The sequence below is a fragment of the Aquila chrysaetos genome, assembly GCF_900496995.4.
Source record: "Aquila chrysaetos chrysaetos chromosome W unlocalized genomic scaffold, bAquChr1.4 W_unloc_2, whole genome shotgun sequence".
Taxonomy (NCBI): Eukaryota; Metazoa; Chordata; class Aves; order Accipitriformes; family Accipitridae; genus Aquila; species Aquila chrysaetos.
The window spans coordinates 914,683-986,771 of record NW_024470322.1 but is presented as its reverse complement, the minus strand read 5'-3'; the positions used below and the strand labels follow the sequence as shown (position 1 = coordinate 986,771).

At 46.1% G+C, this 72,089-nt stretch overlaps 1 protein-coding gene across 1 annotated transcript; it reads left to right on the top strand.

The window, feature by feature from the left end:
• Positions 1 to 15,243: 15,243 nt before the first annotated feature.
• Positions 15,244 to 59,702, top strand: LOC121232992 (zinc finger protein 367-like). Its single transcript, XM_041121541.1, is given in 4 exon segments — positions 15,244 to 15,588; positions 54,028 to 54,178; positions 59,021 to 59,140; positions 59,560 to 59,702. Coding segments are annotated over 4 exon segments (759 nt in total).
• The last annotated feature ends 12,387 nt before the right edge of the window (positions 59,703 to 72,089 follow it).

The following is a 72,089-nucleotide window of genomic DNA, read 5'->3' as shown; positions in this document are numbered from 1 at the left end:
CTGTCCGCTATATTAAAATCACCACAGATGAAGATGATATGAACGAGAATCAAAGTCCAGCAACTGTTTGAAGCATGGGGTGGTGTGATGGTCTGACAAATTATAGTCAATGTCTCAAACATTCATTAAAGAACTTTGGTGGAGAAAACGGCCTCTGTAAAAATGCTGGAGTTTTGTGAACAGGACAATGTGGCTGGAGGAGAGGGCCCCATGGAGGGTGGGACTGCACTTCTCCAAAGCCACAATTCCTTATCTTAAGTGACCAGGAGAAGGAGCACAGCATATGCGCCTGGAGGAGGAGGCCCCATGGAGGATGGGACTGTGCTTCTATCTTAAGCGGTCATACCAACAGAAAAAGAGAGGCAACTCCGCAATGAACCCCCCCCGCAAAGCTCACCGACCCATCCCAGAGAACCCCGGGAATGGGAACTGCGCATGTCGAGACCATCGACTAACACACTATAAAAGAAGGGAGAATGAGTTCTCAGCGCGCGCCCTCCAGAACTGGATCTCTACGCTGGCTGGACCAACGCTGGACCCAGGACTGGTGAAACCCTTTTCTTCTCTCTTTCTTTCTTTCTCTCTTTCTCTCTCTCCCTCTTTTCCTTCTCTCTTTTCCACAGTCCCTACACCTCATCCTTTTAAACATAAACCATTGACCAAGTCTGAGACTAGGAGTGGATCTAGCGGCCCCTGGGCTCCTCTTTGAGAAGGAGTCCAGAAAGCAAGGGGGTCTGCTCTGAACCTCGTGACTCAACGGGAGGGCTCTCCTTCTGATACATTTCATGTTCCTTTTTCCATTTCTTTTTCTACACCTCCCTTCTCAAACAGCAGCTTAACGACATGTTGCAAGGTTCATATTGATAAGTTCACTTGTACTTGGGCAAGGTTAGCTAGGTTGAATAAATGTTGATTGTTGTTTGAACTCCCCTGGTGTCGTTTCACCTTAATTCTGACAAAGGAAATCCACGAACCTGAGTCGCTCCAACTTTGGGACGCGACACATCTTTCCTTCACTTATTAAACTATCTCTATCTCAACCCACAAGTTTTCTTGCTTTTGCTCTTCCTATTCTCTCCCCTGTCCTGCTGGGGGAGGGGGAGTGAGCTGTGTGGTGCTTAGCTGCTGGCTGGGGTCAACCCACCACAGTCCTTTTTGGTGTTCAACATAGCTTAAAGAGGTTTGAGTTAATGACAGATTTGATTGGAGTGTGCTAGATTGAACTTCTAGCCATTATACCTGTTTACCTGAGTTGTTTCTTGGCAGGCTGTTACTTGCTGTTGCTGGCCATGATGCTGACATATTTACTCTGGATGCTGACTTATGTCTTCCCTCGCCTGCTCTGGTGCTTAATCCCTTTCTTGCTGTACATCAAAATCCAGGGCTTGTTAATGGCTGCTTTCAATTTTTGCTCTTTGCTGTATTGTTTATCAGTTTGGTTTGTTTTGCCTGGGAGAGCTATGATAAAGGCACTGGCCTTGAGCCTAATCTGGTATTTGGGCCCTACATTGCTGCTGTCCCAATACTCCAAGAACCTTCTCATGGAGACAACCAGCAATTACACCTTTCCCCTCCGAGAGACACTTTGTGGAGAGAGGGAAGAATGGCACATACCCCTTCCTTTCCCTCCAGGTCTTTCCAGCCTTGTTGTAATGGCCTCTCAGTTTCTTGAATAACCCTATGCAATCAGACTGCACTGGTGTGTCATGAGCCTGATTTTGATTTTTATTATTGTTCGTAAGGTTAACCAGCTAAGTGAGAATGCCACACAGGAACATGCCCCAAGGCAGTTGATCCATGGGTGGCAGGTGTGGTAGGTTGACCCTGGCTGGGCGCCAGGTGCCCACCAAAGCTGCTCTATCACTCCCCCTTCTCAGCTGGACAGGGGGGAGAAAATATAACAAAAGGCTTGTGGGTCAAGATAAGGACAGTTTAATAAAGTGAAAGCAAAGGTCGTGCGTGAAAGCAAAGAAAAACAAATGATGTTATTCTCTACTTCCCATCAGCAGGCGATGTCTAGCCACTTCCTGGGAAGCAGGGCTTCAGTATGCATAGTGGTTGCTCCAGAAGACAAAATGCCCCCCGTCTGTCTCTACTTATATCTGAGCTGACGTTATCTAGTATGGAATATCTGTTTGGTTAGTTTAGGTCAGCTGTCCTGGTTATGTCCCCTCCCAAGATCTTGCCCAGCCCCAGCCTGCCGTTGAGGGGGGCAAAAATGTTGGAGAGACAGCCTTGATGCTGTGCCAGCACTGCTCAGCAGTAGCCAAAACACTGGTGTGTTATCAACACCTTTCTAGCTACCAATGCAGAGCACAGCGCTATGAGGGCTGCTATGGGGAGAATTAACTCCATCTCAGCCAGACCCAATACAGCAGGGTGTATGGGAGGATTTGGACAGGTGACTGTCTGTTATCACCTCTAATAGCCTGTGATTTTATGCCTGAACAGGCATGTAATCCCCTTGAATTACTATGCCATTTGAAGGAGGGGAGCTTTGCCTGCCCCGGTGAGATGCAGCAACTTCTAACACTGTATTGGGGCCTGGCCCATACCTATCAAAACTCTGTCCATCACCCTCAAAAGAAGAAGGTTTCCCAGTCTAAGGGCACACAAACAGACAGTGAGAAGGTCACTCAATCTGAGAGCACACAAATGAACGCTGTGGCTAAACCAGAGACCCAACCCTCAACTATAATAGTTGCTCCTGTAGTCAAGAAGAAACAATGGAAGTGGAGGTCAACTGTGTTAGTAAGAGGAAAAAGCTCCTCCTGAGGGGAAGCAGGAGGAATGTTGTAGGAATTATGCAGCCACCACCTAGACCATCGTAGGAATTATGCAGATACCATTTCAATAGGGCTCGTCCCTAGGTTCTGCTTTTTAACAGGTCAGATCAACTGTTTTGTATATATTTATTCATAATGCATGAAATCTACAGCTCGAGCTGGGTGCCTATCAAGAGGGACCCCACCTGTCGATTGTTACTAGATTTTTTAGTCTCTATAGGTCGCTTGATTTCCTGATGGCACTTCTGCTCATCCAATCCTCTTTGCGGAGTCTGGGGTCTTCGCTGCTTCTGATTTGCTCCTGCAGCCTCCAGGCTCCCTTTTTGTCTGTGTATTGAGACATTTCCTTCTCTTTTGTTACAGAACATCCTGTAGTTAAAGTTTTACTTATACTTCCTTATCTACGGTTACATTTCCATAGATAAAAACAAAGGTTAAAGTACAATTCATGTGGCCTAAGGCTTCATTTACTTTAGTCACTAGTGCTAAGCTCTGGCACAAATTAGTCTCTCACTGCAGTGTTCTCTCTTTGTTTTTATTAGCATACCTGCATTATTTATATTATATAGGTGCCAAATACTGATATCTGTATACATATTCGAGTACAACACATGCTACAACATTGCAAAGATGCAGAAGTGGCATTATCAACTATTTCCCACCTACTGGTCCCATTTTGTATTGATATCGTGCAATTACATCCCTCCGTCCATCCCCAAATCTCTCCCTCGCCAATGTTGTTCTGAATACATAATGGGTAACTATTAGCTGGGGTACCATATCCCAAAGGAGCAGCATGTGCCCAAAGGGTGGGCTTACAATATTTGCCCTGGGACGTCTTGATATAGGTATTGTTCTCTCCATACCATAACTTATTACAGTTATGACAAGATATAGCTAGGTACTGCTGTGTCATAGTCCATGGCTCCATTTCCCAATTCGCTTGAGGTTCCCCTATGGTGTCGTTGTAGAGCAAAGCACAAATCCAACAATTTGTATGGTTGGTTAAGGAAATTAAGGTTTGCAATGATTTGGTAAGGGGATGGGGCATTCCAGTGCCATAGCACCTCCCTCTGCCAAAGAGCGTCAGCCACACCCCAGTTTGGTCATCCGATTTGCCATCTGGCACGAGCAGCCTCAATGGTTACCTGCTGATGTGATTGGCATGAAGAACACCAATTAATATGGCCTGCTTCTCCTTTTTGTTATACTTCCCCAGTTCCACCCTCGTGGGTTATTTTCCCAATTTCCCCTAAAACGTTGGGTACACCATTGAGGATTATATGGTCCACAATTTTTACATGTTAACCACATCCATCCTTGTTGGTAAAACCTTAGTCCCTCTCCCCTTGGAGCAGATCCAGGAAGGAAGCCACTCCTGTAAAGGTGATGAATGCACCAAGAGGGACAAAACCCTTTGTTCACAATCCCTGATGGTCTGCTTGGCCAGGCACCTGGAGACTCTCGAGTCCAGGTAGCTCTAGAAAGGAAACAAGAGGAACACAAATTTAGAATTCCTTTGTACTCTGGGAATTTAAATGGTTTCAGTCTCCAAAGTAGTGGTCGTGGTTGAGTTCCTTGTTGCCCGTTGTTCATCTACTGGATAGTTCTCGGGTAGCCGCTTAACATGAGAATGGTGAACCGAAGTTTCTTTCCTTGCAACTTTCACAAGCAAAGAAAGAACTTAATAAGACAGTATATGGCTCCTCCCACCTGGGTTTCAGTTTAGACTTATGGGAAAAAACATTTATTAAGACTTTATCTCCTGGCTGGAAATTATGTACCTGTATCTCTGGAGGGGTAGGTTGACACCACTGAGCGAGATCCCTTTTAACTTTGAAATTTTCTTGTAATTTTAAAACGTACTGTGTTAAGTGCTCATCTCCATTCAAGAGGCTGGTCTTGGCTGGGATATAAGTCCCCAGTATAGTTAAGTGCCTTCCAAAAAGGACCTCAGCAGGTGATAGCCTTATGGGTTGCCTTGGGGCATTCCGGATGTCCCACAAGGCTATATTTAATGCTTCTGGCCATTTTAATCCTGTGTGTGTAAATTTTAGCTATTTTTCCTTTAATAGTTTGGTTCATCCTCTCTACCTGTCCAGATGCTTGAGGGTGGTAAGGGGTATGTAATAGTCTTTCTATTCCCAAGCTCCTGTAAATTTGATTGATTATGTCTGCTGTAAAATGTGATCCTCTATCTGACTCAATAGATTCAGGTACTCCATACCTAGGGATAATTTCTTTAAGGAGAGCCCTTATTACTCCTCCAGTGTCTGCCTTTCTTGCTGGGAAAGCTTCTACCCACCCTGATACCTGATCTACTATTACTAACAAGTGCTTGTATCCATTTACCACAAGCATGTTGGCATAGTCTATCTTTAGCCTCTGGAACAGGAAAAAGGCCCATGGTCAACTTCCTAGTTCTCATGATGGCTTTGTGTCTGAGAATTTCTGGCAAGTACAGGTATTGATAATTATTTGGCGGCCGCATAAACACCTGGTGCAGCCCATACTTGCTGTACTTGATTAATCATAGAATCATAGAATCATGGAATCATTTAGGTTGGAAAAGACCTTCAAGATCATCGAGTCCAACCGTCAACCATGCCCACTAAACCATGTCCTGAAGTGCCTTGTCTACATGCTTTTTTAATACCTCCAGGGATGGTGACTCAACCACTTCCCTGGGCAGCCTATTCCAATACCTGACAACCCTTTCAGTAAAGACATTTTTTCCTAATATCCAATCTAAACCTCCCCTGCCGCAACTTGAGGCCATTTCCTCTCGTCCTATCACCAGCCACCTGACAGAAGAGACCAGCACCTACCTCACTACAACCTCCTTTCAGGTAGTTGTAGACAGCGATAAGGTCTCCCCTCAGCCTCCTCTTCTCCAGACTAAACAACCCCAGTTCCCTCAGCCGCTCCTCATAAGACTTGTGCTCCAGGCCCCTCACCAACTTGCTTGCCCTTCTCTGGACATGCTCCAGCACCTCGATGTATTTCCTGTAGTGAGGGGCCCAAAACTGAACACAGTGTTTGAGGTGCGGCCTCACCAGTGCCAAGTACAGGGGAACAATCACTTCCCTGCTCCTGCTGGCCACACTATTTCTGATGCAGGCCAGGATGCAGTTGGCCTTCTTGGCCACCTGGGCACACTGCTGGCTCATATTCAGCCGGCTGTCGACCAGCACCCCAAAGTCTTTTTCTGCCGGGCAGCTTTCCAGCCACTCTTCCCCAAGCCTGTAGCGTTGCATGGGGTTATTGTGACCAAAGTGCAGGACCCGGCACTTGGCCTTGTTGAACCTCTGTGATGGGTTGACCCTGGCTGGTTGCCAGGTGCCCACCAAAGCCGTTCTATCACTCCCCCTCCTCAGCTGGACAGGGGAGAGAAAATATAACAAAAAAGCTTGTGGGTCGAGATAAGGACAGGAGAGATATCACTCATCACTTACCGTCACGGGCAAAACAGACTCAACTTGGGGAAATTAACTCACTTTATTACAAATCAACCAGAGTAGGGTAATGAGAAAAAAAACGAATCTCAGAACACCTTCCCTCCACCCCTCCCTTCTTCCCGGGCACAACTTCACTCCCGGCTTCTCTACCAACCCCCCCCAGCGGCACAGGGGGAACGGGGATGGGGTTTACGGTCAGTTCATCACACGTTGTTTTCTGCCGCTTCATCCTCCTCAGGGGGAGGACTCATCACACTCTTCCCTGCTCCAACGTGGGGTCCCACCCACGGGAGACAGTCCTCCACGAACTTCTCCAACGTGGGCCCTTCCCACGGGCTGCAGTTCTTCACGAACTGCTCCAGCATGGGTCCTTTCCACGGTGTGCAGTCCTTCAGGAGCACACTGCTCCAGCGTGGGTCCCCCACGGGGTCACAAGTCCTGCCAGAAAAACCTGCTCCGTGGGCTCCTCTCTCCACAGATCCGCAGGTCCTGCCAGGAACCTGCTCCAGCGCAGGGTTCCCACGGGGTCACAGCCTCCTTCGGGAAACCCACCTGCTCCGGCGTGGGGTCCTCCACGGGCTGCAGGTGGATATCTGCTCCACCGTGGACCTCCATGGACTGCAGGGGGACAGCCTGCCTCACCATGGTCTTCACCACGGGCCGCAGGGGAATCTCTGCTCCGGCGCCTGGAGCATCTCCTCCCCCTCCTTCTTCACTGACCTTGGTGTCCGCAGAGTTGTTTCTCTTACATGTTCTCACTCCTCTCTCCGGCTGCCGAATCTGCCTGTCCCAACTTTTTTCCTTCTTAAAAATGTTATCACAGAGGCGTTACCGCTATCGCTGATTGGCTCGGCCTTGGCCGGCAGCAGGTCCATCTTAGAGCCGGCTGGTATTGGCTCTCTCTCGAACACAGGGGAAACTTCCAGCAACTTCTTACAGAAGCCACCCCTGTAACCCCCCCTGCTACCAAAACCTTGCCAGCAAAACCAATACAACCTCATACAATTGGCCTCGGCCCATTGATCCAGCCTGTCCAGATCCCTCTGTAGAGCCTTCCTACCCTTGAGCAGATCAACCCTCCCTCCCAACTTGGTATCGTTGGCAGACTTACTGAGGGTGCACTCAATCTCCTCGTCCAGATCATTGCTAAAGATATTAAAGAGAACCGGCCCCAACACCGAGTCCTGGGGAACACCACTCGTGACCCGCCGCCATGTGGATTTAACTCCATTCACCACAACCCTCTGGGCTCGCCCATACAGCCAGTTTTTCACCCAGCAAAGAGTACACTTGTCCAAGCCATGAGTCACCAGCTTCTCAAGGAGTATGCCGTGAGAGACAGTGTCAAAGGCCTTACTGAAGTCCAGGTAAACAACATCCACAGCCTTCTCCTCATCCACTAGGCGGGTCACCTGGTCATAGAAGGAGATCAGGTTGGTCAAGCAGGATCTGCCTTTCGTAAACCCATGTTGAATGGGCCTGATCCCCTGCTTGTCCTGCACATGCCGTGTGAGCGCACTCAAGACGAACCGCTCCATAATCTTCCCCAGTACCGAGGTCAGGCTGACAGGCCTGTAGTTCCCCGGATCCTCCCTCCGACCCTTCTTGTAAATGGGCATCACATTGGCAAGCCTCCAGTCGTCTGGGACCTCCCCTGTTGACCAGGACTGCTGATAAATGATGGAGAGTGGCTTGGCAAGCACCTCCACCAGCTCCCTCAGTACTCTTGGATGGATCCCGTCTGGTCCCATAGATTTGTGAGTGTCCAGATGGCGTAGTAGGTCACTAACTATTTCCTCCTGGATTATGGGGGGTATATTCTGCTCTCCGTCCTTGCCTTCCAGCTCAGGGGGCAGAGTACCCTGAGGATAACTGGTCTCACTATTAAAGACTGAGGCAAAGAAGGCATTAAGTACCTCAGCCTTTTCCTCATCTCTGGTAGCAATGTTCCCTTCTGTATCCATTAAAGGATAGATATTCTCTCCTCGGCTCTCTTTTTATTGTTAACATATTTGTAAAAACATTTTTTGTTGTCCCTTACAATAGTGGCCAGATTGAGTTCTAGCTGAGCTTTTGCCTTTCTAATTTCCTCTCTGCATGACCTAACAAGATCCCTGTACTCCTCCCGGGTTGCCTGCCCTTTCTTCCAGAGATGATAAACTCTCCTTTTTTTTCTTGAGTCCCAGCAAAAGCTCCCTGTTCAGCCAGGCCAGTTGTCTTCCTCAGCGGTTCGTCTTGCGGCGCATAGGAATAGCCTGGTCCTGAGCCATTAAGATTTCCTTCTTGAAGAATGTCCATCCCTCCTGGACCCCTTGCCCTTCAGTACTGTCTCCCAAGGGACTCTCTCAACTAGTGTCCTGAAGAGGCCAAAGTTTGCCCTCCAGAATCCATAGTGGTAGTTTTGCTGACCGCCTTCTTTGCCTCACCAAGGATTGAGAATTATATCATTTCATGGTCGCTAAGCCCGAGATGGTCTCCAACCATCACACCTCCCACCAGTCCTTCCCTGTTTGTAAACAGTAGATCTAGCAAGGCTCCTCCCCTAGTAGGCTCACCTACCAGCTGTGTCAGGAAGTTATCTTCCACACACTCCAGGAACCTCCTAGACTGCTTACTCTGTTAACCACCGCTTCTATTCCTCCATGAGCTTTATCATGGAACCATCTAGTTATAGTTATCAGGTTTCTTTTTGGTAGAATAGGTTTTCCCCCTATTGTCCATATCCCATCTTCATTTTCTTCTGCTTCCCGTATTTTTTTTCCACTGTTCCTTTTCTTCACTTGTCACCTCAGATCAGTATAATTTTTCAGGATGACTGACATCTGGCCACAAGCTCCTATCTGTATCAACCACCATAATCTTTATCGCAGGTTGGCTTTCATGGCTGCATCAGCTAAGGCATTCCCTCGGCTGATTATGGTAGTGTCCCTTTTATGAGCTGGATAGTGAACTACAGCAATCTCCTTGGGAAGCTGGATTGCATCTAATAGGTCCCGAATTTCTGTTCCATTGGCCACAGCTTTTCCCAAGGAGGTGAGAAACCCCCATGCCTTCCACAGCATGCCTACTGCATGACGTACTCTAAAGGCGTACTGTATATCTGTATAGATGGTTATTTGCTTTCTGCTCCCCAGGCGAGCTGCTCGGGCAAATGCAATCAAATCTGCCCCTTGGGTGCTTATTGTTGCTGGAAGGGGTCCAGCATCTATAACCTGCCATTGGTCCATAATTGCATAACCAGTCTTTCGTTGTCCTTGTAAATAGTAGGACGATCCATCTATAAACAAAACAAGATCTGGGTTTTGTAAGGGGAGGTCTGTAAGATCTGCTCATGGTTTACTGACAGTTCGGAGTACCACGTCACATTGATGATGCTCTTCCCCTTCTCCAGGTACTGGTAATAGTGTTGCAGGATTCAACGTATTGCACCTCTTTAGAGTTACGTTATCTGTGTTCAAGAGAGTTAGTTCATATTTATGCACACGTTGGGGAGACAAAGCTTGCGTCACCTGTTGTTTAAGAAGCAATTCAACTTCATGTGGCATGTGAATTGTAACCAGGTGCCCTAATACTAAAGGTCGGCTCTTTTCCACTATTGTAGCTGCTGCTGCCACTGACCTAATGCACGCTGGAGCCCATCCTGCCACCAGATCTAATTGAACAGAGTAATATGCTACAGGTCTTTGAGGTCCCAGTCTCTGTGTTAAAACTCTACTTGCCATTCCTTTCCTTTCATGTATGTATAGATCAAAGGGTTTTGTATAATCTGGAAGTCCTAAGGCTACATCATGTACTTAAAGTTTTACTTATACTTCCTTATCTACTGGTTACAGTTCCATAGATAAAAACAAAGGTTAAAGTACAATTCAGGTGGCCTAAGGCTTCATTTACTTTAGTCACTAGCGCTAAGCTCTGGCACAAATTAGTCTCTCACTACAGGAAGAAAAGTCAGCCTATTCTGCAGCAGGACAGCCACGAGAACAGGAAAGGCAGAAACCACACAGTCTGTGTCCTTGAGAAAGCTGCGAGATATGCAGAAAGATTACAGCCATCAGCCAGGTGAGCTAATTATCACCTGGTTGCTCCCATGCTGGAATACTTGGATCCACAGTTCAGGAATTAGAGGATAAGGAAGCCTGGCAGCTGGGATCCCTCACTAGGGACCATGGAATCGACAAAGGGATTGGAAGAGGGGCAACAATCTGCAATTGTGTGGCAAGGTTTTGGTAGTGGGGGGGGTTACAGGGGTGGCTTCTTTGAGAAGCTGCTGGAAGCTTCCCCTATGTCCAACAGAGCCAATACCAGCCGGCTCTAAGACGGACACGCTGCTGGCCAAGGCTGAGCCAATCAGCGATAGTGGTAGTGCCTCTGTGATAACATTTTTAAGAAGGAAAAAAAGTTGCAGGACACACAGAAATGGAAGCCAGAGAGAGGAGTGAGAACATGTAAGAGAAACAACCCTGCAGACACCAAGGTCAGTGAAGAAGGAGGGGGAGGAGGTGCTCCACGTGCCAGAGCAGAGACTCCCCTGCAGCCCGTGGTGAAGACCATGGTGAGGCAGGCTGTCCCCCTGCAGTCCATGGAGGTCCACGGTGGAGCAGATATCCACCTGCAGCCCATGGAGGACCCCACGCTGGAGCAGGTGGATGCCCGAAGGAGGCTGTGACCCCGTGGGAAGCCCGCGCTGGAGCAGGTTCCTGGCAGGACCTGCAGATCTGTGGAGAGAGGAGCCCACGGAGCAGGTTTTCTGGCAGGACTTGTGACCCCGTGGGGGACCCACGCTGGAGCAGTGTGCTCCTGAAGGACTGCATGCCGCGGAAGGGACCCATGCTGGAGCAGTTTGTGAAGAACTGCAGCCCATGGGAAGGACCCACGTTGGAGAAGTTCATGGAGGACTGTCTCCCGTGGGAGGGATCCCATGCTGGAGCAGGGGAAGAGTGTGATGAGTCCTGCCCCTGAGGAGGATGAAGCAGCAGAGACAATGTGTGATGAACTGACTGTAAACCCCATTCCCCATCCCCCGGCGCTGCTGGGGTGGGGTAGGTAGAGAATCCGGGACTGAAGCTGTGCCCGGGAAGAAGGGAGGGGTGGAGGGAAGGTGTTTTGAGATTTGCTTTTATTTCTCATTACCCTACTCTGGTTGATTGGTAATAAATTGAGTTAATTTTCCCCAAGTCGAGACTGTTTTGTCCATGACGTTAATTGGTGAGTGATCTCTCCTGCCCTTATCTCAACCCATTAGCCCTTTGTTATAGTTTCTCTGCCTTGTCCATCTGAGGAGGGGGAGTGATAGAATGGCTTTGGTGGGCACCTGGCATCCAGCCAGCATCAACCCCCCACATCACTGAAGACGGATCAACTTATATTAGAATCATAGAATCATTTAGATTGGAAAAGACCCTTAAGATCATCGAGTCCAACTGTTAACCTAACACTAACAAGTCCACCACTAAACCATGTCCCTAAACGTCACATCTACACGTCTTTTAAATACCTCCAGGGATGGCGACTCAACCACTTCCCTGGGCAGCCTGTTCCAATGCCTGACAACCCTTTCAGTAAAGACATTTTTCCTAATATCCAATCTAAACCTCCCCTGCCGCAACTTGAGGCCATTTCCTCTTGTCCTATCACTTGTTACTTCGGAGAAGAGACCGACACCCACCTCACTACAACCTCCTTTCAGGTAGTTGTAGAGAGCAATAAGGTCTCCCCTCAGCCTCCTCTTCTCCAGACTAAACAACCCCAGTTCCCTCAGCTGCTCCTCATAAGACTTGTGCTCCAGGCCCCTCACCAACTTGGTTGCCCTTCTCTGGACATGCTCCAGCACCTCGATGTATTTCCTGTAGTGAGGGGCCCAAAACTGAACACAGTGTTTGAGGTGCGGCCTCACCAGTGCTGAGTACAGGGGGAGAATTTCTTATTGTTCCTCTGTATCGGGGTCCTACATATTAACTACTATTCTTCCATTGCCTTCACAAGAAGGGATGGCAATTAATCTTCATTATGGGCATGATTATCTCATTCTTTTTCCTTCCTTCTGGAGCATTCAGTAGCTGGGCTCAAGTGAACTATTTACATAAAAAGTAGAATATTACTTTAGTAGTACTAGTTATCTTCATGTTAAAGGCCTGAACCAAATGCCAAAAGAAATAGATTATATTAGTGAGGTGTACTGCTTTAAAAAATGCAGAAACAGAACATAAAATAAATTAAGTACTGTTATATCTGATAAACCCAAAGCCTTCCTAATTTCAAGTATTTCCTAAGGATGTAGTAAATGAGGCACTGTGGTTACTTTGAGATTTAGAAATCAAACATACAACCAATCTTCCTGGATTTTAGCAGATAAAGCCAAATCAGTGTATGCCACTGTATTTTCAAATTATTCCTCTTTATCACCAAATCTTTCATCATTCAGCTGTATGTCTTTTAGTCACGTGGATTAAATAAAAGCTGATATGCATCCCAGTTTTCTGGTTTTTTTTAAAACAGTAATTACTAAATACTAAAATTAATAACTTTTAGAAATTTTGGATAAAACATACTAGATAAACCTCAAACTTTCTGACACATACAGACTAGTTAGAGCTCATAAAGCAATGGCAGTCTGGAGCTAGATCTGTATAATTATTTGGCACGTAACTCCTTCTTTGCCAGCCAAGGAGGGAGATAAGGATGCTTAGCATAGAATTACCAGGGGAATTTATTCTCTCATATTAGCTATGTGCATAGCAGTGCCCCAGCCTAAGGCATGGAGGACCCTGATATAGAGGAAGGCAGGGTTTATATATGTTACAATACAGCTGTATAGACCAATGAAATTAGTCATGTTAAGGGATGAGCTAATCAGTTACTATTGTTCGTGTAATCAGTATCCGCTTGTCCTGTGCAGGTGGTGTAGATGGCTATGGTTATATGCCTGCTTTTTTTTTTTGAAAGGCAAATCTCCTATTGTTTTATTGTCAGTATGGGGTGTTCTCAGCTGGTAAGAGCCGGCTTAGGTTGGGTCTTCAGGTCACATCAATGCTGAGGTAAAAAGCTTATAGTCTCAGGTAGTGTTCATTCTTCTAAGCAAGTCATATTGCAGTTAGCGCCTTGCCTTTCATACCAATCATCACAAAACAGCATTAGACTTATTGGACTCCCTGTTAGTGTATGATCAAGCAATTGGATGGAGCTGTAGATTATTTTAAATGTGTGTGTGGAGGAGCAGAGCTGCCGACTCAGCGTGGCTTATCAGTGTTAGGGTCTAGTACCGAAACAGGCATTTCTCCATACACTCTGGACGCCCCCCCCCCCCAGCGATATCCGGGTACCGCAGGGAAGCAGCAGCCCGCAGGAGCCCACCAGCGGCTCCAAGCTCCCTCCCTCCTCTGCGTCCTCACAGGGCGCGACCACGCGCTTGCCGCTGCAGCGCCCCGCAACGGCCACCGCATGCCGCAATGACCGCGCTGCCGCAGCCTCCACAGCGCCTGTTCCTGGTCTCCTGCCCTAAACACATCTCGGTGATGGCAGTAGCACGTCCCGGTGGTGACTTCCCTGCGCTCCTCCCTTTGCTATGTGCAATCCTCAGCTACTCTCCGCCTCTAGAGATGGAGTCTCGGCAGAAGACTTTTCCTTGCAATAGGGAACAAATCCACACAGGCAATCAAATCTCAGCGCTTTCTAGCATCTTTTCTGCATGACAAGCACCAAATACCCGAGCAGTGGCCGACCCTTTAAACCCCACACGTGGCCGCGTCCAGAGCCAGGTGCACCAGAGCTCGTCCACCAAGCGCCCAAACAGCGAAACAAAAACGCGCGCCAAGCTAGAGCAGACGAACAAGCCCTCCCCCGCTCACCCCCCTGCCGTGACGGGCCAATCAACAGCCAGGCTGTGCCTCCTCAGAGGAAAAGAGTTATAGTGAGCCAAAACACCCCCAGCAGTCAACCAAGCCAGTCAGTTTCAAATTCTACCAGTCGTCTTGGCGCCTGACCAATAGAGCAGCAGAAGTGAAGCCGAGTTCCACTCTGTCCCCGCCCACAGGGAAAAATGGTTGGTGAGCGGGAACTGTTGCTCCGTGATGTCAGCGCCTGGTTCGGTGATTGGTTATGCCCAGGCGCGAAATGTAAACGCAGGAAAATCTCGGGTTCGGTCTGGATTGTGCAATGGTAGTGTTGTCCTAAAAGCGGATTCGTTACCCGGTGTGCAATAGACCAATCTCACACACTCAGGAGAGATATTGCTTTATTCCGCGCAGGGTGCTCGGTGGACTTCCCACAAATCAAGCACACCAGATTCATCAGGTGTGTCTCTTTTATAACCTAACAATTGCATCTAATTTATTAAATGACTCCTACCTAATACATATTCAAACTATCTAATGCATATGCATAGGATTACATAACCACGACACATCAGATGCCTTTTCCGTGTGCGCAGGTGCCTCGGGTGGTCTTCAGTGGTCATTTGAGGAGGTGTCTCCTCCGTATTTTGACCGCTAAGTCGCTCTGCATTGGGTCAGTGATTCATTTTCCTGCCAAGAGGGTTGCACCATCAATCGGGAAGAACAGAAAGGATCAGAATTGGTGCACCATTAAGCAAGATGAATAGAAAGATCAGAATGATCCTGGATACTTCTCTAGGTATTACAGAACTTTCTAATCTACCACAGGATTTCTTCTATCTCTGATATTAGTAGTTCTTCCTCAGGAGTCACCAGGACTGGGACCACAAGCGGGGACCAGCGCCGCTTCAGAAAGGTGTGGGGAGACTATAGCCGTCACGGATTTTGCGACGGAGGTAGCTGGGAAAGGAGGGTGAGGCCCCGAGAGGAGCCGCTGTCTCCGGCGATGAACAGCTAAAGCAGACCTGGGGGGTGACAAATGGTGGTGGTTGCAGGATTTCTATGCCTTCCCCGCCTTGGGATGTAGACTGGGAAAGGGGAGCTGAGCCGTTGTGGAGCTTTCCCACTCCCTCTTCCCTTTTCTGCACTGGTGTCTGCGAGGGGGTGGTGATGGTGGAGAGGCCACCGCCGGGTCCCCCGGTGACTTTTTGCCAGGACTCCCTGAAGCACGTCCTGGTTTCCGTTATCAAAACCACTGTAATCAAACCGCTCTCCTGAGGGAGAGGTGAGGAGCCAGCACTCCCCCTGCCCATCCCCATCAGCCCTGCCTTCAGATACTTCATGGTTTACCCCTGGCGCTGGGGGGAGAATGCCCACGATGTGACCTTTAGCCTGGGTGGCTCCGCTGCCTCTTCATTTGTCCAACAGCCCCATGGGGGGCCAGCCAGAGCCTGCAGCAGGGATGAAGAGGAGGCGGGTAGCCCAGGAAGCAGTAGCAGTGGCAGCCACCTCAAGGTGAGCGTGGCCAGGACAGGCCAAGCAGCAATAGGGTGAACTCTGCTGCCCCTGTGCGTGCATCCCGGAGTTGGTGGGGTGGCAAGGTGCCTCACTATGGAAGGGCAGAGACGCAAAGTTAAAGGGCGACATGCGGCACTCCTTCCCTATTCTCAGCGTCTAGTTCCTCCCGGCCACTGAAAGTGAAGTCACTTCCGATGACACCATGGCACGGCCAACCCCATCGGGGGGAAGGGGAAAGAGGCGAGCCTCCCTTAACGGTCCCCAAGGGGTGGGATGGGGGCGGAGCCAGCTGCAGAGGGATGACAACCCGCCAACGGCCAGGCATCTATGCACTGACAATCCTCCAAAACCCTCAAAACATCAAAAACGCCACACCCTAAAAGCTCCCTGCTCCCAAACCAAAAACCCCAAACCTCCAACCCCTCAAAAAAACCCAAACCCTGAAACCCTCCAATCCATAGTGTTACCGAAAAGCTCGGAATGAAGAACTTATCAACACCAATTTAGTGTAGATAAGCAGACACTTCTTTATTGACGGCCGGGTGCGCGGGCGAGTCCTCTCACGAACCACGCACACCTGTCACCAAAACAATACACCTTATATTAGGACTTATTGATGCATATTCATTAGATTTCCAAGAAAAGTTATACATATTCATTAGACTTCCGGGAAATCATTAGCATATGTAAATGTCCTTTACGCAGGCGCACTGAAGGCCTCTGGTGGTCCTCAGGAGTCCTCTGGTGGTCTTTCATAGTCTTCCTCACTCGTCCGTTTCTTGACCTCTCAGGTGTCTCCAAGCAACAAACTGGTGTCCATAACGGTTTCCTTAGTTTCTAAAACAAACACTACAAGACTACCAATCTTTGTCAAAACTTCTGTGGTTAAATGATTTTGAACAATACTTATGGTTACACATTATACATTTTCACCTCCTCCTCTGGCGACATTCCAAAATTTTTGCCTTCTGGCCAGTCCATGATCACTTCCACAATTCCTGGGCGACTGGGGTTTCCTATGCGAGCCTGTTGTGTGATCAGTGCGGCCCACTTACTCTATGTGGCATCAGTTGCATGATGTGTAGAGGAGACCCTCCCTTTGAACATCCAGCCCAGCACTGGCAGTAGGGGTGCTAAGAGGAGCTGTGTTTCAGTACCAACCACTTCTGAGGCAGCTCGAACTCCTTCATATGCTGCCAATATCTCTTTTTCAGTTGGAGTATAGCGAGCCTCGGATCCTCCGTATCCCCGACTCCAAAACCCCAGGGGTCGGCCTCGGGTCTCCCCAGGTGCTTTCTGCCAGAGGCTCCAGGTAGGGCCATTCTCCCCAGCTGCAGTATAGAGCACATTTTTAACATCTTGTCCTGCCTGGACTGGTCCAAGGGCTACTGCATGAACAATCTCCCGCTTAATTTGTTCAAAAGGCTTGTTGTTGCTCAGGGCCCCATTTAAAATCGTTCTATTTCCGGGTCACTTGTAGGGTACACCGTTCGGAAGATCTTGCGATGTCACGGAAAGGTAGAAGGCTAGTCGTCGCCTCCCTATGACATATCAGTAATCCCACCTACCGTTGTTAGTATAAAAGGAATTAACTGCGCAATAAAGGACGGAGTTGGCGCTCACACCATGTGTGTTATCTGTCTCTTCCCTGGTCCGGGCCGACCAGTGATCTAATCGCGGCACCTTGATATGTAGCACTGCTACATAGTGGTGACCCCGACGTGATCGGTCGCACAGGCGATGATGGAGCTTGCGCAAGCGATTAAGGTATTAAAGGCGTTAGCTGATGAGGTGGGTGCCCGCGATTCGATTAGGAGGGGCCCCACGGGCGAATGCATCCAATGGATGCTGCGCCGGGGGGACATTGAGTCTCCTAGATAAGTTTTGAGCCCCCCAAATTGGGGAGAGATTCGGGAGTCCTTGCTCCAATCCGAGCGCGGAGCTGCTGAACGATCGCAGAGTTGGGGGAAGGTGGAGCAGGTGGTCGCGGCGGGACAGGAGGCTGAGGCGTGCTGGTTGGCAGCGCGAGCTGCTGCGTCTGCGGGTGCAGCGCCGCCTCGGGAGCAGCGGGGACAGCGCCCTCGGGGACAGCGGGGACAGTGCCCTCGGGAGCAGCGGGTCGGACTCAGACGGAGCGGGCGGCCGTGGAGCGGGGCTCGCAGAGTGGTCCGTCTTTGATTGCGGACATGGGCACGGAGGGTGCGGCGGAGACGGAGGTTTTTCCTGTAGAGGCGGCACCAGCGGGACCTGATGCGCCCCCCCCCCCAGTATCCACGAGAGGAGTTGCGGCGGGTGGTTCGGCAGCTCATGGGGAGGGACGTTTTGCAACGCCTCAGGCACAGGCACAGGGCATGTGCAGGCGTGACTTTACGGCAGTTGCAACAACTGCCTTGGCCGCACTTGGGCGTGTCACGGCCATGGATAGAGCGGACCCCCCTCGCGTGAAAGTTCCGCAGGGGATTGCCGAGAGGTTTACTGCCTTTTTAGATCGGCTTCAGCTTGCTGTGCAGGCGGCAAACCTCCCGGAGGCGGCTAAAGAGGCGATTGTGCTTGAATGTGCTAGGGCTCAAGCTAACCCACAGAGCGCAGCGCTTGTCTCTCATTTGCCAGCGGGTTCGTCCCTAGGCAACATGATACGCCATGTACTGGAGAGAGAGCAACACCAGGAAGCGCGTCCGATAGTGGCGGCCTTGCAACAAGTTTTGCAGGCGGGTACAACCTGATACTGCTTTTGAGGAGGCAGTCTGTAAGCAGGCCGCTAATGAGCAGGATTCTGATTCTGATAATAATTCTTTTGTATCAGGCAGGGTGGACTCTGAAAAAGAGCCGGAATTATATCCCTCATTACCTCCACCGCTGCCTGCCGCGGCCGTCCCGCCGCTGCCTCCCACGGCCTCTGCGCGGCCGGGACCGCTGCCGTGCCGCCGCCGTCCCCCACCCCCCCACCCCAATCGCCTGGTACTCCCTCTCCAGGGTCTGCAGAACTTACAACGGAACCTGGCTTTGCTGCACTGCCTGTATCTCCTTTTCCTGCTACTCCCTCTAACTCTGTGCCTCTGTCTAATCCATGACGATTCACTTAATAATTTGGGAAAAAATACACATAGTTTGATGCAACGCTGTCGAGGAAAAGCTCTACAGCAAGGAGATACCATGTTTACTTTTCCTGTTGTATGCACACCTGCCTCAAGAAATACAAGAACCTCAAGAGTTAGAGTTGTTACGATCAGTCATCATGAATCCCTGTGTGATGTTTAATTACACCCATAACACCACTCAAAAGGGTCAGAATGTAAATGCTATTTTGCCTGTATATAGAAATGCTACAGCTTGGTGTAACTATATCTATTCCAGAATATCACACTCTTTTTTCTATTCCAGCTGCTTGTCCCGATCCAATGTCGGGGAAGGTTTCGATATGATCCCAAGAGCGAGATTAAGACACAAACGAGGTCAAATGCCGTATAGTCAAAAGAGTTTTTATTATCAAAAGTATCAAAAGTGGAAAAATGGTAGCAATAGGATAGAATGGAAGAAGAGGTAGAAATTAAGCAAGCAGTCGGGATAGAGTTGCAAGGATAGTCACCACCATGGATCCAGCGGCGTCCCGTCGGTCCTCAGGCAAGCAGTCGGTGGTGAGAGTTGCAAGGATGGTCACCAGCACGGATCCAGCGGCGTCCCGTTGGTCCTCAATCTTCGATTCTTTGGTGAGGGAAGAAAAGGCCCTCCCACCACTTGTTTCTAGGGGTTCTTTATAGGGCATATTTCGATGATGTCATGCGCTGCAGGTTTCATTCATCACACAACCTTCGCGTGATCGATACCAGAAACCAATATCTTATCAGCTCCAGCCCAGTTTCCTCCCCTGGATGCCTCAATGGCCTGGTAATCGTCCTTATGGACAGAGGAGTGTCCCGCTTAAACCGGCCATCTTGGAGACAAAGGGCTCACGATGAGCAGTTCACAGTTCCTTGATGACAGCCCAGTCCCTCATACCTAACAATCTTTGAGGCAAATGGTTCGAGATAACAATTCAGCCTCTTACACTGCTTTACCTGCAGGGATGTTTTTAATTTGTGAGAATAGAGCGTGGGAGAGGAATTCCATCGAAACTTAACGGGAGGCCATGTAGCCTCGGACAACTTACGTTACTAACACCCGATATCAATATGATTCACAGTAAAAGGCTCACGATAACTGACACAGGTTTAACTGGATGGCTAACAAGTTTGGGAATTACGGGATGGTTGAAAGATTTGCTTATGCATGGCTTAGTTATTTTAATTGTAATATTAGCAGTTGTAATGTTTGTACCACGTATCATAAAATAGTTGAACGTATGATTGCAAAAGCATTTCATGTAACTTGGCTTGCATAAAAAAAAAAAAGAGAGAGAGGAAGAGACAGAAAAAAAAAATTAATGAAAACAAACGGCTGGAGAGGGGGAAGAGAGATGCGTTTGCGGAACACACAGACATGGCAGCTGAAGAGTGAGAACATCTAAGAGAAATAACCCTGCAGACACCAAGGTCAGTGAAGAAGGAGGGGGAGGAGATGCTCCAGGCGCCGGAGCAGAGATTCCCCTGCAGCCCGTGGGGAAGACCATGGTGAGACGGGTCGTTCCCCTGCGGTCTATGGAGGTCCACACTGGAGCAGTGTGCTCCTGAAGGACTGCACGCTGGGGAGGGGACCCATGCTGAAGATCTTCGTGGAGGACTGTCTCCCGTGGGAGAGATCCCACACTGGAACAGGGGAAGAGTGTGATGAGTGCTGCCACTGAGGAGGATGAAGCGACAGAGATAATGTGTGATGAACTAACCGCAAAACCTCATTTCCCGTTCCCCTGTCCAGCTGTGGAGGAGAGAGTGATAGGATAGCTATGGTAGGTAACTGGTGTCCAGCCAGGATCAACCCATCACATAGAAAAAATGCATTATAAAATAGAATGAAATTACATTGCAATTGGGAATTTCTAAAACAAGGGCTCTGTGTAACTGCTTTACAAGGGAATGAAAGTGTATATACGAAATTAGCAGAATAAGGTGTTTTTCAAAGAATTTTCTAATACTGTTGAATGCTTAAATCCAAAAACATGATTTGAAGGTTTAAATTTGTATATCTGAATTTATATTGCTATTGGAGAATTATTAATCATTTGTGTGTTTGCAGCAATCAGAATCACCTGAGGAGCAGTACGAGGATTGCGTCAGTTCGAAGCTAGAGTCCTCGCTGCCTTCCTCGTGAATCTGATGTTCCTAAACAAAAAAGGGGGCGATGTGGGAGCAGCTCAGAACACCTGGCATTTGTTTTCAAGAGTGACCCTTAGAATTTGTTGTGCTGCATGTTTGCCAAGCCTTGAAGAACTAGTTTTACAAGGTCAGGTTGGAGGATGGCCTTGTGTAGGCCTGGGAAGATGTGGCTGAAGACAGTCACGAGTATGTCTATGGAATGTTTTTATCTTTAACTGTTCTGAGGACTGGCAAACATCCCAGCTGGGCCAGATATGCCCTCCTGTGTTAGTAGTATTGGCTGTGTGCCGTTAGTACTTTCTGGATCTTTGTTGAAACATATATAAGTTGGATTCTTTTGTGAAATAAAGGGAATCTTGCACGGAAAAAAAAAAAAAAAAAAAGAAAAGGGGAAATTGTAGGAGATTTCATGGAAAATGGGGGAACATTTCTTTGAGCCTGATTATTTAGAGTTAGCATAAGTAGCCCGCAGTCAACATGAGTGGACCGGAGTACACTCCCTTTAAGCCACTACAGTATTTGCATGTTACCATAGACACCTATAGTAAATATATTCTTGCTACAGCGCACAGGAAGCAGAGTAGCTTGGCGGTTGTACAACACTGGTGTGCTTGCATAGCCCAACTGGGGATTCCACGACAGATCAAGACGGATAATGGTACAGCTTATACTGCAGAAAAGGTGAAGCGATTTTGTGCAATCTGGGGTATAGCCCTTGTACATGGCATTCCTTATAACAGCACCGGCCAGGCCATTGTAGAACGAGCACATCGAACCTTAAAGACCCTGCTAGATCAGCTTAGGGAGGGGGAGCAGGCGGAGCCCTCCTGCTTACGGGATAATTCACCTGTTCCCCGTACACAGCGTCTCCTGTTAACTGCCTTAACTTCATTAAATCAGACAATTCGGGGGGATCTGGACCAGACGACGGCGCAGCGACATTTTACGGCTACGGAAGAGAAAGGCCCCTACCCGTTGGTCCGTGTGTGTGATCCCCAGACACGCCAGTGGAACGTACCGTTTGAGCTGCGTTGCCTTGGGCGGGGGTACGCCTGTGTACAGACACCTGAAGGGCTACTGAAATGGGTCCCTAGTTGCATGGTTCGTCCTGTCCTAACCTCATAGTGTTTTGAGTGTTTTTTCTTTACAGATTACTGTTATCCTTTCCTGGCTTGTGATGTCTTGGGTATCTGCTACAAATTTCTGACGCTGGAGCAATTAATAAACAAGATAACAGAACTGCAGAAGCAAGAAGGAGCTGCAAGACCTTTATAGCAATTAAGAAAACTGTCATTTCGGCTTGGAGTATTTAACTGTGGGATGGGGGCTTACGAGCTGGTTTGTATCTTTGTTAAAAATAGGGGTTTCTTTTATTCTTGTGTATTTTATTAGGTATAATGTTGCTTTTACTGTGTTTTGATTAATTGTATTCATAGATCTTGTAGGTCACCTTAGCCAACATAACAGGTCAAGATTCTCTGTGCACTGCAACCACATCACAAAGCCCGTGAACCAATAGACAGGATGGCTGTGACTCATGCGGCACGTTTGGCCAGCGACCACATGTGCCATAGGCTCCCTATGTTTTAACTGAGGAGAATTTTAGCACCCGCTGGCCACGTCTGCTAAAATCTGTTCCTCTGCAAATGTACAAATACCGGAATTTTCCGAAGAGCATCGGGCTGGTGTACAGCAAGGCCATCGTTGCCTCTGTGGGGACGCCCACGTAAAGCTGGCACCTACCAATTGCTGGGCTGAGTTCGCGGATGGTGGTGACTAGATCTGCTAATACTCTTCTAATAGAAAAAGGGAGGGGGAATTGTTGTGGGAACATTTTCAGCTAACAGTCACAAGAGCATTCCAGACGCCTTTAGAAGGCCTTGAACAGAATAAACAAGAAGACAAAAATAAGAAAGATACCAATTAGAAAAACACAGGTGCATATTCCACGATAAAGAGAACTTGGCACAAACAACCTCAATTCGGCAGTTTATCTTGACCAATTAGACTGAGATAAGTCTCGTATGTTTAGTTAGTATGACCAATTATATTTTATGTTTATGCGCGTGTGCAGTGTTGATGCAGCCAATCATTGAGTGCAACTGGACGCGTGGACAGTGCATGAATAGTGTGTGTAACCAATGGGAGCTAGTTGGACATGAGGAGGGGGAGATGTAGGGTACACCGTTCGGAAGATCTCGCGATGTCACGGAAAGGTAGAAGGCTAGTCGTCGCCTCCCTATGACATATCAGTAATCCCACCTACCGTTGTTAGTATAAAAGGAATTAACTGCGCAATGAAGGACGGAGTTGGCGCTCACACCATGTGTGTTATCTGTCTCTTCCCTGGTCCGGGCCGACCAGTGATCTAATCGCGGCACCTTGATATGTAGCACTGCTACAGTCACTTGATAGAGAGGGCTTACAATCAGACTGTAATTTGGAATATGCATTCTCCAAAAACCCACAACGCCCAAGAAGGCCTGTGTTTCCTTTTTATTACTCGGTGGAGACATAGCTGCTATTTTATTGATCACATCCATTGGGATCTGACAACGTCCACGTTGCCATTTTATTCCTAAAAACTGGATCTCCTGTGCAGGTCCCTTGACCTTACTTTCTTTTATGGCAAAACCAGCCTTCAGAAGGATTTGGATTATTTTCTTCCCTTTCTCAAAGACTTCTTCTGCTGTGTTACCCCATACAATGATGTCATCAATGTATTGCAGGTGCTCTGGAGCTTCACCCTTTTCCAGTGCAGTCTAGATTAGTCCATGGCAAATGGTGGGGCTGTGTTTCCACCCCTAGGGCAATCGATTCCAAGTGTACTGGACACCCCTCCAAGTAAAGGCAAATTGTGGACGACACTCTGCTGCCAGAGGGATTGAGAAAAATGGATTAGCAATGTCAGTTGTGGCATACCACTTGGCTGCCTTTGATTCCAGTTTGTATTAAAGTACTAGCATGTCCGGCACAGCAGCACTCAGTAGCGGCGTGACTTCATTCAGGCCACAATAGTCAACTGTTAGTCTCCACTCCCCATTAGACTTTCGCACTGGCCATATGGGACTATTAAAGGGTGAGCGAGTTTTGTTGATCACTCCTTGGCTCTCCAGTTGGCGAATCAACTTGTGGATAGGAACCAGGGAGTCTCGGCTGGTGCGATATTGCCGCCGGTGCACCATTGTGGTAGCAATTGGCACTTGTTGTTCTTCAACCCTCAGCAACCCCACAACCGAAGGGTCTTGAGAGAGACCAGGCAGGGCAGACAGCTGTTTAATTCCCTCCGTCTCCAAGGCAGCTATACCAAAGACCCATCGATACCCCTTTGGATCCTTGAAATACCCTCTCCTGAGGTAGTCCATGCTACGGATGCACAGAGCCTCCGGACCAGTCACAATGGGGTGTTTCTGCCACTCATTCCCAGTCAGGCTTACTTCAGCTTCCAATACAGTTAACTCTTGGGATCCCCCTGTCACACCAGAAATACAAATGGGTTCTGCCCCTTTATAACTTGATGGCATTAGAGTACACTGTGCACCAGTGTCTACTAGAGCCTTGTACTCCTGTGGGTCTAACGTGCCAGGCCATTGAATCCACAGAGTCCAATAGACCCGGTTATCCCTTTCCTCCACCTGGCTGGAGGCAGGGCCCCTCTAATTCTGGCCAGAGTATCTGGTATTCACTTCTTGTAAAATTGGCTCAGAAGTCCCTTCAAGAGGATCAGAAATAAGATTAGCCCTTCTACTCTGTTTGGAAACTGGAGCGGGATTTTTCCTGGTAGAATCCCCTTTTGTGGTGGTTTTTCCTCGCAGCTCACGTACCCGTGCATCTAGGATTGAGGTAGGTTTTCCATCCTATTTCCTCATGTCCTCTCCATGGTCACATAGGTAAAACCACAGGGCGCCTTGCGGTGTGTACCTTCTATATTCTGTCTCTTGGGCAGAGGAGCGGTCACTCCTAATAGCTGAGATATTGGTCCCTACAGGTGGGGAGTAGGACATATCCTCTTTGAACGTCTGGAAATCCTCAGACAGCTTCTCCACAGCCGAAATGCAGGCTTGTAGGGAGGAGGAGAGATTTTCTTCATATTGCCGTAGTTGGCGAGCCACTTCATCCACTGTCGGTGCCTCTTCGTCTTTCCAGGTCATTATTGCCAGTGAGTTGGCATAGGACGATGGTGCGCTCCGTACAAACTTCTGCCACATGGGTCGTGTGCATTGGACTTCGTTAGGATCTTTGGGTAATTGTGCATCGTCCAGGTCATAATGAGTCATCTCTAGTATGGCTAATTCCCTCAGATATTGGATACCTTTTTCCATGGTGGTCCACTTGCCTGGTTGATATATAACATCTTCCTTGAAGGGGTACCTTTCCTTCACGCTTGACAGGAGTCACCTCCAGAGACTGATGGCTTGTGTCCCTTTTCCAATTGCCTTGTCAATGCCACCTTCCCTGGAAAGTGATCCCAGCTGCTTGGCTTCCCTACCTTCTAATTCCAAGCTATTAGCCCCATTGTCCCAGCATCGGAGGAGCCAGGTGATAATATGCTCACTTATACGGCGGCTGAAATCTTTTCGCATATCCCGCAGCTCACTCAAGGATAGGGACTGGGTTATTACCTCTGGTTCTGCCTCTTCCTCCTGTTTCCTGTGATGACCCTGGCTCATCTTCATCCTTCACTAAGCGAACTGTTTTTTTTGTATATTTCTTCTTCTGTATGGGGGCAACTGATACTGGTGCAGGTTGGTCCACTGGTTCAGTTGCAATACTGCTTGCCGAGGTTTGGGTAGCTGCAGTGCTTGTCGCCAGGGCTGGAGGGACCACATTGCCTGTGTCGAGGGTTGGAGTGGCTGCAGTGCCTGTCACTGGGGCTGGAGTGGCCGCAGTACCTGTTGCCTTGTTGTTAGATCTAGGGACCTTCTCTTCCCCTTGAGGATACTGAATAGTGTTGAACAGGGCTCGATACGCATGGGCCAGGCCCCAGCACACTGCAGTGAGTTGTGTCTCCCTGGAACTGTCGGGGTGACAGCATACTTTTTCCATATGTTCAACTAGTTTTTCAGCATTCTGCACTTGTTTAAGGGTGAAGTTCCAAAATACTGGGGGTGCCCACCGCCCTAGGCATTTGCTCATACTACCCCACACACCCTGCCACTCCTAATTATCCAGCCTCGGGGCAGACCTCTGGGTGATCTTCTTAAATAGTTATTTAACCCTAAACAAGACCTGAACCACATTCAGGAACATGCTAGTTCCTAGCAATAGGACCATGCTGGTTTCAACATCCCAAGGGTATTCAATTTTTCCAAAATTCCAAACATCCCAGCTGAGCCAGATATGCCCTCCTGTGTTGGCAGTATTGGCTGTATGCCGTTAGTTCTTTCTAGATCTTTGTTGAAACATATTGTAAGTTTGATGCTTTTGTGAAATAAAGGGAATCTTGCACAGAGAGCTTGAGTGCTTGATTCAGTTGCCGCAGATGGTGACCCCGACGTGATCAAGAGAAGAAGACGGCGCGATTTAGAGAAGAAAATGACGTGATCAAGAGAAGAAGAAAAGAGGTGATTCCCCTTCACTGCGGAGATCACGCAATCTAACAGGGAGAGTTTTGAAGAAGTGGCCACGACTCTGAGAAAATAGGTAACAGCAACCCCTGTGGAACGGGTGAGTTGCGAGATTGTGGTAGCATGGGGCAACCAGTTTCTCAGGAGCATAAGCTCTACTTAAATGCTTTGCAGCAGATTTTATGGGCCTCTGGGTATAAAATAACAGAGGGACAAATTGCTTTGCTTTTAATATGGGTAAAGGATAATTGTAACTGGTTTCCCACAGAGGGAACTTTTGATAGCAAGGTTTGGGAAAGAGTCGGGGAGCATTTACAAACGCGAAAAAGTTTGGCATTTGGTGTATCAGAAAATTTAATTGTGACATGGACATTTATTTATACTGCGCTGGTGCATTTACAGCCAGCAGAGAAAATCATATCAATGCAACCTGATACTGCTTTTGAGGAGACAGTCTGTAAGCAGGCCGCTAATCAGCAGGATTCTGATTCCGATAATAATTCTTTTGCATCAGGCAGGGTGGACTCTGAAAAAGAGCCGGATTTATATCCCTCATTATCTCCACCACCGCCTGCACTAACACCGTTAACGCACACATTCCACTGGCAGGCAGGCAGGCAGGCAGCGGGCGGGCAGCACGGGCTCCACGGGGTTGCCGACCCTCACCACCGCATACAGGTCCCCGCCGCCCCGCCGCTGCCTCCTGCCGCTTTTGCACCTGCTTCGCCGCCGCCGCCTGCCGCGGCCGCCGCCGTGCTGCCGCAGTCCCCCACCCCCCCCACCCCAATCGCCTGGTACTCCCTCTCCAGGGTTTGCAGAACTTAAAACGGAACCTGGCTTTGCTGCACTGCCTGTATCTCCTTCTCCTGCTAATCCCTCTAACTCTGTGCCTCTGTCTAATCCTGTGGCTCCTGCTTTACAGCAGTGCGGAGAAAAAAACTGTAGTGCCTTCAGCTCCGCCTTTAACAGACTTTGATGCTAAATGTGACAATTCACTTAATGATTTGGGAAAAAATAAACATAGCTTGATGCAACGCTGTCGAGAAAAAGCTCTACAGCAAGGAGATACCATGTTTACTTTTCCTGTTATATACAAACCCCATACTCCACCACAGCATGACAGTTTACCTTATGAAATGATAAAAGAATTACGGAAATCGATTCGTGAAAATGGGTTACACAATTCATTTACAATGGGACTAGTGGAAGCAATTGGAGGAACTTATACTATGACTCCTTGGGACTGGAAATTGCTTATGAAAACGGTGTTGACTTCTGCTCAGTATTCTGTATGGCAATTAGAATACAATGATTTGTCAGTGGAACAAATTATGGAGAACTTGTCATCAGGGATAGCTATAGATCAAAATATGTTACAAGGAACAGGCCCTTACATTACACCTCAGGCACAAGCAGCTTTGCCAAAGCAAGTTTTCAATCAAGCCACTCATATTGCGATCATGGCTTTACGATGTGTATCCGAAACTGGGCAAGGTGTCGCTTCATTTGCCTCTATACGACAGGGCTCTCAGGAACCGTATGTATCTTTTATTGATCACCTTCAAGCCGCGATAACACGGCAGGTAGAAAATCAGGAAGCTGCAAAATATTATTATTTCAATTGGTTTATGAGAATGCAAATATAGACTGTCAGGCTGCACTGAAATCAGTTAGAGGAAGAGCTACTGACATTGGGCAGTATATTAAGATATGTCAAAACATAAGGACAAACACTCATAGAGCTAACATGTTAGCTGCTGCACTGTCACAGCATCTAAATGTTAATCAAATTACTGTGAAATGCTTTGACTGTGGAAAATTGGGACATATGGCTAAGCAATGTCCTAAATGACAGAAATCCAAATGTGATAAACCTGTAAATCACTTCTGCCCTCATTGTAGTAAAGGATATCATTGGGTGAATCAACACAAATTGAAATTTGACAAAGAAGGTAATCTCTTCCAGGGAAACTACAGGAGGGGCGCGAGACCCGGTGCCCCGCAAACCAACAGGGTCTGGAATTCGGTGGAGGCACCACTAACCGATGGGACTGCTACACAAACAGGCAGCACACAAGAACCATCTATGACCTCCAGCCGGCAACTACAGGGAGTGCCGGGATGGATTTGGCAACAGCAGCCGACCTCTCAATAAAAGAACAGAGAATTTATATTGTGGGGACTGCAATATTCGGACCTTTGCCTGATGGCATGTTAGGATTAATAATTGGACGATCTAGTGCTACGACACAGGGAATAATTGTATACCCTGGAGTTATTGATTCAGATTATCAAGGGGAAATTAAAATCATGCTAGCTTCAACGCAAATTCCATGTACAATTCCGGCAAACACAAAAATAGCTCAATTAATATTGCTTCCTTGTTGGGTACCTCAAAACATGCAAAATAATCGAGGCGACGGTAGCTTTGATAGCACCGGGGGTCCTTTTGTATTGTGGTCGCAGGAAATAACACAGCAACAGCCGATTTTAAAATTGCAAATTGAGGGTAGATGGTTTTCGGGATTGCTAGATACCGGAGCAGACGTTTCTATAATATCAAAAAAGGACTGGCCAACTTCGTGGCCATTGCAGATAGCTCTTTCTACAATTGTTGGTATAGGAGGCACTCGACAGCCCATGCGAAGTGCCAAACATTTGTCAGTAAAGGGGCCTGAGAAGCATGAAGCATGGATTCAGTCTTATGTACTTGACTCATCTGTAAACTTGTGGGGCAGAGATTTATTGAAACAATGGCACATTACCCTAACCACAGTCAATTCAAATTTATCCTAAGGGTCACTGATGTAAAACCCCTGCTCAAACTTACGTGGCTAACCTCCGCGCCTGTTTGGGTCGATCAGTGGCCGTTAAAAGGGGACAAATTGATACAAGCACATAAATTAATTCAAGAGCAGTTGCAGCAAGGACACATTGTCACTTCAACTAGTCCATGGAACATGCTGATTTTTGTTATTCCAAAAAAGTCAGGAAAATGGAGATTATTACAGGATTTACGAGCGATAAATGCAGTGTTACAACCTATGGGGATTAGCCAGCCGGGAACGCCAAATCCTGCAATGATCCCTAAAGAGTGGGAATTACAAGCCATTGATTTAAAAGACTGCTTCTTCACGATTCCTTTACATCCTGATGATTGTGCACACTTTGCCTTTTCAGTGCCTAGTGTAAATAACGTCGAGCCTATGCAGCGTTTTCAGTGGACAGTGCTACCTCAGGGCATGATGAATAGTCCTACTATATGTCACATAGTAGTTGCTGCGGCTATTCAACCGAGCCGAGACGCATTTCCAAATGCTATAATATATCATTATGTGGATGATATTTTAATTGCAACAGAAACAACACAGTATTTGGAAAGTGTTGTGCAACATCTTGTAAATTCTTTGCACACCTTTGGACTTCAAAATGTTACAGAAAAAATTCAAAAGATGCCGCCCTGGAAATATTTAGGGTGGATTCTTACAGAAAGAACAGTACAGCCTCAATCATTGAAGTTGCAGACAGATATACGAACTCTGAATGATGCTCAAAAATTATTAGGAACGATAAACTGGGTACGACTGTCGTGGTTTAATCCCAGCCAGCAACTAAACACCACGCAGCCGCTCACTCACTCCCCCACCACCCAGTGGGATGGGGGAGAAAATCGGGAAAGAAGTAAAACCCGTGGGTTGAGATAAGAACAGTTTAATAGAACAGAAAAGAAGAAACTAATAATGATAATGATAACACTAATAAAATGACAACAGCAATAATAAAAGGAATGGAATGTACAAATGATAAGCAGTGCAATTGCTCACCACCCGCCGACCGGCACCCAGCTAGTCCCTGAGCGGCGATTCCCCGCCCCCACTTCCCAGTTCCTATACTAGATGGGATGTCACATGGTATGGAATACCCTGTTGGCCACTTTGGGTCAGCTGCCCTGGCTGTGTCCTGTGCCAACTTCTTGTGCCCCTCCAGCCTTCTTGCTGGCTGGGCATGAGAAGCTGAAAAATCCTTGACATTAGTCTAAACACTACTTAGCAACAACTGAAAACATCAGTGTTATCAACATTCTTCACATACTGAACTCAAAACATAGCACCGTACCAGCTACTAGGAAGACAGTTAACTCTATCCCGGCTGAAACTAGGACAGTGACCCATTTTAGGTATAACCACGGAGGAATTAAGTAATCTCTTTAACATTCTGAGAGGTGATCCTGATTTAACATCACCACGGATCTTAACTCCAGCTGCCAAGGAAGAGTTAAATTTAGTTTCACAAAAGATATCTACATTACAGGCCTATAGAAGGGACTTAACTTTACCTGTTGATGTATATGTTATACAAGGTCCAAAGCAACCTTTTGCTATTATAGGGCAACATGATAAAGTCGCTCAGAAAATTTTATATTTGGAATGGGTGTTTCTCTCTCACACTTTGAAGAAAACTATTACACAGCCTTTAGAAATGATTGTGACTGTGGTACAAAAAGCACGGTCACGTACTCAGTGTCTCATTGGTTTTGATCCCGATACCTTGTATCTTCCTTTTTCAAAACAAGATTTTGCTTACCTTTTTGTCCAATCACAATCACTGCAAATCGCATTGGCCGACTTCACGAACAAAATTTCTTTCTCACTGCCTAAATGTAAATTACTGCAAAACGTTCACACATTAAACATCAAACCACAGACTATAGTATCAGATACTCCTATTGTTAATGCTCGTACAGTTTTTGTGGATGGCTCTGGAAAAACTGGAAGAGGTGTAGTTGCCTGGCTAGATAATGGAGAATGGCAGACGTCTGTTATTCTGTTACAAGGTTCCACACAACGTGTGGAATTACAGGCCGTTTTACATGCTTTAGCTTTATTTCTATCGGAATCACTCAGTATTGTTTCTGATTCAGAATATGTCGTATGTGTTGTACAGTGATTACCAGGATCTTACTTAAAGGAGATAAATGATGAAGACTTATTCAACAAATTTTTGGAATTGCAAACTCTTTTAAATAAAAGAGCTTATCCTTTGTTTATTTGTCACATTAGGTCGCACACTGTGCTGCCAGGACCTTTGACTAAAGGCAATGCCGTGGCTGACTCTTTTACTGTTGGCACAGTGCAATTCCACTCTGCTGTGCCCTCTTATTCCTTTTTTCACCAAAATACTGCAGCATTGCAAAATATGTTTAATTTGACAAAAGCATGATATAATTCGTTCTTGTCCAGATTGTCGAAGAGTTTCTTCTGATGCAGTGAGCATTGGAGTTAACCCACGTGGTTTACACTCTAATGCCATTTGGCAAAGTGATGTTACACATGTATCTGCCTTTGGCTCCTTGAAATTTGTGCATGTTTCTATTGATACCTTTTCCTCTTATATTTGTGCTACTGCTCGTTCTGGAGAAAGGGCACGTGATGTACAACGACATTGGTCACGATGCTTTGCAATTATGGGGGTTCCGCAAACCATTAAAACTGACAACAGTCCAGGGTATGCAGCTAAATCTACTCAATTATTTTTGCAGCAGTGGCAGGTATCCCATGTGACAGGAATTCTACATTCACCTACTGGACAAGCAATAATTGAGCGTGCGCATCATGCTTTAAAGTCCATGTTGCATAAACAAAAAAGGGGGAATATGCCACCACAAGAACAGCTAGATAATGCTATGTTTACTTTGAATTTTTTAAATCGCTCACCAGACTTAATGGCCAGCACAGCGATAGATCAGCATTTTAAAACTCCTGATTCTATTTCACACAGACCTGAAGTACTGTATAAAGATGCTTTTAGTGGACTTAATCACTTGGGGGCGAGGGTATGCTTGTGTTCCTCTACCCACAGGAACCAAGTGGATTCCAGCTAAACACATGAATCCATATCATGAGCTGGCAAAACCACTCGGACAACCCAATCCCACAGATGAAGACTCTGAATTTGAAAGAGGAGAAACGAATGAGGAGGAAGTGGCACATCAAGAATGAAAGAGCTATCACATAGGGACATTTAAAGAGAATGCATCAACAAGCTAGCGTGATGATGCAACATGTATCCTACTCCAAAGAATACCTTTTTTAGCATACCTGGCAATAGTGGCCAGCAACAGTATTGTAAGAATTCTGATCTTTTTTCTTTGCGGGGTCACTGTGGCTCGGGTGCAGCATTTTTATTGGGCCCACTGGAAGTGTTGCGCCTAAGCCACGGTGACTATATAAAAAACCATTCCTTATGTAAGTTTGAACCTCACACAGAATCACAAAGATTCGGCGATGTACTTCACATCCTTATGTTTCTGTAGGAGCTCAATTTGTAGATATTGCTTTACATAACCATGCTTTTGAAACTAATCTGAATTAACTTTACTCATAAGAATATATCTGAATTAAGTCTTACAGTAATCATGCCAATATGATGTCATGCTGAATTGTGGATCCCTGTAAATATGACCAAATCGTGGGAAAGGGAATCAGGATTAAGACAATTATCAAGGCTTTTAAAGTGGACAATTAGTCACCCAAAACAATTTATAGAATGGCTCATTGCCTTTATAATATCAGCTATCATTATTGCAGCTACTGCCGCCGTTGCTACCACGACACTTGTGAAATCCCTTCAGACTGCTCACACAATAGCTAATGTATTAAAAAATGTTATGGCTGAAATGAATACCCAGGTACAAATTGATCAACACCACTAGCATGATTGGACGCTTTAGAAGCAGTGGTAATTTGGCTTGGGCTGTATTGGGTTTGTGTGGCAAGGTTTTGGTAGCGGGGGGTTACAGGGGTGGCTTCTGTGGGGGCTGCTGGAGGTTTTCCCCTGTGTCTGACAGAGCCAATGCTGGCTGGCTCTAAGACGGACCTGCCGCCAGCCAAAGCTGAGCCAATCAGTGATAGTAGTAGCGCCTCTGTATATAAAAAAAAAAAAAAAAGAGAGAGAGAAGGAGAGACAAAAAAAATAATAAAAAAAAAACAGCTGGAGAGGGGGAAGAGAAAAGCACTTGCGGAACACACAGAAATGGCAGCTGAAGAGTGAGAACATGTAAGAGAAACAACCCTGCAGACACCAAGGTCAGTGAAGAAGGAGGGGGAGGAAATGCTCCAGGTGCCGGAGCAGAGATTCCCCTGCAGCCCGTGGTGAAGACCATGGTGAGACGGGTTGTTCCCCTGCGGTCCATGGAGGTCCACAGTGGAGCAGATCTCCACCTGCAGTCCGTGGAGGACCCCACGCCAGAGCAGGTGGGTGCCCGAAGGAGGCTGTGACCCTGTGGGAAGCCTGCGCTGGAGCAGGTTCCTGGCAGGACCTGCGGATCTGTGGAGAGAGGAGCCCACGGAGTGGGTTTTCCAGCAGGAACTATGACCCCATGGGGAACCACGCTGGAGCGGTATGCTCCTGAAGGACTGCATGCCGTGGAAGGGACCCATGCTGAAGGTCTTCGTGGAGGACTGTCTCCCGTGGGAGAGATCCCACGCTGGAACAGGGGAAGAGTGTGATGAGTGCTGCCACTGAGGAGAATGAAGTGACAGAGATAACATGTGATGAACTGACCGCAAACCTCATTTCCCGTTCCCCTGTCCAGCTGTGGAGGAGAGAGTGATAGGATAGCTATGGTGGGCGCCTGGTGTCCAGCCAGGATCAACCCATCACATAGAGATAGACAAAGTGCTGAGACAAGGGGAGTCAAAAGAATCTCAGTAGACATAATAAAGGGGGATGAAAAGATGATGTTTAGCGCTTACATTGTTGAAATTAGCTGACATAGAGACAGTCCTTGATACGAAGAGCTGGTCCTAAGAACCAGCCAATAAGGTAAAGACAGTTCCTGATAAGAAGCAGGAGCAGGCCCCAAGAGCCAGCTAAGACTGGTCTTGCAGCTTGGGTGAATACCAAGAAATCACTGAGCCTGCGCAAGAAAAAAGGTTACTAGCAGTGACGGAGTCATCTATCTTCATCTCTGCGACCACCAGACGACCACCATAAAGAGGCACTGCGCAAGCGCAGTTGAGAGGAGACTATGGAAATGACCTCTCGGAGCTAATTTTAATATGAAGCGGGGACAGGTCATGCATATGTATAGGCGTATTGTGAATATGTAACACTTGACTGTATAAACTTGAAACTAACTGCCGACTCGGGCGCGCACGACTTTGGTGGGACTACCCCCGTGCTGCCCAGCGCTGAATGAACATACCTACTTTACAATCTCACTGATTGTGGAGTCCGTTTCCGCACATCAGTGCATTACAAAATAGAATGAAATTACATTGTAATTGGGAATTTCGAAAACAAGGGCTCTGTGTAACTCCTTTACAAAGGAATGAAAGTGTATGTGATTGGAATTAGGTGAAGGCGCATTTGCAAGGCGCATTTGCTACTAATATTGCAGGAGAGATCTAAGGTCTTGCACAGATATTACAAGATCAAACGGGAAATACACAAAATTAGCAGAATAAGGTATTTTTCAAAGAATTGTCTAATAGTGTTAAATGCTTAAATCCAAAAACATGGTTTGAAGGTTTAAATCTGTGTATCTGAATTTGTATTGCTGTTGGAGGGTTATTAATCATTTGTGTGTTTGCAGCAATCAGAATCATCTGAGGAGCAGTACGAGGATTGCGTCAGTTCGAAGCTAGAGTCCTTGCTGCCTTCCTCGTGAATCTGATGTTCCTAAACAAAAAAGGGGGAGATGTGGGAGCAGCTCAGAACACCTGGCATTTGTTTTCAAGAGTGACCGTTAGAATTTGTTGTGCTGCATGTTTGCCAAGCCTTTGAAGAACTAGTTTCACAAGGTCAGGTTGGAGGATGGCCTTGTGTAGGCCTGGGAAGATGTGGCTGAAGACAGTCACGAGTATGTCTATGGAATGTTTTTATCTTTGTTCTGAGGACTGGCAAACATCCCAGCTGAGCCAGATATGCCCTCCTGTGTTGGCAGTATTGGCTGTGAGCCGTTAGTACTTTCTAGACCTTTGTTGAAACATATATAAGTTTGATCCTTTTGTGATATAAAGGGAATCTTGCACAGAGAGCTTGAGCACTTGATTCAGTCGCCGCACTATACCAGCTACTAGAAAGAAAATTAACTCTATCCCAGCCGAAACCAGGACAGCCAAATAAATCCCCCAGAACCTCTGAACCAAAAACCCCTGTAAAGCACTGTCACCCGACACTAAGGGTTGTTTTAGGTATCCTTGGCAGAATGATGATGGCACTAAATCATATTTGAAGTTGAAGCTTTATTTTCTTAACAGGATATTATGATTATTATAGCACAGAATTTATTATTAGAATGGCACAGGATTTCTACAAGCAGAATCAATATAGTACAATCTATAAGTAGCGTAATACATACTTTATAATACAACTTAACTTATATTTTCTAATCACCTGGACCCTCTGCAGATCCGGTCAAATATTAATACATGGTTTGCTGTATCAAAATAACAATCATAATCTAGACTTGGAAATCATATAAAAGAATATGAGTCACTTAATCCTCAGAGGAAGCAGACGATGGTGGAGGCGTCCCTGGCCACCAGAGATTCATGGGTCTCACTGTCCAGCAGCAGTTCCAGTCCAAGTTCCCCATTTAGGACTTGTAACTGCTTGATTTTATAGACAGTGCTCTGTGTGCTGCTACATTTCCCAGTTCTGTGACGGGGTGTGGTGGGTTGATGCTGGCTGGATACCAGGTACCCACCAAAACCTCTCTATCACTCCCCCTCCTCAGATGGACAAGGCAGAGAAACTATAACAAAAGGCTCCTGGATCGAGATAAGGACAGGGAGAGATGACTCACCAATTATGGTGACAGGCAAAACAGGCTTGACTTAGGGAAAATTAATTGAATTTATTACCAATCAAATCAGAGTGAGCTAACGAGAAAATAAAAACAAATATTAAAACACCTTCCCCCCACCCCTACCTTCTTCCTGGGCTCAACTTCTCTCCCTATTTTCTCTACCTCCTTCCCCTAAGCAGCGCAGGGGGACGGGAAATGGGGCTTGCAGTCAGTTCATCACACGTTGTCTCTGCCGCTCCTTCCTCCTCAGGGGGAGGACTCCTCACTCTTCCCCTGCTCCAGCGTGGGGTCCCTCCCACAGGAGACAGTCCTTCACAAACTTCTCCAACGTGGGTCCTTCCCATGGGCTGCAGTTCTTCACAAACTGCTCCAGCATGGGTCCCTTCCACGGTGTGCAGTCCTTCAGGAGCACACTGCTCCAGCGTGGGTCCCCCACGGGGTCACAAGTCCTGCCAGAAAACCTGTTCCAGCGTGGGCTCCTCTCTCCATGGGTCTGCAGGTCCTGCCAGGAGCCTGCTCCAGCGCGGGCTTCCCATGGGGTCACAGCCTCCTTTGGGCATCCACCTGCTCCACTGTGGACCTCCATGGGCTGCAGGTGGATATCTGCTCCACCGTGGACCTCCATGGGCTGCAGGGGGACAGCCTGCCTCACCATGGTCTTCACCACAGGCTGCAGGGGAATCTCTGCTCTGGCACCTGGAGCACCTGCTCCCCCTCCTTCTTCACTGACCTTGGTGCCTGCAGGGTTGTTTCTCTCACATATTCTCACTCCTCTCTTTGGCTGCTGTTGGTGTCACGCAGGTTTTTTTCCCCTTCTTAAATATGTTATCACAGAATTGCTACCACCATTGCTGATTGGCTTGGCCTTGGCCAGTGGTGGGTCTGTCTTGGAGCCAGCTGGCATTGGCTCTATCGGACATAGGGGAAGCTTCTAGAAGCTTCTCACAGAAGCCACCTCTGTAGCCCCCCCCAGCTACCACAACCTTGCCACACAAACACAATACATTCCACCCCTCACCTCTGTGAATCACATATTTAAGAATTATCATTAAAATCCACATTCATCACACAGTCTTCACAAACTTCACTCACAGCAACAAAAAGAATTCCCCACACCAAAATCAAAATAACGTCATCACAACACTGAACGAAAGTGGACAAATTACACACAATCCACCCCTCGTCCCTTCACCACAATTACAACAACCAATATTCCCCACAGTCATTCCATTCATTGCTCTCTAGCTGTGCTCAGTCCATGTTTTGCCTGTTACTGCTCCCAATTACTATCCTTATATTGAATTCCTCGAGCTCCATGTTGGGCACCAAAAAGGACTGGGGGGGATTGACCTTGGCTGGATGCCAGGTGCCCACCAAGCTGCTCTATCACTCCCCCTCCTCAACTGGACAGGGGAGAGAAAATAAGATGGAAAAAAACTTGTGGGTCAAGATAAAGGCATTTTAATAAAGCAAAAGCAAAGCTGTGCGTGGAAGGCAAGGAAAACAAAAGATTTATTCTCTACTTCCCATCAGCAGGCGATGTCCAGTCACTTCCCAGGAAGTAGGGCTTCAGTACGCGTAGCAGTTGCTCCGGAAGACAAATGTTGTAATAACGAATGCCCCCACTTCCGTCTCCCTTTACTTAGCATTCATAGCTGAGCTGACATCATATGACGTTATGCTAACCACATTACCAGGGGTCAGGAGCAGGGGGTACTGGTCACAAACACATGAAAGAAAATCAAAACCTGCCACCACCACCCCTCAAATGACACAAAAAAACCCCTTTGCCAAACCTAGCCCTGCCAACCAGAGAACCACCCACCCCCAAAAGAAGCCAAACCATAACCATGCCAAACATAGTCCCCCAAACTACTGAACAAAAAATCCCACCCAAAATACACCAAACCAAAACTGTGTCAAACCCAGCCCCACGAACCACTGAATGGAAAAAAAAAAAACAAAAACGTCACCCAAAACATGCCAAATGCAGCCCCCCCAAATGCCAAACAAAAAACCCAAACCCAAAACAAACACGCTAAAAGAAAAACATGCCAAACCCAGCCCCCCCAAAAGCCCAGCACCAAAGAAAAACTGAAAATCAATATCCTGGAACCAAAGAGAACGAGAGATCCGATAGCCCAGAACCAAAATAAACAAAACCACCCAAATGCTTGGAACTGAAAAAACAATGATGAACCCAAAGCTCGGAACCAAAAAGACCCAGATGATCCAAAAGCCTAGAACCCAAAATCCCAGACAAAACAAAAGCCCAAAAATAGGAGCAAACAACCAACCAACCCACATGACCCAAAAGTCCGGAACCATAAAAAAAACCAGTGGACCCAAAAGCCCCAAACCAAGAAAAACACTAAATTCCAAAAGCCCAGGTGAAAAAAAAAAACCAAACCCAAATGACCCAAAAGCCTGGAAACAAACAAAAAAACCCAACCCAAAACAAACACCCCAAAAGCCTGGAACTGACACCACCCCTCCCCCCAACCAGATGACCCAAAAGCACAGAACCAAAAAAACCCTAGAAAAAATCCCCAACCCCCCCAGGACCAAAAAATATTCCCAAACCCACTATGATAAAAAACAATCCCCAGAACAACCCCTAGGACTAAAAAAAAAAATCACCCCAGAACCCCCAAAGCCCTAGAAACCCAAACCCCAGAACCCAAAAACTAAAAGCCCAGAACCAAACAAAAAACCTAGACAACCCAAAAGCCCTGAACCAAGAAAACCCCCAAAACCCAGAGTCAAAACCAAGAAACCCAGATGCCCCAAAAGCCTGAACAAAAAAAAAATCCCAGGTGACCCAAAAGCCCAGAACCAAACAATCTCAAAACCCCCAAATCCCAAAACTCCAGAATCTGAAAATCCCCAAACTAAAGACCTCAAAACCATCGGAATCCAAAACCCTCAAAAAACCCCACAAAACTCGCAGACCCAAAATAAAACCCAACCTCAATCCAGAGCAGGTGGATATGCCCTAAAGGAAGTTGCAGCCCATGGAGAGCCTATGCTGGAGAAGCTCCTGGCAGGAACTGTGGCCTGTGGAGAGGAGCCCACGCAGGAGCACTTTTTCTGGCAGCACCTGTGGCCCCACAGGGGACCCACACTGGAGCAGTCTTATCCTGATGGACTGTACCCCATGGAAAGGACCCATGCTGGAGCAGCTCTTGAAGAACTGCAGCCCATGGGAATGACCCATGTTGGAGATTCAGAGAATCATAGAAGAGCCCAGGTTGGAAGGGACTTTGAAAGATCATCTGGTCCTGCCTTCTGTGGAAAAGAAAGCCTAGATGAGTGTAAAAGGAGCTAGGCCTTAAGCTTTATTGTTTCTAAGACTATTCAGGAACTAGGCCTTAAGCCTTATTGTTTTTTTTAAAAGACTATTCATATTAGACATATAGCTAATGATTAGAAATTGTTTTAGATATGATTAATAGAATGCAGGTGCTTATAAAACAATATGCATAAGCTGCTTATTTGTCCTATGTGTGTCCCCCTCCATGGCTGGCTTGAAACCCAGTCAAGCTGAATCAATAGAAGAGGGATCATACATCTTAGACCTAAGACATGGGAGTAAGTGATTAACTTTAGAACAAGATAAATTAATAGAATAGCCTGAGTGATTTTCAGAAATTCAAAGGTAATCTTTGATGCGTAAGAAGATAAGTGATTGTGGTGACCCAAGACCTTCTGCCTACGACCACTAACTTCAGAAGAACCGGGACACGAGAATTAATGAGATAAATTGATGAATGATAACGGCATGGGAACCGAGATCGACTGGAAAATTACAAAGACTTTGAACTGGGACAATGGGTGGTAAAAAGGTATATAAGATTGGGAAATCTTTGGAAGGTTGCACCAGAGTGGTGGCCCAACTCTGAGTTGTTAATAAAGCAAACCTAGAGAAAGCCACATTTGAAAATTCTTTAACAATGAGATTATCTAGCACCCTGTCCAATCGTATCTTGAATATCTCCAGTGATGGGGACTCTGCCACATCCCTGGGGATTTTGTTCCAGTGATTGATTGTTCTCACTGTGAAAAAATTCTTTCTTATGTCAAGATGAAACCTCTCCCGGTGCAACTTGTACCTCTTGCCCCTTGTCTTGTCCATGGGGCTCCTTGTGAAGACAGAGCCTCTGTCCCCTTTGTAGCCACCTTTTAAATACTGGAATACTGTTAGGAGGTCTCCTCCCCCACGTGCCTTCTCTTCTTCAGGGAGAAAAGACCTAACTCCTCCAAGCTTTCCTCATAGGGCAGGTTCTCCAGCCCTTTGATCATCTTCGTGGCCCTCCTTTGGACCCTTTCCAGTCTGTCCACATCTTTCTTGAATTGTGGGGACCAGAACTGGACACAGTACTCCAGGTACAGCTTGACAAGCGCTGAGTAGAGTGGAATGATCACATCTCTATCTCTGCTAGTAATGCCCCTGTGGATGCAGCCTAGGATCCAATTTGCCTTTGTTGCTGCAGTGGTGCACTGCTGACTCATGTTCAGCTTGTTGTCCACCAGGGCCCCCAGGTGCCTTTCAACAAAGCTGCTCTTTGGCCACACAGATCCTAGCCTGTACTGGGGTCTTTGGTTATTCTGACCCAGGTACAGGATTTTGCACTTGTCTTTGTTAAACTTCATACTGTTCTTCCTAGCCCACTCTTCCAGCCTGTCCATGTCTCTCTGTAAGATGGCTCACACTTCTGACGTGTTCACCTTACCACCCAGTTTGGTGTCATCAGCAAACTTGGTGAGGTGCTTTCAATCCTATTGTCTGGATCATTTATGAAGATGTTGAATAGTGTGGAGCCCAGTATCAATCCCTGGGGGACCCCACTTGTGACAGGCTGCCAGCCTGAGTAAAAACCATTGATCACCACCCTCTGAGTGCAACCCGTTAGCCAATTTCCTACCCACCTTGCAGACCACCCATCCAATCTGTGTCTTGCCAGTTTGTCCAGGAGAAGGCTGTGGGAAACAGTGTCAAACGCTTTGCTGAAGTCCAGGTAAACAACATCCACTGCTCTCCCCGTGTCAACAGAAGATGTTATTTTGTTGTAGAAGGTGATCAGGTTAGTCTGGCAAGATTTGCCTTTGGTAAATCCATGTTGGCTTTTCCCAATCACCTGCTTCATTAGGTTTGTGAGAGCTTCTAGGAGGACTCGTTCCATTACTTTCCCAGGGAATGAAGCAAGACTAATGGGCCTGTAGTTTCCTGGGTCCTCTTTTGGGCCCTTCTTGTAGATGAGTATGACATCTGCCCTCTTCCAGTCATCAGGGACATCCCCTGATCTCCACGACTTTTCAAAGATTATAGACAGTGGCCTTGCAACAGTCAGCCACTTCTCCTAACGCCCTGGGGTGGATTCTGTCCAGGCCCATAGATTTCTGTGGGTTGAGCCCTTGCAAGAGGCTGCAGACCAGCCCTTCCTCCACTACTGGTGGGTCGACACATGCGTTGTTGCAGCTACTTGATCTTGTGATCTGGGGTCCAGCTACACCAGTAAAGACAGAGGCAAAGAAGGTATTGAGAACCTCTGCATTGTCAGCATTATTAGTAACTAGTTTCCCTGCCCTGTTTAGCAATGGACCTATGTCTTCCTTGTGCTTCTGCTTACTGCTCATGTACCTGAAGAACCCTTTCTTGTTGTTCTTGACAGCTCTGGCCAATTTCAGTTCTAGCTGAGCCTTAGCCTTCCTGACTGCATCTCTGCATGCCCTAGCAAGGTTTTTGTAGTCCTTGACGGCTATTTGGCTGCCTTTCCATAGCTGGTATGCTGCTTTTTTGCTTTTAAGCACACCCATAAGGTCATTGTTAAGCCAGGGTGGTCTCTTGTTCTGCCTTCTTCCTTTCCCTTTGTAGGGGATGGACTGTTCTTGTGCTTCCAGGATGCTGTTCTTGAATAACTCCCAGCCCTCACAAGCTCCTTTGCCCTCCATGGATGCTTCTGTGGTGGGTTGACCCTGGCTGGATGCCAGGTGTCTACCAAAGCCACTCTATCACTCCCCCTCCTCAGCTGGACAGGGGAGAGAAAATATAATGAAAGGCTCATCATCGAGATAAGGACAGATTAATAAAGCAAAAGCAAAGGTCGCACACAAAAGCAAAGGAAAACAAAAGATTTATTCTCTACTTCCCATCAGCAGGCGATGTCTGGCCACTTCCTGGGAAGCAGGGCTTCAGTACTCGTAGCGGTTGCTCCGGAAGACAAATGTAAATAACGAATGCCCCCACTTCCGTCTCCCTTTACTTAGCTTTTATAGCGGAGCTGACGTCATATGGTTTGGAATATCCATTTGGTCAGTTTGGGTCAGCTGCCCTGGCTATGTCCCCTCCCAAAATCTTGCCCACTCCCAGACTGCCAGTGAGGGGGGGGGGAATGTTGGAGAGACAGCCTTGAAGCTGTGCCAGAACTGCTCAGCAGTAGCCAAAACACTGGTGTGTTATTAATACCTTTCTAGCTACCAATACAGAGCACAGCACTATGAGGGCTGCTATGGGGAGAATTAATGCATCTCAGCCAGATCCAATACAGCTTCCCATGGAATCCCTTGCAGCTGGGCTCTGAGCACATTGAAGTTGGGTCTTCTAAAATCGAGGGTCTTTGTCCTACTACTGGTCTTTAGTGTGCTTGGCAGGATCTTAAATTCCATAATGTTGTGATTGCTGTATCCAAGGCTACCATTGGTAGTTATGTTGTCAAGTAAGTCTTTGTTGTGGTTTAATCCCAGCTGGTAACAAAGCACCATGAAGCCACTTGCTCACTCCTCTGCCCCAGCCCCCGGCCACAGTGGGATGAGGAGAAAATATAAAGAAAAGCTCCTGGGTCGAGACAAGGACAGGGAGGGATCACTCACCACTTATGATCACGGGCAAAAGACAGGCTCAATTTGGGGAAGAAACAAAATCAATTTAATTTACTACAAATCAAATCAAAACAAGGATATTAGGAAGTAAAAGCAAACCTTAGAACACCTTCCCCCCACCCCTCCCTCCTTACTCCCAGTTTTCTCTACCTCCTCCTCCCCGGCAGCGCAGGGGAACAGGGGAATGGGGGTTGGGGTCAGCTCGCCACACATTGTCTCTGCCGCTCCTTCCTCCTCAGGGGGAGGACTCATCACTTTTCCCCTGTGTCTTGGGTTCAGCTAGGATAGAGTTAATTTTCAGAGGAACCTGGGAGGGGGCACAGCCGGGACAGCTGACCTGAACTAGCCAAGGAGCTATTCCATACCATGTGACATCATGCTCAGTATATAAATGGGGAGTGGGCTGGGGGGAGCTCTTGGCTTTCAGTGTGGGAAGTGGCGGAGCATGGGGTTCCGGGTGGTGAGCAGTTGCACTGTGCATCACTCGTTTTGTATATTCTTTTATTAGTACCATTGTTGTTGCTGTAACTTCTTTTTTTGCATTGTCCCAGTAAACTGCCCTTATCTCAACCCACGAGGTTCCGTTTTTTTTTTCTTTTCTCCTTTCTGATTCTCCTCCCCATCCCACCGGAGAGGGGCAGGGAGGAGTGAGCGAGTTGCTGTATGGTGCTTTGTTACTGGCTGGGCTGAAACCACAACACCCTGCTCCAGCGTGGGGTCCCTCCCACGGGAGACAGTCCTTCACAAACTTCTCCAACGTGAGTCCTTCCCACGGGCTGCAGTCCTTCATGAACTTCTCTGGCATGGGTCCTTTCCGCGGGCCGATCTTCAGTCACAGTCTGCTCCAGCGTGGGCTTTCCCATGGAGTCACAGCCATCTTCAGGGGCATCCACCTGCTCCAGCATGGGGTCCTCCATGGGCTGCAGGTGGGCATCTGCTCCACTGTTCACCTCCATGGGCTGCAGGGGGACAGCCTGCTGTCTCACCACAGGCTGCAGGGGCATCACCTCCTCTGGCACACCTCCTCCCCCTCCTTCACTGACCTTCGTATCTGCATAGGTGTTTTGACGTGCGGAAACGGACTCCACAATCAGTGAGATTGTAAAGTAGGTATGTTTATTCAGCGCTGGGCAGCACGGGGGGTAGTCCCACCAAAGTCGTGCGCACCTGACGCGGCAGTTCGCTTCAAATTTATACAGTCAAGTGTTACATATACATGAAGTTTCACAATACGCCTATACATAGGAATGATCTATCCCCGCTTCATATTAAAATTAGTTCCAAAAGTCACAAGGCCGGTCTTGGCTGGTTTTTGGGGTCGACTGCTGCTTCTTATCAGGGACTATCTCCTGCCCCAGCCAGCCTCAACAATGCAAACGTTAAGCACCACTTCTCATCCTCTTGGGCCAACAATGCAAACGTTAAGCACCACTTCTCATCCTCTTGGGCCAACAATGCAAACGTTAAGCACCACTTCTCATCCTCTTGGGCCACGTCTACCTCTATTGAAATTTCTTTAACTTCATTATAAGCTAGATAATTATTAAACAGTTCTTATCTACATCCATATATCTACTATATCTACTAAGGTTCCTTTGGCTCCCCGTTTCAGTTTCTCTCACATTCCAATCTCCTCTCCGCTGCAAATTTCCCTTCTTAAATATGTTATCCTAGAGGTGCTACCACCGTTGCTGATTGGGTCGGCCTTGGCCAGAGACGGGTTCAACTTGGAGCCGGGGAAGCTTCTAGCAGCTCCTCACAAGAGCCACCCCTGCAGCCCCTCCCCCGCTACCAAAAACCCTGCCACAGAAACCCAAAACAGTCATCTTGGTTTGCGAGCAGCAAATGTAGCAATGTGCTGTTCCTAGTCAGCATGTCCAGCATCTGTAGCAGGAAGCAGTCCTCAATGCATTCCAGGAACCTGATGGATAACTTGTGCACGACTGTGTTGTTTTCCCAACAAATGTCTGGGTAATTGAAGTCACCCATGAGGACCAGGTTCTGTTGGCCCGAGACTTCCTTGAGCAGCCGAAGTAAGGTTTTGTTGGCCTCGTCACCCTGATTGGAAGGTTGGTAACAGATACCTACCATAAGATCCCCCTTGGTGACTATCCCTCCAATCTTGATCCAAAGGCATTCGATGACAGAACTTTTGTGGTCTCCATAGCTCACCTCCATATATTCAAATTTCCCTTTTGCATAAAGTGCAACTCCAGCTCCACTTCTTCCCTTCCTATTTATGCAAAAGATCTTCTAGTTGTCCATTGTGGTCTTCCAGTCCTGTGAGTTTGTGATGGGTTGACCTTGGCTGGATGCCAGGTGCCTACCAAGCCGCTCTATCACTCCCCCTCCTCAGCAGGACACGGGAGGAGAAAATAAGATGGAAAAGAACTTGTGGGTCAAGATAAAGTCAGTTTAATAAAGCAAAAGCAAAGGCCACATGCAGAAACAAAGGAAAACAAAGAGATTTATTCTCTACTTCCCATCAGCAGGCAATGTCCAGCCACTTACTGGGAAATAGGTCGTCAGTACTGTGAGAGACTGAAGGAGTTAATGTCTCAAACATTGTGATGGGGCAAGTTCTGCTTAACGACTAACTGCATAACAACGAACTCTGCCTAGCAAGGAACCACAGGTGAAAAGCAGCCCATCAGCGCCCATCAGCAACAGGAGGGGGAGGGCATGCTGAAGGGTGCACAGCTCCCTGAAATCTTGTGCTGTTCTGATATGCTGAACAGGGCAGCTCACCGTGTATGGCGAAAGATCACCTCTGCAGGGAAGGGGAAGCTACTCCCCAAACGACCCCCAAGCCCACAGCCCAAAGGCTACCTAATTAGCCTAATGAGTTCGAGTGTCTGCTCGAAGGAGGGGCAAGGATGATAAAAGGACACAAACTGAAGCGACACAAACTGAAGCCCCACGTGCGCAAGCCCACTGGAACTGGACCCCTCAGCTGACTGGACCTCTCAGCTGACTGAACCATCGCTGGATCCAGGACTGATTAATCTTTCTCTTCTCTCTCTCTCTCTCTCTCTTTCCCTTTTCCTTTTCCATAATCCCTACACCTCATCCCTTTAGACATAAACCATTCACCAAGTCTGGGACTAGGAGTGGATTCAGCCGGCCCTAGGCTCCTCGCTGAGAAGGAGTCTAGAAAGCAAGGGGGTCCGCTCTGAACCTCGTGACTCAACGGGAGGGCTCCCCTTATTGTCTTCCCTGAACTGATTCCCAAATAAGCAAGGCCTGTAGTATATGTTTGGTGATGTATGGTTAGCACATGTTACACAGTTTACTGACATAGTTTCATGCCAATTTTTGTTGTGAGCATACCAATTTTGGTGGTGAGCATGCCAATTCTTGTTGTGAGCAAATAAAAATTGAGTTTTGTGAGTTAAAGGATCCCTGGTGTCCTTTCACCTTAATCCTGACCTGGGAATCAGCAAACCTGAGTCACCGTCCTGAGAAATTGGGACCTGACAAGTACACATAGCAGCTGCTCTGGGAGACAAACATCGTAATAACGAATGCCCCCCCCCCCCCCCCCTTTCTCTTAGCTTTTATTTCTGAGCAGACGTTATATGGTATGGAATATCCCTTTGGTCAATTTTGGTCAGCTGTCCTGGCTATGTCCCCTCCCAAAATCTTGCCCACCCCCAGCCTACTGGCCTTTGGGGGTAGGGGAGGGGAATGTTGGAGAGACAGCCTTGATGCTGTGCCAGCACGGCTCAGCAGTAGCCAAAACACTGGTGTGTTATCAACACCTTTCTAGCTACCAATACAGAGCACAGCACTGAGGGCTGCTATGGGAAGAATTAACTCCATCCCAGCCAGACCCAATACAATCTCCACCACTCATTCCATACCATTTACATCATGCTCAGGCCCCACATAATTTAATACATATATATATCTTCTAACCATGCCATTGTATTTAATTCTCGTTACGGAAATCTCCTCTCACCAACACTTACAATGTATACTACATACTTAAACCATGTTTATAACAAACATTCAGATTTATACATTCTCATTAACTACTATCCCCTGTCCTTTAACAGATAGATATTATTCTCCCATTCCATGGGCTTCCTCCACTCTTCTAAATGTTCATAAGAACAGGCTATGACTTGGGCTATCTGTCAAGATGGACGACGCTCAGGACTGGAGAAGCAGCATGTTCAATTGTTGGGCACCAACACTGGCTTGGTTTGGGTCATCATTGCACTCGCCCGGTTCCTTGCGAAACTTACTCTTTGTCAGTTCAGCTAGTTCCTGCTACATTACTACAACATGCAACTCACATCACAGATTATTTCTTTCCCCAAGGTTAAATCTCCTTGAGGCACACACAGGATCTCCCCATCCTTCCGCATTACCCACCAAGTACACCCAGGTCCTTGAACAAAGACAATCCCATGAATAGGTTTGCCTTTTCCCATGGGAGGAGAAATCCACACCGCCTTCCCCAGCCACTTCCCCATGTGCACTACGGGGACGTTATCTCCTCCCACAGTATGTAGGGGTTTTGTTTGGGCAGGACCAGGACGGTTAGCAGACCCTCTGGTGTTAACCAGCCAAGTGGCTTCTGCTAAATTTATATCCCAGTGCTTCCATGCCCCTTTGCCCAACGCTCTCAACATAGTCTTTAACAGTCCATTATATCTCTCAGTCTTTCCAAAGGCTTGTGGGTGATAGGGGATGTGATACACCCTCTCAAAGCTGTGTTTCTTTGCCCAGGAGCTTATGAGGTTATTTCGGAAATGAGGCCCATTGTCTGATTCAGTTCTTTCTGGGGTATCATGTCACCACAAAATTTGCCTTTCAAGGCCTAAGATTTTGTTTCGGGCAGTAGCATGGTTTACAGGATATGTTTCTAGCCAACCAGTAGTTGCTTCCACCAATGTGAGTATGTAGCGCTTGCCTTGGCGTGTTCGTGGCAGTGGTCCAATGTAGTCAATTTGCCAGGCCTCACCATATCGAAACCCCAGCCACCGCACTCTGTTCCAGGGAGACTTTACTCTGGTGGCTCTCTTGATTGCAGCACGTTTCACATTCATGAGTGACCTGTGTGATGGCCTCTGTGGTCAGGTCCACCCCTTCATCACAAGCCCATCTGGATGTTGCATCTCTCTAGATGTCTCGATGTTTCGTGGGCCCATCGAGCTACAAATAGCTCACCTTTACGCTCCCAGTCCAGGTCCACCTGAGCTACTTCTATTTTGGCAGCCTTGTCTACCCATTCATTGTTTCAATGTTCTTCAGTGGCACGGCTTTTGGGCATGTGAGCATCTACATGACGTACCTTTAGAGCCATGTGTTCTACCCGGGCAGCAGTGTCCTGCCACAATGCAGCAGCCCAGATGGGTTTACCCCTGCGCTGCCAATTGGTTTTCTTCCACTGCTGTAGCCACCCCCATAGGGCATTAGCCACCATCCAGGAGTCAGTATAGAGATAGAGCACTGGCCACTTTTCTCTTTCAGCAATGTCTAAGGCCACCTGAATGGCTTTCACTTCTTCAAACTGACTTGACTCGCCTTCTCCTTCAGTGGCCTCAATGACTTGTCATGTGGGACTCCACACAGCAGCTTTCCACTTCTGATGGTTTCCTACCATGACAGGATCCATCAGTAAACAAAGCATAACGCCTTTCATCTTCTGATAACTCATTATATGGTGGTGCCTCTTGGGCATGAGCCACCTCCTCAGGCGATGCTCCAAAATCTCTGCCTTCTGGCCAGTCCATGATCTCTTCCAGAACTCCTGGGCGGTTGGATTTCCCCAGGCGAGCCCGTTGCGTGATCAATGCTATCCACTTACTCCATGTAGCGCTGGTTGCATGATGTCTAGAGGGGATGTTTCCTTTGAACATCCGGTGTAGCACGAGCAATCGTGGTGCCAAGAGGAGATATGCTTCTGTACCAACAACTTCTGAAGCGGCTCAAACCCCCCATATGCTGCTAATATCTCTTTTTCAGTTGGGTTGTAGTGGGCTTCTGATCCTCGATACCCCCAGCCCCAAAACCCTAATGGTCGACCTTGGGTTTCTCCTGGTGTTTTCTGCCAGAGGCTCCAGGTGAGACCATGCTCCCTGGCTGCAGTGTAGAGAACATTTTGCACATTTGGTCCTGTCTGGACAGGCCCACGAGCTACCTCACAAGCTGTCTCCTGTTTGATCTGCTCAAAGGCTTGTTGTTGCTCAAGGCCCCATGCAAAATAGTTCTGCTTTTGGGTTACTCGATAGAGAGGGCTCACAAGCTGACTATAACCTGGAATATGCATTCTCCAGAACCCCACAAGGCCTAGGAAAGCTTACAAGCTCTCTGAGCCCGGCTAGCTCAGTTGGTAGAGCATGAGACTCAATCTCAGGGTTGTGGGTTTGTGCCCCACACTGGGTACCAAAAAAGACTGTGGGGGGGTTGACCTTGGCTGGATGCCAGGTGCCTACCAAGCTGCTCTATCACTCCCCCTCCTTAGCCAGACAGGGGGAGAAAAATAAAATGAAAAGCTCATGGGTCAAGATAAGGACAGGGAGATCACTTGGCAATTACCATCACAGGCAAAACAGACTCCACTCAGGGAAATTATTTGATTAATTAAATTAAGAGTAGGGTATATTAGAAATAAAACCAAATCTTAAAACCTTCCCCCCACCCCTCCCTTCTTCCTGGGCTTAACTTCACTCCCAAATTCTCTACCTCCTCCTCCTGAGTGGTGCAGGGGGACAGGGAATAGGGGTTGCAGTCAATTCATCACATGTTGTCATCTCTGCTGCTCCTTCCTCCTCACACTATTCCCCTGCTCCAGTGTGGGGTCCCTCCCACGGGAGATAGTCCTCCACAAACTTCTCCAATGTGGGTCTTTCCCATGGGCTGCAGTTCTTCACGAACTGCTCCAGTGTGGGTCCTTTCCACTTGTCCTTTCCACATGGTGCAGTCCTTCAGGAATGGACTGCTCCAGCGTGGGTCCCCCATGGGGTCACAAGTCCTGCCAGCAAACCTGCTCCAGCGTGGGCTTCCCACGGGGTCACAGCCTCCTTCGGGCATCCACCTGCTCCAGCATGGGGTCCTCCACAGGCTGCAGGTGGATATCTGCTCCACTGTTAACCTCCATGGGCTGCAGGGGGCCAACCTGCCTCACCATTGTCTTCACCATGGGCTGCAGGGGAATCTCTGCTCCAGCACTCAGAGCACCTCCTCCCCCTCCTTCTTCCCTGACCTTGGTGTCTGCAGGGTTGTTTCTCTCACATATTCTCACTCCTCTCTTCCAGTTGCTGCTGTGTGGCAGTTTTTACTCCTTCTTAAATACGTTATCACAGAGGTGCTACCACCATCACTGATTGGCTCAGCTTTGGACAGCGGCCGGCGGGTCCATCTTGGAGCTGGCTGGCATTGGCTCCATCGGACATAGGGGAAGCTTCTAGCAGCTTATCACAGTTCGTTAGTTTAAAGCACAATTCACTAAGTCAGCCAATCTGCTAGGGAAGATTCCCCTGCCCTTTCTAGATAGGTGGGTCCTATCTCTTCCCAATACACTGTATTTGTTGAAGAAAGTCCCGTGACTGTAGAAAGCAAAGCCCTGGGGCAACAATACCAGCCACAAAGACAGGTTTTGATCTGCATGATGCATCGACTTCTGCCTGCACCTCTATCCCTGACTGGCAAGACAGAGGAGATCACTTGGGCACCTGTCCTTTTCACTTGCACCCCCAGCTTGCTCTGAAGTCTTGCTTGATCTTGCCCAGGCTATGCTTTACTGTGTCATTGGTGCCCAAGTGGAAAAGAAGTAGGGGATAGTAGTCTGTGCTTTTAACCTGTTGTGGCAGTCTCTGTGACATCCTGGATCTTGGCTCCTTACAAGCAGGAAATTTCCCTTGACTGTATATCAGGCTGGCAGATGGGTGTGCCTCCATGCCTCTCAGCAGAGTCACCTACTGCTAGCACTTGCTGCTTCCTTTTGTGGCTTTTAGTATGTGCTGCTGGTGTGGTTTCTCTATGTGAATCTTGCTCATTGGTTTCGTCTGCTGCCAAGAGTTTGTATCTGTTGCTGGTTGATACATACGAGGAAGGGGAGTGAAGTGATATCCTGTTGCCACAACTCACCAAAGACCATGGCATCTCCTTCTCCAAGGTACTGTCTGTTTGCTGTTGATGCTCTTTGTCTGGTAGTCCTTGGAGGTCAGTGCCACAGGGCCCTAGTATTTCTTCTTATAAAATCTCAAATATACACTGTTTCTTGTTCCCCCTCCCTAATACAGCATAGCCTGCTAACTTTCTCCTGCAGCTCCTCCACCTGCTGCCTGAAGTGACTCCACCAGAGCATCTTGCACAGGTGGAGCTTGCACCCTCTTTCACCCAGGAGGTGGGGGTGCAGTCTTTGCAGCCCTCCACCTGGACAGCAGCTTCCTCCACTCATCCCAGGACAGCCTGGCTAGGTAGCTGATTCTTGTCTGCTGCGGAGTGCAGCCCTTGCCTGGTCTCTACCACTATGCTTCCAACAACCTCAAAGCACTGCCTAATAAGCCCTTCTAATTCCCTGGAGATTCCCAGCTTGCAGGGGCGACCGTCAGGACTGCAGCCTAAGCTTGAGGGTAAGCAGAGCAGGCAGCAGCCCGATAACTGGCAGAGTGTGCAGCCCTTCCCGCGCGAACTGCTGACGCAGCTCCCAACAGACGCCACTCCCTGTTTGCATGCCCTGGTGGTTGGTGCTCCCTAGGGGCCAGTTATATACAGCTTCGCGCAGCTTGAACTGGCCGCGGGGACCGCCGGCACCGCCCAACTCTTGCCCGCCCCTCTCGTGAGACTTATTGCCAGCTGGCCGGTCCCTCCTACACACACAGCCCAAGGGTGTCAGGGTCCCAGAAAGCCCCTCAGATCACCCCCAGGGACCTCAGAAGCCTCGCACTGCTCTCAGCACGTGGCAACCGCTACTGCTGCTGCTTCTGCTAACATTGGCTTCCTGCGGTTTGAACTGGCTGTGGAGACAGCTGTTGACAGGAGCAGTTTGTGAAGGACTGTATCCCGTGGGAGGGACCCCACGCTGGAGCAGGGTAACAATGTGAGGAGGAAAGAGCAATCTCCCTGTCCTTATCTCGACCCACGAGCTTTTCATCTTATTTTCTCCCCCTGTCTTGCTGAGGAGGGGGAGGGAGAGAGTGGCTTGGTGGGCACCTGGTGGCCAGCCAAGGTTAACCAATCACAAAACCAAAGCCCCAGAATGAAAAAAACCCAACAGATGCCCCAAAAGCCCAGAATGAAAAAAACCCACAGATGCCCCAATAGCCTGGAACTAAACAAAAAAAACAGATGACACAAAAGGCCAGAACCAAAAGGAAAAAACATGACCCAAAAGGCCAGGCCAGAACAAACAAAACCACCAGATGCCCCAAAAGCCAGGAACAAAAAAAACCCCCAACCCCTACAACCCAAACGGCTGGAACAAAAAACCCCCCCCTGTACGACCTAAAAGCCTGGAACCAAAAATATAACCCAGACAACCCAGAAGCCTAGAAGCAACCGACCTCAGGGCCCCAGAACTACAAAATCCCAAAGCCCAAGAATCCAAAAGCTCCAAAATACAAGAACTAAAGATTCCCCCCCCAAACCAGACCCAAATAAGACCCCCAGCCCACCCCAGATAAAACCCCAGACACTACAACCCCAAAACTAAACCACCAGAATTGAAAAATACCCGAACAACCCAAAACCCCACAGTTGAACACCCCAAACAACCCAAAACCCTGGAACTAAAAAAAAAAAAACCACAAAAAAACCCCAAGCAACCCAAAACACTGGAATCAAACACCACAAACAATCCAAGACCCCAGAATGAATAAACCCCCCAACAACCCAACACCCCAGAATGAAAAAAAAAATTCAGATGACTGAAAAAGCAGGAACCAAAATAAAAAAAACAAACAACAAAACAAAACTGGAAACCCAAAACCTCATAATCAAAAAAGTTCCCAACAACCCAAAGCCATGGAATGAAAAAAAATCCAGACAACTCAAGACCCTAGAGTGGAAAAAAAAAAACAAAACAGATGCCCCCAAAGCCCCCATATGCACACATCCCCACCCCCTACCTAATCCTGACACAGCCCATACCTACCCGCAACCCACCACATGTACCCCACAAATGCACCCCACATAGCACCCATGCATGCACCACACCCCATGTGCACACACCCACACCACGCATGCACATGCGCACCTCCCCACACACCATGCATGCATGCATGCACCTCCTACCCCACACTCTACTCCCACACACACCACATAACACCTGCACCCACCCACAGCACACACCCACTCACACAACCATGCACCACACACACCACACTCACACTGCTCTCGCCCACCACATACTGCCCACACATCCGCCCCACACACTACACCCCCGTGCACACACCCGCCCCATGCACACACCCGCCCCATGCACACACCACAAACCACATGCACACACACCATGCACCTCACATGTACCACGCACACCATGCAACACACACCTCACATATCCTGCACACACACAGCCCCCACAAAACCAACCTCCCCCATACTGCTATTTGATGACTCCTGTGATAATATAAGCTATATTGTTGGATAGGCTTAGACTTGGTTTGCACAGTTCTGCTGTTTTACCCATCTTTGGATATATCTACATTATAGCTCTGTAAAATATTTTTGGGGGGTAATTCTAAATTAGTTATGGTTTCTTTTTTTATTTTTCTTTTTTTTTCATAAAAATACTTGTGGTTTCCTATGTATTATTTTAGCAGATCCTTCAATTTTGTTGAGCTTATGTAAGAATACTGTGTGTGGTTGCTTGTGGGTTGTGTTGTGGATTTGTTTGCGGGAGGGGGGATGTTCTTTGCTAAACTGCTTACATGGAAAAGTATGGCACTTCAGTTTCTTAATCATTTTAATACAGGATGGGATAAGATGTGACCGACCAAGAGCAGACACAGTTCGTGACCTAATAAATGAAGGAGAGCATTCTTCTAGCAGAATACGTTGCAATATCTGCAATGGGGTGTTTCCACAAGAGAAATCACTACAGGCACACAAACGAACTCATACCGGTAAGTGAAGAGATTAAAAGGAAGATGTGTGTAGCTGACAAACACTTATGAAGCAGTTGGGAAGGCAAAAAAACAAAACCCTCAACCTGTTAATATCTTATTGTAATTGTTAAATTAATCATACTTTTCTCCCAAGGCTTGTTAGTGCAATCAAAGAAAAGTCTTCCTGTAACTGTTTTTGTCACAGGGTAACCGTAGCAGTAATTTGGGCTCTAATAGTAAAGGCATATAGTGTAAATATTTTATCTGTTGTTGTCAGACTTTCTTAATAAGAGGAAACACTTTTCCTGAGCTTGGTGTTCTGTACTTGGTAGTATTTTTCATTCTGACTACCTCTTCTCTGACTTCTGTTTCCTTCTTCTTTCGTGTAGTTTTTACACAAATCATAGAATCATTCAGGTTGGAAAAGACCCTTAAGATCATCGAGTCCAACCGTAAACCTAACACTACCAAGTCCACCACTAAATCATGTCCCCAAGTGCCACATCTACACATCTTTTAAATACCTCCAGGGATGGTGACTCAACCACTTCCCTGGGCAGCCTGTTCCAATGCTTGACAACCCTTTCAGTGAAGACATTTTTCCTAATATCCAATCTAAATCTCCCCTGGTGCAACTTGAGGCCGTTTCCTCTCGTCCTATCACTTATTACTTGGGAGAAGAGACCAACACCCACCTCGCTACAACCTCCTTTCAGGTAGTTGTAGAGAGTGATAAGGTCTCCCCTTGTCCCCTTCCGAAGGTATGGAAGGGGGAGTGGGAGTCGTATACACCTGAAGCGAGATTAAGACACAAACGAGGTCAAATGTTGATATTCAAAGGTTAATTCATTTTATTGCTTACAAAAGAGAAAAGAGGGAAATGATAGAAAAGGGGGAAAAGAAGCAGAGATTTCCTTAAGAAAAGCAAGTGATAGTCACCACCATGGATCCAGCGGCATCCCGTTGATCCTCCTCTTCTTCGGTGGGGAAAGCTCTGCCTGTGCTTGCCTAGTACCTGTTTTATGCAGTCCCGCTGGTGGGCTTTATGGTTGCTTTTCAGCAGTTTTGCTCAAACTAGGTGGCCATGGTAACGGCATGTCTGCCTCGTAGGCTTCCCATGTGGATACCTCCTTTAGGGGGTCCTTAGGTGCCAGATCTCCCTCTAAGTGCCATGACTGCCAATTGACCTCCAATCGTGCAGGTGTAAGATGTTAGGCTGTTCACAAATCACTGCTGTTACCATTGTGACTGTTCAAAGATAAGCCTGTTTTTGCTGCTTATCTTCCCATCGCAAGGCCAGCCAGAGCATGTAGGCAGAGCCAACATTAATCAGGCAATGGTGAGACAAAGTTCTTATCTCAGTCCTTTACACCCCTGAGCCTCCTTTTCTCCAGACTAAACAACCCCAGTTCCCTCAGCTGCTCCTCATAAGACTTGTGCTCCAGGCCCCTCACCAGCTTCATTGCTCTTCTTTGGACATGCTCCAGCACCTCAATGTCTTTCTTGTAGTGAGGTGCCCAAAACTGAACACAGTATTTGTCGTGGTTTAACCCCAGCCAGCAACTAAGCACCACGCAGCCGCTCACTCACTCCCCCCCCCCACCCAGTGGGATGGGGGACAAAATCGGGAAAAAGAAGCAAAACCCACGGGTTGAGATAAGAACAGTTTAATAGAACAGAAAAGAAGAAACTAATAATGATAATGATAACACTAATAAAATGACAACAGCAATAATGAAAGGATTGGAATGTACAGATGATGTGCAGTGCAATTGCTCACCACCCGCCGACTGGCACCCAGCTAGTCCCCCAGCGGCGATTCCCCGCCCCCACTTCCCAGTTCCTATACTAGATGGGACGTCATATGGTATGGAATACCCTGTTGGCCAGTTTGGGTCAGCTGCCCTGGCTGTGTCCCCTCCCAACTTCTTGTGCCCCTCCAGCTTTCTCGCTGGCTGGGCATGAGAAGCTGAAAAATCCTTGACATTAGTCTAAACACTACTTAGCAACAACTGAAAACATCAGTGTTATCAACATTCTTCACATACTGAACTCAAAACATAGCTCCGTACCAGCTACTAGGAAGACAGTTAACTCTATCCCAGCTGAAACTAGGACAGTATTCGAGGTGCGGCCTCACCAGTGCCGAGTACAAATGGACGATGACTTCCCTAGTCCTGCTGGCCATGCTATTTCTGATACAGGCCAGGATGCTATTGGCCTTCTTGGCTACCTGGGCACACTGCTGGCTTATATTCAGCCGGCTGTCGACCAACACCCCCAGGTCCCGAAGCATAGCTGTAAGAGGAAAAAGTATCTTAAAAAGTAGCTGATAACTTGGACAGTTTAATACATTAAAAGTGTATCTTAAATGTTGAGAAAAGAGTTCAAATGCTTAAAATCATTGTCCAATTGTCTCCCTTACCATTTCTTCATTTAGAACTGATTTTCTGGTGTGGAGGTGGTCACTTTAATTTAGTGAACTATATATATAAAGCAGCTCTAGAAGACAACTCATTTAAGTTAAAATGTAGTGACAATTCACTCAATGTCCAACTGAGCTTGAACTGAAAGGGAGATGCTGTTTTTATACCAAGTAAATACACTTTTTGTTTTCTTCATGTTCCAACAAGACTGCTTTTTGCAATAAAATGTGACCTATTGTAGACACATAAAGCCTAATATTAAACACCAGATTCTTCATGTCTTTTGCTCAAAAGATGTTTTCATTTCACTTGCTTGAATTAGGTGTTGAACTTTTGTGTTAAACACAGACTACTTAATTGAGCAGAACTCACCTTGGTGTTACTCTTCCGACTTAGTAAGTCAGTGTTACCTTCTTTTAGTTGTCCTTTCTGAGGAGTGGTGGTATGGCACAACTTTGCAAACTTGCCACCCAATCATACTCTCTTGAGAGACAGAGAGGAAATACCCACTATCTCCATTTCTCTTGTTGCACTTTGCATGGGGAAGTCATTCTTGATGGTTGGCCTAAATTCTCTTGGCTTGAGTCTAGAATGAGTTTCTCTTCCTACCTCCATTTATTCATTACAACTTTTTTCAAATAGTCTAATAAAACTCTCTAATAGGATACTTCTGCAACTTTATACATCAACCTCAGTTATTTTACCCTAGTTCAGTTTATATTAATGATAAAATGTATCTGGTTGCAACTAGAACTAAATTGTTTGCCTTTACTTTGTTCTACCTATACTATAGGATGCTATCTATACAATATACTGTGTATGTTTCATTCTACCCAACTACAAGTATCAGTTCTAGGACTGTCGTGGTTTAAGCCCAGCCAGCAACTAGGCACCATGCAGCCACTCACTCACTCCTCCCTGCTCCCAGTGGGATGGGGAGGAGAATCAGAAAAAAAAGTAAAACTCATGGGTTGAGATAAGAACGATTTAATAACTAAAGTAAAATAAAATGTAATACTAACAATAACAATAATAATAAATAATAATAGTAGTAGTAGTAGTAGTAATGAAAAAGAATAAAATAAAAAAAAAAAAAACCCCAAGAAAAACCAAGTGATGCACAATGCAATTGCTCATCACCCTCTGACCGATGCCCAAGCAGCGATACACGCCTCCTGGCCAATTCCCCCCAGTTTATATACTGAGTATGATGTTCTATGGTATGGAATATCCCTTTGGCTAGTTCGGGTCAGCTGTCCTGGCTATGCTCCCTCCCAGCTTCTTGTATACCTGCTTGCTGGCAGAGCATGGGAAATGGAACAATGTTTAACTTAGGATAAGCACTACTTAGCAACAACTAAAACATCAGTGTGTTATAAACATTATTCTCACACTAAATCCAAAACACAGCACTGTACCAGCTACTAGGAAGAAAATTAACTCTATCCCAGCCAAAACCAGGACAAGGACTTATCTCAGTGCTTTAGGAAAGTTTTATGTCCAAAAAAAAGTTCTTAAAGAAATAAACAAAATACTCTAAGCCTTCAGTCTTTCATCATACTCTCTAAAAGGCAGGATGCAGTGCTCAAAGGGAAAACATTGTCAAATTCTTCTTGTCTCTGGAACTGCCCTTTCTAATACCAAAAATGATGAGATGCTGCTAACACTGCAGAACTACAAAACTGTAGCCTTTCTGGAAACTTGGCCTCTACTAAGTTCACACATCTGCTTACATGCTGAAGCAGAAGTTTTCAAAGGAGTACAGGGCGTAACATTGCTTGCCACTGTCTCACATACCAAAATGAACAGAACCTAAGGATGACTCCTTGATAAGGAGTCATTTTATTTGTAGTTGCTGTAGTGTTCTGTCTGCCTCACTCAAATTCCTACCGCAATCCAAAAAAATCTGGACAGTGACAGGGAGGAACATCCAATCTTCTCATGGAGGGGGGAAAAAGCAAGGCCCATGATTTCTCTGAACTGCTGTCAGCCCATCCTTTTTATGCCTTCTAGAATTATCTTGTACTTCAAAATACCAGAAGCTGACATGAGTATAGATTATTGAAATAATGTGCAAGATTAGGAATATGATAAGGCAAAAATATAATTTTGTTATTTTTCTGGGGAAAAAATGTATTATCCAGTAGCATTTAATACGTACTTTAAACATCCATTTGGGATAAAAGTGTATCTCTGCTGTCCAGTGCACTAAGGCTTTCTGAGTAGATGCAAGTATGAGTGCATAAAAGGAGAGCTTGCTTGTGTAAGTCTCAAGCCAAAGACCACCACTGGATAGTATGACTCTTCTATATTCAGCTTTCATAAATCTGTGTGTGTGGTTGTGGTTTTGGGTTTGGTTTGGGGGGGGTGTTGCTTTTTTGTGGGGTTTTTTTGCTGTTGTTTTTTTTGTTTGGTTTTGTTTTGTTTTTTAAAGGTGAAAGATCTTATTTGTGTGACTACCCAGACTGTGGGAAAGCCTTTGTTCAGAGTGGGCAACTCAAAACTCACCAGCTTCTTCACATAGGGGGAAAGCCTTTCATCTGCTCAGAGAATGGTGAGCCCTCAGGGAATAACTTGTGGCTTTCAGAATTAGTGTCAGTCTAGTACTGGGAATGTATGGATGCTCATGTGACAGCAATCTATAAAAGCTTTGGATCTTAATTTTAGAGGAGCTTCTAGGGAAGGGAAAAGCCACACAGGATCTGTGCATAATCACGCAAACTTAGGTATAAGGATTGCATGCTTGATTATATAAGCCAGGTTATCAGTAATTGTATCAGTTGATACCAATACATAAAATGATTGGCCATGTTATGGGCCTTGTGACTAGTGTGCTGTTTTCAACTGAATCCAGGCTTTTGTGGAGTAAGGAAAGTTGGATTCAGGAGCATCTTCATCCCACGGATGTTATGCTAACATGTCAGTTGACTGCTTTCCTTAATGTGTTCTCCATTGGTATTTTGTGTTTTTCAGGCTGTTTAAGCAGATTCACACATGCAAACCGTCATTGCCCCAAACACCCATATGCCCGGCTGAAGAGGGAAGAACTCACAGTCAGACTGAGTAAAAAACAGATGGCTGACAATAAAGCTGGAGCTGAGTGGCTAGCGAAGTAAGTTTCCTTATGGTGTGATCTCTCTCTAAACTTATAACAGAGTGGCCTGAGAAAGTGTTTTATTCTTAGGGGCTGTCATGGTTTAAGCCCAGCCGGTAACAAAGCACCACACAGCCGCTCGCTCACTCCCCCCCACCCCCGGCCACAGTGGGATGAGGAGAAAATATAAAGGCAGGCTCGTGGGTTGAGATAAGGACTGGGAGGGATCACTCACCACTTATGGTCAGGGGCAAAAGACAGGCTCAACTTGGGGAAAAAACAAAATCAATTTAATTTACTACAAATCAAATCAAAACAAGGATAATGAGAAGTAAAACTGTGATGGGTTGACCCTGGCTGATTGCCAGGTGCCCACCAAAGCCGTTCTATCACTCCCCCTCCTCAGCTGGACAGGGGAGAGAAAATATAACAAAGAGCTTGTGGGTCGAGATAAGGACAGGAGAGATATCACTCATCACTTACCGTCACGGGCAAAACAGACTCAACTTCGGGAAATTAACTCACTTTATTACAAATCAACCAGAGTAGGGTAATGAGAAATAAAACCGAATCTCAGAACACCTTCCCTCCACCCCTCCCTTCTTCCCGGGCACAACTTCACTCCCGGCTTCTTTACCAACCCCCCCCCCAGTCTTATGCCAATTCCTGTTGTGAGAAACCCTGCCACCTACTACTGTTACTGATTTGTCATTGATTTGTTGTTAGTTAGAATTAATCATATTTAGTTTTAACATTTTAGCAAAATCATATGTATGTTGTATTTTATACATTTAACCACCAACCAGTGTCTGCTGTGAAATCCCCTGTATAGCCCCGTACCAAGACCGGAGAAATTGGCTAAAATCATCTAGTAGGAACATTTAGAACTTAGATAACAAGATAAAGAAATTAAAATCTGATTATAAAAGAGTTTGGTTTGACTAAAAAGTAGAAAATTGTGAAGCATAAGTATGGGAGTGTTAAGTTTGAAATGTAGCCTTAGGAACTTAGGAGCTTAGAAAATGTATAATGTGTAACCATAAGTATTGTTCAAAATCATTTAACCACAGAAGTTTTGACAAAGATTGGTAGTCTTGTAGTGTTTGTTTTGAAAACTAAGGAAACCGTTATGGACACCAGTTTGTTGCTTGGAGACACCTGAGAGGTCAAGAAACGGACGAGTGAGGAAGACTATGAAAGACCACCAGAGGACTCCTGAGGACCACCAGAGACCTTCAGTGCGCCTGCGTAAAGGACATTTACATATGCTAATGATTTCCCGGAAGTCTAATGAATATGTATAACTTTTCTTGGAAATCTAATGAATATGCATCAATAAGTCCTAATATAAGGTGTATTGTTTTGGTGACAGGTGTGCGTGGTTCGTGAGAGGACTCGCCCGCGCACCCGGCCGTCAATAAAGAAGTGTCTGCTTATCTACACTAAATTGGTGTTGATAAGTTCTTCATTCCGAGCTTTTCGGTAACAGTTTTTGGCGACCCAGATGGGACCTCGCTGAGAGAGACCGGAGGAGTCGGGGACCCGATCGGTTCCTGCCGGCACCGAGGATTTCTCGGGGATACCCATCGATCCCCGATCCATAAGGCTCTTTGCGACGTCCCCTGGATTTTGGTAAGACACTTCTTTTAAATATTAAGGATAGTGGGTTAGAGTCCCACCGGTATTGTTTGGGGTTAGAGTCCCCCCGAGTGGGTTAGAGTCCCACCGGTATTGTTTGGGGTTAGAGTCCCCCCGAGTGGGTTAGAGTCCCACCGGTATCGTCTGCCTGTCAGATGCGGCGAAAGCTGCACAAGGTTGGACTAAAGGATCCTGAAGGAAGTGGAAGCCTAGGCGTCTGCCCGTAAGACATAAGCGAAAGCTATTGCTGGGTTGGACAATTTGGGAGTGGGTTAGAGTCCCACAACTTTTGAGGATTCTGGGTTAGAGTCCCAGCTTCAAAAGTATTTTGGAAAATTTGGGTTTGAGTCCCAAATTAAAAAAAAAACAAAACAAAAAAAACAAAAAACCAATAAATTTGGTGAGATATATTGTGAGTGTTGTAAGTGTGGGATGTGTAATTGAGCATGAAGTGAGTTTTGGTAACGATTGTAGTGGTTTTTTTATTGAGGTTGGAAGTTATAAAATGTGAATATATTTGTTGGTGAATAATCTTGCAAGGGGATATTGGTTATGACTCTTGCTTAGGGAAGTCGGCTTTGTCCGTGCCCTAGGCAAGTAGGTGGACTCCATTACCTGGCAACAATTGTTATTTGTATTTATTTAATATCTGGTGTTTGATATATGTATTTGGTATTTGAAACTTTGTATTTGATATTTGGCATTTGGTGTTTGGTTTGGTATTTAACATCTGATAATTGATTATTGATTTCTGATATTTGTTATATATTTAATAGACATTTGGTATTGGGTATAAACATAATGGCATTTGCCAAATTATTTAAGAGTAAGAGTATGGGAAATTTGTCCACTGATGGAAAGATACCGAAAACATCTCTGTTGGGATGTTTGTTGGCACATTGGGGTGAATTGTATGATGATTTACGTAAAAATCAAATGATTGAATACTGTAATCATTGGTGGCCTCTGTATACATTAGAGGAAGAGGACGAGGTGGCAGTGGACAGAGAGGATTTATGAATTTTAGCAATCGGAATTTTAACACCCCCTTAGGAGTGAATCAGTGTGCTTTGTGTCGGGAGGAAGGACATTGGAGAAAAGATTGTCCTAAAAATGTGCAGTGCTCAGGAGGAAATATTCAAAAGGAGGTAGCCAGAATGATGGTTTTGGATGAATGAAGAGGACCGGAGGGGAGCCCAGCTGAGCCTCTGGTTATATTTAAGCTGGGAGAAAAAGAAGTTAAATTCTTAATAGATACAGGAACGACATTTTCGGTATTAAATACTTGTAAAGGAAAAATTGGAACAAAACCAGCAAACATAGTAGGAGCAACAGGGAAAGAAGAAAACAGACCATTCCTGCAACCTCTGGATTTGAAATTTGGAAATAAAATAATTACACATGAATTTTTGTATGTACCAGAATGCCTGATACCCTTGTTAGGAAGGGATTTGTTATCTAAATTAAATGCACAAATTGTTTTTGAGGAAGGAGAACTCTTTTTGAAGATACCTGAGTCAAAAACAGGAGAAATCCTAATGATACAAGAAAAAGTGGAGGAGCAGGAAATTCCACCAGAGGTGGATTTTGCAGTGATCCCTACAGTGTGGGAAACAGATATTCCTGGTAAATCAAAATTAGCAGCACCTGTAAAAATAGATCTAAAAGAAGATGCAGGAACAGTAAAAATTAAACAATACCCAATTAAACCAGAAGTTAGGCAGGAGTTAAAAAAATTGATTGACAAATTTTTGAAGTATAAAATTTTGGAGGAATGTGAATCTGAATATAATACTCCTATTTTACCAGTTAGAAAACCCTTGGGAGAATACAGGGTAGTGCAAGATTTGAGAGCAGTGAATCAAATAGCCAAAGACATATATCCTGTGGTTGCAAATCCTTATACGTTGTTAACAGCGTTAAAGGAGACTCATCAGTGGTTTACAGTGCTTGATTTAAAGGATGCTTTCTTTTGCATACCCTTGGAGAAGGAAAGCAGAAAGTTGTTTGCTTTCGAATGGGAAAATCCACAAACTGGGCGAAAGATGCAGCTGACATGGACAAGACTACCCCAAGGATTTAAAAATAGCCCGACAATTTTTGGAAACCAGCTGGCAAAAGAGCTTGAAATCTGGAAACAGGACAAACCAAGACCTGAACATTTACTTCTACAATATGTGGATGACATATTGATTGCTACAGAAGAAAGATCTACCTGCATACAGGTAACCATTGATGTCTTGAATTTTCTGGGACTAAATGGATACAAGGTATCCAGGAAGAAAGCCCAAATAGCATGTCAGACTGTGATATATCTGGGCTTTGAGATTTCAAAAGGGCAGAGACAATTGGGAAAAGATCGCAAAGAAACCATCTGTAGTATACCTGAGCCGAAAAATATCCATGAACTTAGAGCGTTTTTGGGAATGGCAGGGTGGTGTCGTCTTTGGATCATGGACTATGGTCTAATAGCTAAACCGTTATATGAAGCCCAAAAGAACTCTTCCTTTGTGTGGGGTCCAAAACAGCAAAGGGCCTTTACAGAGTTAAAACGTGCTTTAATGTCTGCACCTGCTTTAGGCCTCCCTGATTTAACTAAAGATTTTCAGCTGTTTGTTCATGAAAGACAACACCTGGCACTTGGTGTGTTAACCCAGAAGATGGGGAGCTGGAAACGACCAATCGGCTACTTCTCCAAACAACTGGACACAGTGAGTAAAGGGTGGCCAAATTGTCTTAGAGCAGTGGCTGCAACAGTGATGATCATACAAGAAGCTCGGAAATTGACTTTGGGAAAAACAATAACAGTCTATGTCCCACACATGGTGAAAACTGTTCTAGAACAAAAGGGGGGACACTGGCTATCTCCGAGCAGAATGATGAAATACCAAGTAATATTAACTCAACAAGATGATGTAATTTTAAAAACAACTAACCTGGCAAATCCAGCTGTGTTTTTAAGTTCCATACAGGAAGAAGGACATTTGGAACATGATTGCCTGGCTGCTATTGAGTATGTTTATTCCAGTCGTGAAGATTTGAAGGATGTACCATTGAAGCGACCGGACTGGGAACTGTATACAGATGGTAGCAGCTTTGTAGAGCAAGGAGTTCGATACGCTGGATATGCGGTAACAACAGACACCACAGTTATAGAAGCAGAAGCATTGCCAAGTACCACCTCAGCTCAGAAAGCGGAACTTATTGCTTTGATTCGAGCTTTAGAACTAAGCGAGGAGAAGAAAGTAAATATTTGGACAGATTCAAAGTATGCTTTTGGAGTGGTACATGTCCATGCAGCATTGTGGAAAGAAAGAGGATTATTGTCCTCCCAGGGATCAAATATTAAACACCAAGATGAAATTTTACAATTATTATAAGCAGTTCAAAAACCAGATCAGGTAGCAATCATGCACTGTAAAGCACATCAAATTGGAAACACAAAGGAAATTGCTGGAAATAATTTAGCCGACCGAACGGCAAGAAAGGTAGCAAAGGAACGAGCATTGCAAATGGCATTAATTCCCTCCAAAACAGTAACTCTCCCTAGGGAAGAACCAAAATATTCAGAGGAGGATGATAAGCTAGGTCAATTATTAAATGCTAAGAAAAACCTAGCCGGATGGTGGGTAACACCTAAAGGACAGGTAGTAGTTCCACCCTTTTTGATGAGAGAAATAATTCAAACAAAGCATCAGGAGTGTCACTGGGGAGCAGAGGCCTTAGTAACTTCTTTACAAAAACAAGTGGTATCGCTCAGAATGTTAGGAATAGCTAAAATAACAACTGCAAAATGTGAAGTATGTTTGAAAAATAATCCAATAATCAGGAAAAAGGTTCAAATGGGTCGAATAAAATCTGGTACAGAGCCTGGAGATTATTGGCAAGTAGATTTTTCAGAACTACCTAAGCAGAACGGGTATCGGTACATCCTGGTGGGGGTTGATACTTTTACAGGATGGCCAGAAGCTTTTCCCTGTCATTCCACACAAGCAAAGGAAGTAGTAAAATGGTTACTACGAGAAATAATTCCAAGGTTTGGAGTTCCTATTGGAATTTCCTCTGACAGAGGTCCACACTTTGTTGCAGAAGTGGTCCAAAATGTTAGCAAAATTCTGGGTATCACATGGGATTTGCATACCCCATGGAGGCCACAATCCAGTGGGAAAGTAGAAAGAATGAATCAAACCTTAAAAAGGCAAATAAGCAAAATTTGTCAAGAGACTAATTTAAAATGGCCTCAAGCACTTCCATTGGCATTATTGCGAATCAGGGTACAGCCAAAGAGTGGAACCTCAGTCAGTCCTTATGAATTATTGTATGGGAAACCTTATGAATCTCCAGAACCAAACCCGAACATGCAGGTAAAAGGAAAACAAGATGTATATAACTATTTACTTTCCTTAGGAAAAACCTTGACTACAATTCGGAGAGCAGTGGTGTGGAATAGACCATTATCCCTGGAAGTTCCGGTGCATGACTTACAACCAGGAGAGTATGTCTATGTGAAAACGTGGACTTCCGAACCCCTGCAGGAACGTTGGAAAGGACCCTTCTAGATACTGTTAACCACCTTCATGGCTATTAAAATTGCAGAATCGGATGCTTGGATACATTACACTCGAGTGAAGAAGGCACCTACTCCATGGAAGATTATTAGCCGGGATCCAAAGACTTTAAAATTGACTCTGAAACATGTCTAATTTTTCATATCTGTTTGTGTTTGGTTTTTTTATATTAGTTCGGCAAATAATGATGGTGGAAACCCGGACTGATTTGATGATTAGGAACAAAAGACAAGTAGAAACAGAACAATTGATTGGCATTCTTGAAAAAAAATGTCCGAAGAAAATTTGATGTTAGGATTGATTAAGGGATTTGCCAGCTTGTAAAATGTTACCCAAATTACTGCTTGTTTGCCGATACCAAGAGCAGTGGGGGAATCTATTCCTTGGAGAATTTTAACTATGAATTTAACTACCCTGGAACATAGAAACAAAACCACCTATTGCAAACAAAGGCCAGTGACTAAATGGTCTGAACAGGTAAAGATCATTAGAAAACAATGGAAATGGATGGGCAGAGAAGAAGATTGCTTGAAATTATCAAATCATCAATTTACACCAGCCTCTTCTATAGGAGACATGTTTATGGTGGGTAGCCCTATGGGTTGGTGTTCATATGATGTACGAATCAAAACTAATGAGAGCCGGAGCATCATGGAATGGAAATGTGGTGAGGCCAATCAAACCATACCAGAAAAGACAGTTAGCTGGGATTCAGTATGGTCTATGACCATATTGTCTCAATTTCAATATATGGCCAAAACTTCTTGGTGCTTTACTTGGGATGGATCAGTTAATACAGCCTGGCCATCAGTAGACGACAGGGGGAGTACATTACGAAAAAAAAAGAAAAATTAGTATCTTGGTGGAGATGTGAAAAAATTTATTATTGTACTACTAAAGACCCAGCAATCGAAAGAATTCCTCCTTTAGCTGCGGCCTTGAAGTATGGCTGCTTGTGTAGAGGATTCAAAAATGATCTCAAATTAACTGAAACATTCACACCCAAAAGGGGAACCTTTTTCAGTTGTAGAAAATCTACCATTCGAAGTCTGGGACATTTGGCTTGGGCATTAAGTGATGGAACTTGGACAACTTACTTATCATTAGATGGCACGGTAAAACAAGTTACTTTAGGCATGCCAACATTATGCCCGATTTGGAAGAAATCGCCATTCAAAGGACCCTTGGAGAATTTAAAGTTAAAACGAACCAAGAGGTCTGAAATAGATGATGATACATGGAACGAACCATCAACAGGAGTGAAAATTGGCTGGGCACTTGAATCCCTTTTGAACCCTATAGCTTCATATAGAAACAGAGAATGGCTCCACCAGTTAACAGGTCAGGTAGAAAAATTAGCAAACATCACAAAAAGGGGTTCAAGGAATTGAACGTACAGCTACAGGCGACATCTAGGATGACTCTCCAAAATAGAATGGCTTTAGATCTACTTTTACTTAAGGAACATGGAGTGTGTGGATATCTCAAAGATAGAGTGGACCATTGTTGTATTCATATTCCTAATGTCACTCAGGATGTAGAACATGATTTAGAGTTACTGAGCAAAGTTGAAAAAGAAACTGAAACTATACAAGAAGATATGTCAGAAGATTGGCTGGGAAAAATTTTTAGTGGATTGGGATGGAATCCGAGCTCTTGGTTACGGTCTATAATCAAAACTCTGTTTCTGTTACTAATTGTCTTTTTGATGATCATGCTACTATATGCTTGTCTGAAGAGACAATTTATCAATAGAATTATAGTAAATCGCATGATCCTGAGAGAGGTTCCAATTGTTCCACCAGAATGCAGTCCACCACCAGTATATGCCGAAACAAATATTGACTCTCGAAATAATAGCAGATAAATGTTAGGTAGATGATGTGAAAGTATTGAAATAATTTTCAACACTTTCAAAGGGGGGAAATGTTACTGATTTGTCATTGATTTATTATTAGTTAGAATTAATTATATTTAATTTTAATATTTTAGCAAAATCATATGTATGTTGTATTTTATACATTTAACCACCAACCAGTGTCTGCTGTGAAATCCCCTGTATAGCCCCGTACCAAGACCGGAGAAATTGGCTAAAATCATCTAGTAGGAACATTTAGAACTTAGATAACAAGATAAAGAAATTAAAATCTGATTATAAAAGAGTTTGGTTTGACTAAAAAGTAGAAAATTGTGAAGCATAAGTATGGGAGTGTTAAGTTTGAAATGTAGCCTTAGGAACTTAGGAGCTTAGAAAATGTATAATGTGTAACCATAAGTATTGTTCAAAATCATTTAACCACAGAAGTTTTGACAAAGATTGGTAGTCTTGTAGTGTTTGTTTTGAAAACTAAGGAAACCGTTATGGACACCAGTTTGTTGCTTGGAGACACCTGAGAGGTCAAGAAACGGACGAGTGAGGAAGACTATGAAAGACCACCAGAGGACTCCTGAGGACCACCAGAGACCTTCAGTGCGCCTGCGTAAAGGACATTTACATATGCTAATGATTTCCCGGAAGTCTAATGAATATGTATAACTTTTCTTGGAAATCTAATGAATATGCATCAATAAGTCCTAATATAAGGTGTATTGTTTTGGTGACAGGTGTGCGTGGTTCGTGAGAGGACTCGCCCGCGCACCCGGCCGTCAATAAAGAAGTGTCTGCTTATCTACACTAAATTGGTGTTGATAAGTTCTTCATTCCGAGCTTTTCAGTAACAACTTGACGGTATAAATTTGAAGTGAACTGCCGCGTCAGGTGCGCACGACTTTGGTGGGACTACCCCCCGTGCTGCCCAGCGCTGAATGAACATACCTACTTTACAATCTCACTGATTGTGGAGTCCGTTTCCGCACATCAGTTTGGCGAGCCAGCCAGGAGACTCTCTGCTCGGCTGCGGGACCGACTGCGGAGCGGACTCCCCTCGGCGCGCCCCGAGCACTTTCCTCGGAGGGGCCTCCGCTGCCAGCTGCTCACCGCGGGAGCAGACAACGACCTCCTGAAGCCGCGGACCAAACGGTATGTGTCACAAAGGGAGCCTGTAAAGGTACAGGCCGGGGCAGCTGGTAAATCGCGCAGAGACGTCTGGCGTGCAGCGTAGTCCCTGTATGGGAGGAGGGTACCCTGTATGGTAACAAGGGGGGATTTGCTGACCGATAGAGCGGCCGCCAGCAATCTTGGGGGTAGATCGAGCAAATCCGGGGTGACCGCTGCATCCCAGTATCGGGAGCCAGGACGGACCTGTCGATGACTGGTATATAAGAGGCAGGAGAATGGTAAGCGCACCCCCTCACAATTGCGCTTGGTACATTTTTGGGGTAAGTGGACCCCCTTGCAATTGCGCTTGGTACATTTTTGCAGCTGCTGAATGGTTGTCAACTGGAGCGATGATTGTATGATGTGAATGTTTGGAAATTTAATGTTAAAAATTTTGTGTGAGTATGTGAAAATGTTATGTTGAGATTTATATGTGTATATATGCTTGTTAATGTGTAAATGTCTAAAACTGTGAATTGAATGTTTGAGTAAAAGAGACGCAGCTCAGCTGCGGAGCGTGTGTGGAGTTCTGATCCGCAGTTTCGTAACTCCACAAGGGGTACGGCCGGAGACGAACAAAAGTGTGATTCCCTGATAATTTGGAACTTAAATTTATATGTTAGCGTTGTAATTGTAATTTTGAGTTTGATTATCTTAATCATTTTGTGGTGTTGGTATAAGAAAGTCCCTGTATGGTGCATCGCATAAATGTGGGTATTTGAATGGTGTCTTTTACATCCAGGAAATGAGCGTATGCCCTCATATGTCCTGGAATGTGTGTGGTGTAAACAGAGGTTGCAAATAGATTGTGGAGGGGATATTGAATGCCCTGAGTGTCGGGTTTGGACTCCCTGGGATAAGAGGGGATGGGCTACGTATATAGTTGAGATTGATTGTGGTTGGAAAGGTAGCCGAAATAGTGAAATTGGTGTGTGAAAGGAAAATTTAATCCTGGAAATTCAGGACGTGTGGGAGGAAAACTGGGAGAAAACTATAAAGAGGTGTAAGAAACGATTTGCATGGAAGCTTATTAAAAGGAGAAGTTATAAAATGGGAAACAATCAAGGGGGAATATTGAGGAAGAGTCCTCTGGGTTGTGTAATTGCCCACTGGAAAGATATTGTTGGGACCGGAGGTACGGAAAATAAAAAGAACCTTATTAAATATTGCAATCAATGGTGGCCGTTGTATAAGTTAGAAGGTGATGCTAAGTGGCCACTTAATGGGTCAATAGATTATAATACTCTATTACAACTAATGCTATTTTTAAGGAGAGAAGGAAAATGGGATGAGGTTTCGTATGCAGACATGTTTTTCACCCTCCGAAACCATCCGGAGTGGCAAAGGGACTGTGGAATGGTACCCCCACAGGACCCCATGGTGCTTGCACTTGAGCGAGAAAACAACAAGGAGCTTAGAGGTAAACTGAGGCGGTGTTGTTCGGCATGTAGTATTGGACAAAGATGTACTAAGGCAAATAAAATCCTTCAGGCACCAGAACAAGATCTAACTGATTTGTTTAAGCCTCCCCCTCGACCACAGGAACAGGATGCAGACTCGGATAGAACTCCAACCCCCCCGGACAGCCCTGTATCTTCCCGTACTAGGAAGAAAACTACCTCAACAGCTTTACAAGCACCTCTCCGAGAGGCGGTGAGGCCGGATGGTGGGACGATGTTAATCAAAGTACCCTTTTCTACTGCTGACCTAGGGGAATGGAAAAAGGTTGCAAAAGATTATAGGAGTGATCCGGTAAGTGTAACTAAACATTTCCAATTTATTGTAAAACAGCATAACCCTGACTGGAAGGATATACAGCTATTATTGGAATATATGACTGAGACAGAGAAACAGCTGATTTTAAAAAACAGCAGGGAACCTAGCTGAAGATCATTATAAGATCACAGGAGGGGACATTAAGGAATATTTCCCTCTCCAAGACCCAAAGTGGGATGTTAATAGATCTGCACATATGGAAAGATTGCAGGGGTATCAGGATTGGATTACAAAAGGAATGGAGAGGGCAATCCCCAAAACTATAAATTAGTCAGCTTTATATGCAGTCAAACAGAGTCCTTCCGAGTCTCCATCTGAATTCCTGGATCGATTGAGGGATGTAATGCGCCGCAGCACACCGCTGGATCCTGGGTCAGAGGTAGGAGTACAACAATTGGTCTCCCTGTTTTTGGGTCAATCTACAGGGGATATAAGGCGCAAACTTCAGAAATTACGCCCTACAGAGGGTAGGAATTTAGAAATATTATTGGATGAAGCATGGAGAGTATTTAGTAACAGAGAGGAAGGATATAGGCAGGGGCAAAAGAAATTACTGGCTGTTATCCAGGAAGAAAGAGGAAGAGGGCCTAGACGAGACTTGCCCCGACTGGGCAAGGATCAATGTGCTTTGTGTAAGAAATTCGGTCATTGGAAAAAGGAATGCCCAAGGAACAAGGAGGATCAGAGGGCTCAAACAGGAAGAACGGTAGCCCATGTGAAGGGAGATTGACGGGAACCTGGGGAATCTACCCTAGCGGATCCACTGGTTATAATCAAGCTAGGGAAAACACAACAAGAGGTAGAATTTTTGGTAGATACGGGGGCAACATACTCGGTTCTGAACCAAGCTTTGATGCCCCTGGGAGATGATTATGTCATGGTGAAAGGAGCGACTGGCCAAAGTGAAAAGGCATATTTTTGTAAACCTTTAGAATATAAATTAGGAAAACAGTGGGGCATTCATAAATTTTTATATATGCCCAACTCCCCAAAGGCACTTTTGGGAAGGGACTTGTTGGAACAATTGGGAGCAAAAATTGTATTTGAAAAGGGAGAAATTACTCTGGAGGTAAAAGATCGGCTGTTTCACAAATTGAGCATTCGGTGATGGAGTTAAGTATTCTTTATTGCAGCGCTGGAAGCACGGGGGATCGCTCCTCCAAACGTGCTTAACCACGAGCTTAACTGTATGGGTTAAATACATGCCTTACATACATATTCACTAGATTTCCGAGAAATGTTATGCATAGTCATTAGTTATCCGAAAAGCTATTAGCATATGTAAATGTCCTTTACGCAAGCGCATTGGAGGTCCTCTGGTGGTCTTTCGGAATCCTCCTGGTGGTCGTCCATAGTCCTTCCTCACTTGTCCGCTGTTTGACCCTTGTTG